Below are 72,089 nucleotides of genomic sequence, written 5' to 3'. Positions count from 1 at the left end.
GTATCACATGACCTCTCACGCACGTGCAGGTGAACATGAGAACCCACAAACTGAACAGCAGCTGTGAGCAAAGACACCGGGTCAGTTACACTTGTAATTGATCCTCTATGTTGTGTCCTTCACCAGAAGATGAGGCTGATTGTTTCTTCATGAATGAGGTCATGTGACAGGAACCTGACTAATCCGAGGAGGCTAACAGGAACCAATCAGGAGAGAGCGTCCACGTCATCGCTTCCAAACATCTCTGTTTCTGCTCATCCACGTTTTTAAACTAAAACAGGATAAGAGCAGAGGATGAAATCCATAGATATACATATAAGGCTAGATGTCTCGTCCGCGTTGCCGGCCAACGCAGTCGAACGTCCGCACATGGCGGCCATCTTGCTACAGGCGGCTCGCCCACCCATAACATTGTGTTGTAGTGGTACGTACTTTTTAAATAACCATAACTTACTCAATTTTCAACCGATTCTTAAACGGTTTGGTTTGTTATAAACGTCAGAGATGCATACATTTTTCAATTTTTTGAAAATAACATAATTATTAATAAGTATACAGTGTTGGCCGAGACATCTAGCCTTATATATATATCTATGATGAAATCCACCTGCAGGGGAAACTCAGACTAAACAGGTTCTGTGAAATCACTTTGTCAGAAAGCTGAGATTCAGTTGACAAATGAAAACCTCTGAGGACATGTAATTAATAATTAGTCCACCTCAGTGACCCTGTCCCTTCTTGGTTTCACTTTAATTCAGAGTCACAGAAAAGCTTCACATACAAAACAAATCCAGTGAGTGAGTTCACTTCAATACGATATCTTGTGTCTCAGAGAACCTCCAGAAGAGTTTGTATAGTTCTTAATAACCAAGTTAAATACATAAGTCCCCGGTGACCCCTGCTCCATATGTCCCTGGCCTCCTCCTTCGGCTGTTTTGACAACACGTGGATCAAAGCAGAATCTTGCAGAAGCATATGGGGATTAGAGGATTTACTCCATCGTGAGCTGATCCTAAATTATGAGTAGACCTCTCTGAGCCTCTGCTCTCCTGGAGGTTTACGAAAACAACGAGCAGGACAATGTATACGAGCTCAAATCCACGAGTTTGATACTCAGGTGTGAATGATGCTGTAGAGAGAGAGAGAATCCCTGAGGTCAAACTGCAGGAAGAGTGTGTGCATGTATATATTGCTGTTTTTTGTTTTTATGTACAGTGGCAATTTCCAATATATGCAACTGTTCAGTTTACTAAGAGGTTAACTTAGTTTAACCTCAGTTGATCTTTTACACACAACGACACACACACAGCTGTTTTCCTTGTGAATGAAAATTTGTGTGGACTCCACAGGTTGAACTTGTTCAGATGATTCGATCCTTTAAAAGACAACTAGACAAGTGGACAATGGACACATGGTCACATCTACAGGAGAGAGGAGAGAGAGAGACATCTCAAGTCTCTGAACATTCATCCACTTCTTTTGTTTTGAAGTCCCGGTCACTGCACGTGCCCATAACTCTCTTACTGTATATATTGTTGTTTTATATTGTTGTTTAATGTCTGAGTGTTATTTATGTACAGTGCACCAACCACACCGAGGCAATTTCCTGCATGTGCAAATATCAGAGGTGTAAAGTAACGAATTACATTTACTCAAGTTACTGTAATTGAGTCGTTTTTTTGTGTAATTTTTTGAGTGGTTTTGGAAATGGTTAATTTTACTTTTACTTAAGTAGATTTTGACTGAAGTATTGTACTTCGCTACATTGGAAATTACATCCGTTACTGAGTAAAAAGGCAGTAGCGATCTTTTCCGGTTTTTTTCAGGAAGTGCCTTTTCAAAATAAAAGAAACCATTTCAAAATAAATGTATAAAAACTTTGATTTGTTGTGCCTTTTGTGTGCAGAGTATGAATAGATTGATACATATGGATGGATAAAGTTTTCTCCAAAAAACAAGTTAAGTCTTTCATTCTCACTTTCCACCTTAAAACTATGAAATGAACTGAACTTGACATGTCCTCCCAAAAGTTCTTAAATGTTGTGTTGACATGTTAAATGTTTAATGTTTGACATGTTTAATGTTTCATTGCACTTATATTTGTAAAGATTCTCCTTTAATTAAAAATAACTTTGTTGGATTGGATTTATGACCCCTTGTCCTTTTTTTGCACTGTATAGGAGTGACCCCAATCAAGTTGTTGGAAGTAACTAAGTAACTTTTACTTAAAGTACATTTTAAATGAATTACTTTTTACTTTTACTTGAGTAGATTTTTAGATGGGTACTTTTACTTGTACTTAAGTAAAATTTCATCAAAGTAAAGGTAATTTTACTTGAGTACAATATTTCAGTACTTTTTACACCTCTGGCAAATATACTAAGAGAACAGACACCCGATGTGACCTCGAGTGACCCTCACCTGGCCGTAGTCTGTGGCGAAGGCGACCACCCCCCCGGAGCAGGAGGACACGGTGCTGGGCTGGTACTGCTCGTCCTCCCGGAGCCACACCCGGTCGCCCTGCACAGGAAGAGAGAAACAAGGCTCGTTAGATATCACGTTAACACAAACACACACTGGGATGAGGAGGGTGAAGCAATCTGAAAAACCAGCATCGTGAAAACACAGTAAACCAGAAGGAAGAGGATTCACGAGATCTCTCAAACCGGTTTGAACATCAGGACTTTTCACTTTCACCTGCTGAGCCACCGTTAAACTGATCGCTTCACAAACCACTTCCTGTGTTCACGTGTGACATCATCACATTCACGCCCTTATGGAAACATGGCCGTGCACTGGAGTGCAGCTCGGGCCGGACCCTGACCGGGACCCCCACCTGACCGGGACCCCCACCTGACTTGGAGTCTTATCCCGCACCCACGCCTCAATTCTGTGTTACATTAACACACATAACATAACAGTATATTGCATATTGCACATCCACATTTCTCTCCTGTTCTGCGCTTTACTCTTTATTTAACTTCTTATATCTATGTATATATATATTTTTTTGTTTTATATACAGCTATTTATTCATTATGTGTGGCGGTGTGGCCTAGGGGGTAGAGTGGGCGTTCTCCAACAAGAAGGTTGCCGGTTCAATCCCCACTCTCGCCCATCTGCAAGCCGAAGTGTCCTTGGCAAGATACTGAACCCTAAGTTGCTCTGGACAAAAGTGTCAGCTAAATATAATGTAATGAAAGTATGTGAAGTACTTATTGTGTTTTTATGTTAAATGTATGCACCTATTTACCAAAAAAAATTCCAGGTGGGTGTAAACCTACTTGGCAATAAATCCTTTCTGATTCTGATTCTGATTCTGATTCTGATTCTGATTCTGAAAACTAAACCTGACAGTCAACACACGAGTGTCTACAGACATCCTAGAGTCTAAAGTACTTGTTCAGGTACTTGTAAACTTCCATTAAATGCTTCTTTATACTTGAAGTAAAGAATGTATTTGATAATAACGTTTCCATTCTGCCCCTGACGTGAACTTCTGTAGAACTCTTTGTTTGTGTCATTTGTGAAACGGTGTAATTTACCTCTAATAAATCGTCTGGAAACAAAAGGAAGTTCAGTGAACTTTCTTTTCTTGTGCGATCTGTTAGACAACATTGTTGTGTTCATGTCCTTTCAGGTTGTGTAACGTTGTATTAAGTTCTTTGCTAATCGCACAAGCTCTGACAAGAAGACATATTCATCTCCATAAGGATCCGTTCCCACGGCAACGACCTTCCCCCCCCCCAGTAGGAGGGTCTCGGGTTTCCGAGGTCTCTACCTGCAGCCAGTAAACCTGCATGCTCACATTAATCCTGATGACCTGTGAAGTTTACTGCTCCTGGTCACACACTGGTTCCCCCCCGACGAGCAGCTGGGGGTTTTATCACCGCTGTTTCCATGGCGACGCAGCAGAGGACCCGGAGAGAGTCTCGACGACACGTTGGAAAGTTTCCGTCTCAGTTTAGTTAAATATTTCTCTTTGAATGTGATCACATGACCGAAAAAGTTCTGACTGTGATGCACGAGTTCACAGGAAAGTGGGAGGAGCCCTGAGGACTGAGCGACGCCCTCCTCTGATCGTGAAGCCACATGTGCCGCTGCTCATTAGCGTGACAGGCTAACGCTAATGGGAAAAACAAACGCCGTGCTCTGTGGGATACCAGCGACCTTTGACCCACAGGCCTCTCGTTTCTACCATAGTGTGGTGGAGAGGGGCACCTGGCTGGGGGGGGGGGGTGATGCATGAATGGATAAACACACACACACACACACACACACACACACACAGACACACACACACACACACAGTAAAGCTCTCGTGTGCAGTGTCAGCAGTGGATCACAGAGCCACTGATCCCGACCTGCTCACAGAACAAATATTTTTTACTTTGTCTGAGGAACTTTAAACTTTTTTGATCTAGAAAATTTAAATAGAAATATTAAAAACGACAACATGTAGAGCGTCTCGATACAGACAGGAAGTCCACAGACGTGTAGGAAGCGTTTCATGTGGACGCCTGTGGACGAGCATCTCTTTGATGAGACAGAAAAGGAAACAAACAAAAGAAGACGTCTCATTGTAACTACACAAAGAGAAGTGTGCGTGTGCTGTTCACCAGCTGAGACCACGTGCACATTCCTGACCTGCACCCCCGGAGGAATCTGATGTTTGCATCAAGTTTGGGTGGAGGAGGGCAGAGAGGGTCCCCCCCCCCAATTGACACACTTCTCAAGGCTCTGTCACCACCAAAGAACACGACACATGTAAACACACACAGATCCGTGTTCTTTGTGGGAAGCGTGTGCCGCTCCCCCCCGCCTCAAGACAGTGGCACACTATCTACTTTCCTTCCATCCGCCCCTTGCACACACACACACACACACACACACACATACACACACACACACAGACACACACACAGCTACTAGCCCAAGTCTACAGTCGGGCTCTGTGCCTGAACCCTGAACATCAAAGATCTCGATGAACTAAAGAGGACGAGGACCAAACTTCTGTTGCAACAAAACCCAATTCCAAACAGCCGTGGTAGACTCCATAGACTTCATACTCCATCTGATTGGGCTGAGAAAAGTCCTGAATTATTAATGTTCCTCAAGTCTTAAAGTCCCTTAAGATGGGCTGCAAACCACCTAATGAACTTCTGAGATTAACACATTTTCATCGACCTTCGTTTGAATTAATGCAACAATATTCTAGAAGCAGACGTCACAACACAACACCAACAACTTTGTGGATATGGGAGGAAAGAAACACGTGTTCACACGACTCTCTGCCATCCCACTGACATGAAGGCAGCTGGACCTCAGCCGTGTTCACGTCAACACACAAGCAGAGAGACACTGAGCAGATCCTCCTGGGACCTGGAGCTGTGGATCCAGGTCCAGCTGCAAACCCACACTGTGTCTCCGCTGTGACCTGATGTTTTAGTTTCTCTGTTGTGGCAGCAGACACGTTCTGAGGGCAGCGGCAGGTTCTAGGAAATATTTTGACATGGAACAAGCGTCGGGCCGCACTAATAATAAATCCATAAAACATGTGACCTTGCCCTCCACTCCACTCTTTTCAAGACTTACAATTTAATGTTTAGTCTCTATAAACTAAGTATTGAGGTAAAGTTTATCAATGTTAGTTGAACTTTACAAAGCGATTTATTTAATAATCATAGTAAGCCGAGCAATTTTATGTTTCAGAGTTAACAGTGTTGTGTATGAACGCATTGATAATGTTGATACAATATTTCCCTTTTAAAAGTAGTGGTAGCCTCTTAAGCAGCGGGTGAGATTCGCCTCAAACGCCTGTCTGAGGAGCACCGAAAGTAAATTGAAAGCTGTTCTTGAACCATTTGGAGAACATGCATGATCTTGGTCTCTTTTGAAAGGTAACATTCTGAACCTTCCCCCCCCAACAGTCAGAATCAGTCTAAGTGCTACTGACATTGAGTAATAGCAGTTGGAACACAGTGAAGTAGAAGGTTTTTATTTCCGCCTGAATATTTGTTGTTAAACAGATGCCTGCAGATGACTCTAGCTGGGACTTATGAGCTGGGAAACACAATGGGACCCGAGCATGAAGCCTTGACTAGCCCAGGTTCAAATTTGATAACAATACCACAGAAAATTAACATTTCACAGATTTTTTCCTAAGGGCATGTCTAGGCGTTTTCCACAAAGGCCATTTGGAACTATGGTAACCAACCAGGCTAAAAAGGCATCTTTCATGTTGTTGTAAAAAATCATAATAAGAGAGACAAGAGGGTTCCAGAGCAGCTTCCTGCGTCGTGAGGTGAACCAGGCGCCGGACGCTGGATTGAAATCAGCATCAAATGATCCTGATTGTTATTCGTTAACATGTCATATTCATACTCGGCTTCAGATCTCAAGTTGTATAATGTCTTTACTCTTTTGTTCAGAGAGATAATCAATTCTGGACTTTCTCAATCCTGACTCCTCCTCCCTCCCAGAATGCTTCGGTGCAGCCGAGGCAGCGACCCGTGTCCGGCGTGTATTTGCCCGTCGGTAACCTCGACATGTTCGGCTCATGCTCTCACTGCGGGACGCCGTCGGGGGGCTGGTATCAACCAGGATCTGCGTTGCTGCGAGCGTTCGTACGCTGCCGGGGTCGGGAATGAGCAGCTGTCTGGTTGGAGAGATCCCACTTCCTCTGCCGTAACAAACAGAGTCTTGTGTGTTGGAACCACAGCCATCGTCTCTGTCAGGGCCTTCAACAAGGGGGGGGGGGGGGGGGGGGGGTGGGGGGGGGCGAACACTGAAGCTGTGACTCTGCACCACCGTGGTATGTTCCTCTGGAGGATGAGGGTTGGTAGTTTGAATCTACTGTACATCACACTCCAGCTGTTTTCTACCATCTGGATTTCATCTGGTCACCACTGAACTCTAAATGTCTCTGCCGAGGATTTAATGTGAAACAATATTATATTCAGTATAAATAGAAACCCATAACTTTGCCTACAGATTTCCAACATCTACCATATATGGGACTGAGCCCAGCGGGGGGGTGAAACAGTGAGATGCAGAATGTAGATAATTTAAAAGGTCGACAGTTATGACCAGAAGTCGAAATATTCACATTCACCTTCTCATTTAAAAGGTGAGGGGGTGTGTCAACCCAACGTGATGTCACCCATTGGTTTGTCAGTGTTGGGGGTGGAGCCTGATTGAGAGCTTGAGGACACACCCACCTACACCTGCCAGCTGCACTCATTGGACGGTACCAGCTGTCAATCACACTGTGGAACCCCCCACCCAACACATCTGGTGCTTTATGAATTCATAATTCACTAAATGAACATCAGCTGTTTGAAGAAAACTTGAAACTAGAGACTGAGACAGAAACTCCTGAATGTTACTGACGTTATAAAGTGAGAAGAAGAGTCACTTTCTATAAACTTCTATAGAAACTACCAGTGGAGTCGCCCCCTGCTGGTCAGTGCACAGAAGACAGGTTCCTGCTTAAAGATGATCTGACTCAGGATCGGCTATAGAAAAACGTTTGATGACAAACAGGAACTTAAACTGCTGATATTAGAAAAGTTGAAACTCAAAGTTTAATTTAATTACTACAATAACAGCAACAATATTATAAAAACCCAAAGTTGGTTCAAATCTCTGACATGATTCACAGTTTTCAGCCGGTTTGTTTCTCAAATGATTCTGATGCTGTGAATTCAAATGATTCCTTTAAAACTAGACCCTGCCCCCCTTTACTCCTCCCCCTCCCCCCACCTGCAGAACAGCAGGTTCCCCTCGGTCAGTCGACTGGAACACGCCGTCTCCGTCTTGTTTGTACAAGCGCCTCATGCTCATCATCACGCCATCGCCACTCACACATCAGGCAGCTGTACTACACACAGTAACACATGTCATGTAGTCAGTTCGTCTTGATACTCTAAGTCAGGGGTCTTCAACTGGTTTTGTCCCAGGGACCCTCCTGACTAGAAAGTAATCTACGCGTGCCTAAGGAAGTTTGAATATTTGGTTTTCCACGTTGGTTTTATTTAAAATCCTCAAACAAATCTAGAAAAATCTGTGAAAAAACAACAAAAACAGTTGATTTTCAGTGCTTAAGAACTGAAAACAAAATTAAAATGCAGTTTGTAGTTGTACTGCATCTCAGAACCATATGAACATCAATATATAATGTTCATGACTTAAATGTACAGACATGTATCTGACATGTTGAGAGAACGTTAAAGTAACGCTGATAAATAACAATCAACATAAACTGGGGCTACAACTGAAGAGGGAAGATGACAAAGTAATGCAGAATATGTCACAAATGATAATCATACAATATCACACAAACGATTGAGGCCTAATAAAGTTTAACCTCATGATCACCAGCACCTTTGTATTATTTTAGACATATTTTTCTTATTTTAGATATTTTTCACGATATTCAAGAGTAATCCCCTGCTTTAAGGGACAAAGGTGAACAACGGATCCCAAGCCGCTCGTGACACAGCGTTTATCTGATGTTCGAGAGGCGTTTTTATTTGATCTTGACTGTTTGAGTGCAGCTGTGATTGTGACTCGTTGTGTTGCGTGACCTATGACCCCTTCGAACCTCTTCAGAAAGGGTCAGGTGATTTCAGAAAGGTGCAGCGATCAGAGAGGATTCAATCTGAGTTCCTGCATCCCTGTGACCAGACGTTCTCCGTCCGGGTTGTGTTGTTCTTCCGTTGTTGTGCTGTGTGCTGCAGACGTGTGTATCCGTCCCTTTGTTTGGCCTCAGGCAGATAAGCACATGGACGACTGGTTCTATTAACCATTAACTTTCAGGAAGGAGAAGTGTGTTTTACGATCAAGGTTAAAGCGAGTCTCACTTCACATGATTAACGTTTGTGTGCGTCTGAACGTATCAGCCAGCGCACAGACAGACACACAATTAAAGTGCGGCAGAGCAAAGACTCTGACTGTTTGTCAGACAAATGATAACTGTTGGAACCTCCACATGTTCCAGCTGTTATCTTCAGCTTTTGCAAAAACCAGCAGCAGAATTTGGGGCCTTGGGGGTAAAAGGTAAAAAAGAAGCTGAAGGTATTCAACACACTTCACTGTGGTGACGTTGAGTGACAACACAATAGAAACAATGCACACACCAGTGAGTGTCGAGTGGAGGAAAGTGTGCGACGCAAATCAACTTTGAACCTTTGTCAACGTGGGACGATACCGAAGGCTTTTTTAGATTTGAATGTCACACGGAGTTAGAGCAAGGGATTGTGGGAACTGATAAACTCCACGTGTTTACTTTTGGAAAGGTCTGGGAGAGTCTCATTGGTCCCTCTTACACACACACACACACACACACACACACACACACACACACACACACACCAAAACAAACACAGAGGACAATCATTAAACTCGAGTGCACACACACACATCAGCATGAACCCGTTTCTCTCCCTCACACGGTATCGACACGCTACACTACACTCTCACAGTAAAATACAAACACGCACACGTGATCTCAAGCAAAACCCTGTGACTCACAAAGCATTGCGTTAACCTTCATGTGTGCAAGTCATGCAAAAGCTCCCGCTAACGCACACAACACAACTGATAGTGCAGCTCCACTGTGACCCGTGGGGACGGGTGAGACCACACAGGGCTGAGGAGCTGAGGGGGTGGAGCCTGTTGTGGCTACGAGTGAAGGACGGCGTCTATAAACGCACTTTAAAGATGGATATAACAAATCTTCTTCCTCCCACTGTACAAAAATTTAACCAGAATATCCGAGACATGGGCGCAGCCATCTTGCAAACGTCTGTATGATCGTCGGCTTTTTTTGGAATAACGTTAAAGTTTTGCTAAAGTCGCACAACTCACGACAAAAGACACAAAAACCCATCTTGGAACCCTTTTCTCAGAAGATAACATACACATCCTCTGTCATAATAACTGCTGCCTTCACTTCAGCTCCCCTTATTAAATCTGCAGACTTTAATAACCCTTAATTACATGTTTCATTCCTCCTCTCCGCCCAGAGACACAGAGGCTTTCTACCTTCAACTGCTTCTGCTGAAGCCGTGAATTCATGAGATTCTTTCACATCAGAGTGTGGAGACGGTTTTTCCAATTGGAATGAGTTCAGGTGGTGGGTGTGGTTCTGGGTAAAGATCTGCAGCGAAGCCAGGGTGCACAGAAACAGCATAAATCAAATACTAAAGGGGGATTCGATCATACCTGCGTGTAAAACCTCTGATCAAATATTTATTATAATTTGTTTCACGTGGTTTAACGTTCCAGACGAGGAGATTCTACGGCAACAACACAAGTTGTCAAAAGATCTGTGGATTTTTTCTGTAAGAATCATCTTTAAAATTATTTTGCTCACACATTCCTACTTGAGATTGGAAACTGTACTTTTGAATTAATCCTAATCTAAGGTTCATTAAATCCCTTAGTTGTGACTTTTGACCTTATCTAAAGGAGACGTGTCAACTGAAAGCTAGTGAGTCGACATTATTGGAGAAACAAAATGTGCTGTGAACTGAAATGGAATCAGTCTATAGGACAAAACTCCTCTCACATGTAAAAAGATTATAAATAAAGATATAAAGATCCTTTACAACCAGTTATGACAAGTTATTAAATTGATTTCTTCCCCTGTGGAAAGTCAGAGCTCTACATTGGTTCCATTGCACTACATGTCATTTGTGGAAATCTGAAGCAAAGTAAAGATCCGACTTGAGAGACGTCAGCGTCTCCATGAACAAACATCAAGTCTTTAAAACAGCTGCACTCCCACAAACCTTCCAGAGTGTCGGCAGGTTCATTTCTACACAAGATTCAGAAAAGAAAGAAACACGATAAATAACAAACAAATACATGCGTCTGATTTTCCAGACTTCTTCCTGCATTTTACTTTATAAGATTCCAGGCCCACCTATTAGGGGTGGGAATTGGCAAAAATGTGACGATTCAATAGTATTGCGATTCTGCGATATATTGCGATACTGCAAGTATTGCGATTCGATTCTGCGATTTATTGCGATTCATGTCCCCCATATTATTCAAAAGCATTACAAAAAATGAGGAAAATAAGACTGCTCACCTCACTTCAAATGTCACATTTAATTCTGTGAACAACATTGTCTTCTACACATTAACTGAAGTGCAAAAACTTTGTCCTTGAACATTCAGGACACAGGACCTTTGTAATTATTTTCTGAATAGGAGACCTCTCACATGAACGCTGAGCTCAATCATATAAATAAGAGGAACCTAGAGCTTCAATCAGATTGAGACCTGCAAGGTCATGACCCCAAATGTTAAAATCATTTGGGAATATTGGCATTTTTGTTCAGAAAAAGGAGTTGATCAACATGCTCAGATGTTAAAGTTCCTCTGGAACGTTACTATATCTCCTGCAGTGGAGAACATCCTTTCCTCAGACACACTAGGTATCTTTTAAACTCTGAAACTCTCCTCGTCATGCTTTGCCAGCCAGGGGCTGTTACATATATAATTGTAAATAAATATTTGCAATACTTTGTGCTGCAGTATCGATATAATCGTGGGCGCAAAATATTGCGATACTGAACAGAATCGATTTTTTTCCCCACCACTAGTGGGATGCAGGTCCAGAAAAGAAAATAACTTTTCCACAAATTCACGAACTATTTTAAAGCAACTTGAGCTACTTTTTAAATGTATTAAGCAACTATTAAATGTAACTCAAACATTACTATTTACATATTTTTCGTCATGCTCAGTGATCGGGGGGGATGGAGCATCAGGAGAGAAACTCTCCTCGTCATGCTTTTTTTTTTTTTTTAAATATTGCAATACTTTGTGCTACAGTATCGATATAGTCGCGGGCCGAAAATATCGCGATACTGAACAGAATCGATTTTTCCCCCCACCACTACAACCTCTGGACTTCAGCAGCTTATGAGAGTCACTGGTGGGAGCAAAATGAAAAGTATGCAGAAGAGAAACCAGGATTTGAAGACCTCCTCCCTTCTTCAGCTCCTTGATGTGGCAGCGGAACAACAGAACCCGATCCCAGGCTAATCACACCCACTCGGCTTGTTACCCAGACGCAGAGAAGCCAGACTCCAGCGTTTCTGAGGCTGGACTGGATGTGGAACACGTCTGTGAGCTTGTTCAGGGTTAAACCGAAGCATGTGTGCGGCAGGCAGGAGTTCTGCTGCCACATCCGGCCGACACCAGGCAGGCAGCCACATACTCAGGCATTTTTTCATAATCCATCCTCTTTATTAAAACCTGCTGTGGGTCTGTTTCTGTTGGAACTTCCTCTCCATGAATTGCTCTCATGTCAGGAGTCATTGTTTAGAGTTTTATTCTTTTTAATTTGATTTAGGGGAGAAGCCGTCTCGGGATATTAAACCTGTGTCTGCGTGTTCCGAGCTTTTCAGAGTCTATGATATATTGTTGGAGTTTCAAGGACGACTAATGATGAAGATGATGATGATGATGAGAGAAAGGATGACTTTGGTTATCACACTCAAACCACGTCAACACACAGCGATAAACACACACACACAACAGCAGTTAATCTGCACACACAAGCTCTATTGTGGACGATCTGTAACTCATTGCTGTCACATGAACATGTGGAGCACATGGGACCCAGCAGCCAATCAGACGCTGGGAGGAGATGCTGAGTCGACTTTACTGACAGAGTCTGGATCAAGCTGCTTTTATGGGGTGTTTATTAAACTAAAGCACAGGTTGAGCTGATATTAAACGTCCAGAGCAGCTGACTCAGACATTCAAGTTCTCACCCTCAAGAAAACGTCTGTATGCGAACCTGAGCTCAGGAAACATAACGAGAAAAACAAAAGCAACCGCGTGAACAAGCCGTTTGCCAAGAGGCTCCAGAAGAACCTCATTATCCTGATGTAGCAATTACAGAAATGCTTCGTCAGAAACATGTTTAAAAGAGCTGATTTGACAAGAACATTTGAAAACAAAAGAAACTCTGTTTTCTTTCAGGAGGGTTTACACTGAAAATATGTAGAAATCACTTCTATCATTGGTAGATTTGGTTAAAAGAGACGATTCCTGCTCCTATTCAGGTCGATCGTTTTAATGAGTAAACAACAATAGTGCAGAAGTATGAACCAGACCTGACAGCTTTTGTTTTTTCACCTGAGTCTAATCCACTTGTGAGGAAGTATCTGCATCAGAAGCAGCAGAGAATCATCAGGAAACAAGGGAAACATAACGAGGAAAAACAAAAGGAACCGCGTGAACAAGCCGTTTGCCAAGAGGCTCCAGAAGAACCTTATTATCCTGATGTAGCAATTAAAGAAATGCTTCGTCAGAACCATGAATAAAAGAGCTGATTTGACTTGAACATGGGAAAACAAAAGAAACCCTGTTTTCTTTCAGGAGGATTTACACTGAAACGGTAGATTTTGTTAAAAGAGACGATTCCTGCTCATATTCAGGTCGATCGTTTTAATGAGTAAACAACAACAGTGCAGAAGTATGAACCAGACCTGTCAGCTTTTGTTTTTTCACCTGAGTCTAATCGACTTGTGAGGAAGTATCTGCATTAGAAGCAGCAGAGAATCATCAGGAAATAAGGGAAACATAACGAGGAAAAACAAAAGCAACCGCGTGAACAAGACGTTTGCCAAGAGCCTCCAGAAGAACCTTATTATATATCCTGATGTAGCAATTACAGAAATGCTTCGTCAGAAACATGTTTAAAAGAGTTGATTTGACTCGAACATGGGAAAACAAAAGAAACCCTGTTTTCTATCAGGAGGATTTACACTGAAAACATGTAGAAATCCCTTCTGTCATCAGTAGATTTGGTTAAAAGAGACGATTTCTGCTCATATTCAGGTCGATCGTTTTAATGAGTAAACAACAATAGTGCAGAAGTATGAACCAGACCTGACAGCTTTTGTTTTTTCACCTGAGTCTAATCCACTTGTGAGGAAGTATCTGCATTAGAAGCAGCAGAGAATCATCAGGAAACAAGGGAAACATAACGAGGAAAAACAAAAGCAACCTGGTGAGTAAGCCGTTTGCCAAGAGGCTCCAGAAGAACCTTATTATCCTGATGTAGCAATTAAAGAAATGCTTCGTCAGAACCATGAATAAAAGAGCTGATTTGACTTGAACATGGGAAAACAAAAGAAACCCTGTTTTCTTTCAGGAGGATTTACACTGAAACGGTAGATTTTGTTAAAAGAGACGATTCCTGCTCATATTCAGGTCGATCGTTTTAATGAGTAAACAACAATAGTGCAGAAGTATGAACCAGACCTGTCAGCTTTTGTTTTTTCACCTGAGTCTAATCGACTTGTGAGGAAGTATCTGCATTAGAAGCAGCAGAGAATCATCAGGAAATAAGGGAAACATAACGAGGAAAAACAAAAGCAACCGCGTGAACAAGACGTTTGCCAAGAGCCTCCAGAAGAACCTTATTATATATCCTGATGTAGCAATTACAGAAATGCTTCGTCAGAAACATGTTTAAAAGAGTTGATTTGACTCGAACATGGGAAAACAAAAGAAACCCTGTTTTCTATCAGGAGGATTTACACTGAAAACATGTAGAAATCCCTTCTGTCATCAGTAGATTTGGTTAAAAGAGACGATTTCTGCTCATATTCAGGTCGATCGTTTTAATGAGTAAACAACAATAGTGCAGAAGTATGAACCAGACCTGTCGGCTTTTGTTTTTTCACCTGAGTCTAATCGTCTTGTGAGAAAGTATCTGCATTAGAAGCAGCAGAGAATCATCAGGAAACAAGGGAAACATAACGAGAAGAACAAAAGCAACCGCGTGAACAAGACGTTTGCCGAGAGGCTCCAGAAGAACCGTATTATCCTGATGTAGCAATTACAGAAATGCTTCGTCAGAAACATGTTTAAAAAGAGCTGATTTGACTCGAACATGGAAAACAACAGAAACCCTGTTTTGGAATCTTCCTCCAGGACTTGGCTCTGACCGCAGCATCGAGTCTTAACGAGCGTCTCCGCCCTCGCCGGCTTCTCGCGGCTTCGCCTCATTTTGTTGCCGATGACGACTTCAACATTAGCTCAGCGGCTCTGTGGTCGGAATATATTTTGGGGCCCAGACTCAATTTAGAAATGGTCAGAAAAGTAAGAGTGTGGTTGTATGTTCTCCTGGTGTGTGAGAGGGAGTTCAGGCCGGGACAGTTTCCTCTCTGCTCAGGAACTCGCTCTTTTCAAACGTTCACCGTGGTCTCGTTGCCAGAGAGGATTCATTAGTGTAGAATAACATGAATGGAAAGCTGCCAACCTCCTCAAACAAGACACTCACCACGAGTCACTCTGCACTTACAGCTCACAACCCAGGCGACAACACAACACAACACACCTGGTCGGTTTGAATTATTAACAGGGCCATTGTGAGGAGGGGTCAGAGGTCAGGTGTCTCGGCACACTCTGGTGTCAGAGAGCAGAGGTGTTGACTGGACACTCGACAGGAAGCAGCTGCTCATCGGCTGCGTCCTGCTCCTGTTGTCAGAGATCAGGAAACATCCGGCACAAAGAGAGAAGACACAAGAGGATGGAACCTCTCACCAGGCCGTCGGGCAGATCAAGAGACGTTCAGACAAATTACAAATCGACGAACGGAGACACGTCACTTTCCCACATTTAAACCCTGGAGACTTCAGAGAGTTCTAGTTCTGTCTCTCTGGGTCCGGCTCAGCTGCTCTGCAGATAATTAGAAGGCCTGTGGAGGTGGATCTGGTGAGCAGCTGCAGGGTGGATCCGTGTCGGGAGAGACTTGGAATCTCATCTTGCTCGAGAGGGAATATATATCGAACACATGGAGGCGGCTTCATGAGTTGTGAGAAACCTAAAGGCAACAATTAGATTAGATTTCTTTATTTATCCACACAACGGGGAAATTCACTTGTTACAGCAAAAAGAGAAAAACAGAATTTAAATAACAGTGCTGAAGCAACAATAAAAAAGAAAGATCAAAATATATACACTACTAAACTACACAAGCTCACAGACAGGAAGTCAGAGCCTCTACCTGTTCAGTGTGTTTACTGTGTGACACCGAGTGACCCGAGAGATCCCACAACGACCTCTAGTCTACAGCAGGAGGTCAAAGCTTTGAATAAATATCACTTTCTCACGTCATGAGTCAGACATGTCTCTTCCCTGAGAGAAGGGAAGTGTAAACCTGCAGTTTGTTTCAGGAGGATTTAGACTGAAAACCTGTAGAAATCACCTCTGTATATTGGAATATTTAAATATTTGCACTACTGCACAAATTGAACTATTGTTGTTTTATTTTTCTCCTCATCTGTAAAGATATATATTGAGATATACAAATATGTATATATATATTATTTTCTTTTTTAAATTTTTGATATTCTATTTTATTGATATTCTATTTTATTCTGTTTTATACTATTTCTATTTTTTTTTTTTGGTTGAAATGACTGAGCATTGCTTAAAGAGAGCCAAGTATTTCATTGCCAGCGACTGCTTCATGTTATCTCTGTGCATCTGACAATACAAATCTTGAATCTGGAATCTTCTGTCATCGGTAGATTTGGTTAAAAGAGACGATTTCTGCTAATATTCAGGTCGATAGTTTTAATGAGTAAACAACAACAGTGCAGAAGGATGAGCCGGACCTGTCAGCGATTGGTTTTTCACCCGAGTCTAATCAACTTGTGAGGAAACATCTGCTCTAATAACCATCATCACCCCCCCGGAGCGTTTCCTCTCTGCTCTCACTTGTGGAGGCGGGTTCACCGTCACACCACGTGGAAAATATCGAAAATATTTCAAAACGCCACATTAATCAGAACCCTCTTCTCTGTCGACAGCGTCCCTCTCGTGTCTGAACGTGTCTCGAGTCTTCCCGGCTCGATCGGTAGGATTCGACCCGGCTGACTCAGCAGGGCGTGGGAGGTTTCATCATCATCTCCACGCCACTTCAGCGCCGAGTCCCGGACTTTCACCTCAGGGTCACCGGAACCAGAAAAGTACTGGAGACACTATTAGTGTCAATGTGTCAATGAGAATTACAGTGGAACATATTCATAGATCCACAACTTTGCTTTGAGCTATTATGAAAGTTATGATTATCCACTGTGTGTCACCTGGTGTTTGAGTTTTCATTAAACAATAATTAATGACTAACAGTGTCTCATCATAAACATGCTGCAGCCTGTTTGACATTAAATCTCTTAAAGCAAAACGCTGACTTTATTCAGCTAATTTCAGACACGTGGAAACAACCTTTAAATCCTGAGTTAACAAGCTGTCGCTGCAGTTTAGTTTTTTACAACACGTCTGTGTATCGACGGCAGATTGAGCTTTTGAATGAGGGAACAAAGCCTGCGTCCAGGCAGCAGCAGGGGAACCGGACTGAAGAGGTTCAGGTCTCAGACACCTGCACACCGTGGTCTCTTCTCATTCAGCCACACAAGTCTTTGTTGTCTTTGAATCCACTTGTCATCTAAACCTCGGAGGCAGCACCTGGTCGCTGGCTCGGCTACACTCGACCCAGAGAAGATGCTTTTGGCTTTCGGCCTCTCAGCGGCCACATGAAACAACAGAGGGGCAAAAGAAATAACAAACTCTGAGACATTTTTAACCCCCCCCCCCCCCCCACTGGAACATAAACACTTCTATCCTGCAGAAGAACGATGGACGTGTTCAAAAGAGATTTGGAAGAAGCCCTTTGAAAACACGCAGCTTTGAAGTGGAGACATTCTGACTTGCTCTTCCTGTCGGGACACATGTCTTTGTCCAACGCCTTCCTGCTTTTCACTGGAATATGTTTAATGCAGGGGGCGGCCATCTTGGTCCAGTCTCATTCCAGTTAGTCCAGATCATAGATATCATATATAAACACTAGATGTCTTGGCCAACAGAGTCAACGTCACCACATGGCGGCCATCTTGCTGCAGGCGGCTCGCTCACCCATAACATTGTGTTGTAGTGGTGCGTACTTTTTAAATAACCGTAACTTGCTCAATTTTCAACCGATTTTTAAACTGTTTGGTTTGTTATAAACGTCAGAGATGTAGCTATGACACTGCATACTTATATAATAAGTAATTATGTTTTTTTCTAAACAATTTAATAATTTATGCAGTGTCATAACTACATCTCTGACGTTTATAACAAACCAAACAGTTATGGTTATTTAAAAAGTACGCACCACTACAACACAATGTTATGGGTGAGCGAGCCGCCTGCAGCAAGATGGCCGCCATGTGGTGACGTTCGACTCCATTGGCCGAGACATCTAGCCTTATATATGTCTATGGTCCAGATGAGTCCAAGGTCTGAGTCGACCAGGATGAAGCATGTGGAGGGATGCAGGTCCAGAGAAGAACTGATGTGGATTTAGCAACTTTTCCACAAATTCACAAACTATCTTAAGGCAACTCGAGCTACTTTTTAAATATATTGAGCAACTTTTAAATGTAACTCAAACATCACTATTTACATAGTTTTCGTCATGCTCAGTGATATGGATGGAGCATCAGCATCATCATAGGAGCTCGACCAATCATGAGTCAATCACCTTTTACAAACGTCTCCTTTGTTTAGCTAGGGCCATGTCCCATCTGCTAACATGGAGGATGACTTATACTGCAGCCAAACACCAGGGGGCGATCAACCTGCAGCTTCCCCTGAGAATGAGCTGGTCCCACAGATCAGCTCATTATCATATTAAGAGAATAACTTTTCCACAAATTCACGAACTATTTTAAAGCAACTCGAGCTACTTTTTAAATGTAACTCAAACATTACAATGAACTTATTTTTATTATTTTATTTTATCTCTTAACGACACAAAAACATCATCGTCATGCTCAGTGATCGGGGGGGATGGAGCAGCAGCATCAACACAGGAGCTCGACCAATCATGAGTCAACCACCTTTCACAAACGTATACGTCCATGTCCCATCTGCCAACATGGAGGAGGACTTATGTGGAGGGATGCAGGTCCAGAAGAGAACTGATGTGGATTTAGCAACTTTTCCACAAATTCACAAACTATTTTAAAGCAACTCAAGCTACTTTTTAAATGTATTAAGCAACTTTTTAATGTAACTCAAACATTACAATGAACATATTTTTCTCTCTTAACGACACAAACGTCATGCTCAGTGATCGGGGGGGATGTAGCAGCATCAACACAGGAGCTCAACCAATTATGGGTCAACAACCTTTTACTAACGTCTACGTCCATGTCCCATCTGCTAACATGGAGGAGGACTTATACTGCAGCCAAACACCAGGGGGCGATCAACCTGCAGCTTCCCCTGACACTGACCCGTCCCTCAGATCAGCAGCAGGTGTGAGAGTCTCCTCTTCCTCCCTCGTTGTCCCTGAACCAGGAGGCGTGTTCCAGCTGTTTGTGATTCACAGAACAAAGCGACTTCATGAATCCAACAAACCGAAGCCGGCGTCTCAGTTGCGCTGGTGGAGCAGATTTCTTGTTTTCTGCTCTGAGTCAAACATGCAGCATCCACAGAAAAGAGGGTTTTGTTTGTCAGTGCGAGTCCCAGGGTTCTGAGGCCGGGAGACAATGAGACTGCAGAGTGTGAGTTTCAGACCCGTTTGTGTGTTGTTTCACCAGATTTACACTTTCACTTCCACGAAGGACGGACTGAAACAAAGTGTATCTTTGAGTTCTGCCCTCAGATTATTGATTCTTGTTGTTTCTCGAGTCTTGAGCATCTCTGTTCAGCACAGATTCTTTCCAGACCTCAGGAGAACCAGCTCCTCACGAAGCCGCGTGACTTTCCTCTCCGAGATCCGCTAGTCAAGATCAACGCTGGGATGTTTACACCAGTTTGTTTTTCATTAAACGTTGAAAGTGGAGATTATGAGGGAGAAGAAGAAGAAGAAGAAGAAGAAGAAGAAGAAGAAGAAGAAGAAGAAGAAGAAGAAGAAGAAGAAGAAGAAGAAGAAGAAGAAGAAGAAGAAGAAGAAGAACAAGAACAAGAACAAGAACAAGAACAAGAACAAGAACATCACAAAATGTGCAAAAAGAGGCAATTTTGTGATTTACTAATATTTCCGGCCTGTGACTAATTAGTCGCCACGACAACGAGAAGCGACTCGTCTCTGCAGCCGCAACCGAAGATGACCGGGGGGGTGGGGGGGGTCTGAGTTCAGGCAGGCAGGACAGTAAAGTGTGAGAGGATCCTCAGCCCCGGGTCAGAGTCGACCTGCTGCTGAACCAACTGAGCTCAGACCAGTTTCCACCGCTGAGGAGAACTAGGGCCCATAAAAGAGGGGAAATGACCAAACTACCACCCCCCCCTCGTTAAAGCCCACCTGACCTACTTTCCCCTGCTGCACGTGAGCGTGCACGAGAGAATGATGTGCGTGCACGTGGGAGACGTTCGTGTGATAGCGAGAGCACGAGAGGAACAAAGAAAAAGAGAAGTGCGTGCACGTACGATTTCAATACGTGTGGTCAGGATGTTTAGTGTTGTTGTGAGTTCATGTTCATGTGTGTGTGTGTGTGTGTTTGTGTGTTTACAGGTTTCCTCATGTTGTGGGGACGTGAATCTATTCACACAGTTTCAGTCCCACTGAGGTAATTAATGTAAAGTTAAGGTAAGGGCAGGTTATGATAAGGCTGGATCTAAGTTAAGGTGAAGGTTTGAGTTAGAGTCAAAAGTCAAAAGTAGCGTCGTCTGTCTGTGTGTGTGTGTGTGTGTGTGTGTGTTTGTGTGTTTACAGGATTCCTCATGTTGTGGGGACGTGAATCTATTCACACAGTTTCAGTCCCAATGAGGTAAATAATGTAAAGTTAAGGTAAAGGCAGGTTATGATCTAGGTTGATGTGAAGGTTTGAGTTAGAGTCAAAAGTCAAAAGTAGCGTTGTCTGTGTGTGTGTGTGTGTGTGTGTGTCTGTGTGTGTGTCAGTGTGTGTGTGTGTGTTCCAGCCTGGCAGCTGAGGCCATGTGTTTCCCAGCTGTGGTCGCCTGGCGCTGGTTTCTCAGCCTCGTAGCGAGCGAACGGGCAGAATATAAATACTGTTCTTCCTTTCTCCGCTTTCCCTCCTGGAGACGAACAACAGACGCTTTGTTTCACCGGAGAAAAGAGTCGGTTTCACCCTGAGAAACAAAGTGTGTGTCTGCACAGATCCAGGCTGCGGTTCTCTGGGAGCTGATCTGCAGTCTGTTAAAGGTTTGTTTCAGAGCTGGAATCTTAAAGTTAGAACTTCTTCTACTTCTCCTTGTACATGTTTCCATCATCATGAACAGGAAACACACTTTCTTATACCTTATATTACATTTTAATGGTGGTTAAAGCAAATTTTGAATTGAGCTGTACATGTTTTATTGAATTATGAGGTAAATCTTTTCCACTGGCGATTAAAAGTCTGTTAGCTCAAACTACAGCGGGTGTATTGACACAATCCTTTCTCTTATGGTCTTTTGAAATATTTAGAAAATGTGTTCTCAAGATGCCCTTGTTGGCATTTGATAAAATCAGTTGGGGAATATTTAATTTTTTTTTAATATTTATTAAGAATGTTTTACATGTTTTGTATCACTCATTTGTAAAGATTTAACACTTCATCAATCTCAACTCGTTTTCAGATATTAACTTTTAACTGTTTACCCTCAAGTGGATTTACAGCGTTCGTGGATTCAGTTGATCTGAAAGAACAAAACTTCAGATCCGAGATTTGAATCGAGAGCTTTTGCTGAAAAAGACGGAACACGTGTGTCGATGCAGCATCATTTCATGGAATCTACACGTCATGGGAAGTCAACGTGAAAGTGGAGTTCCCATAACGTGTAGTTATGATGGGTGGAGTCTCGTTAAAGCAGAAGGGGCGGGGCTTGGTGCGTCGGGAACTCCCCTTTAGGAATGAGCTTTGACCCGTGATGGTCAACCACTAAGAGAACTTTATAACGGCCTGAAGGACGAGTCCACTGTCCCTCTGTATCCAAACACAACATGAGGCTGAAGACACACACACACACACACACACACACACACACACACACACACACACACACACACACACACATTCCAGCATGCCACTGTCCAAACCGAATCCAATCCTCTCGTCTCCTCTCGTCCTCGCTGACCCACATTCTCACCTCCTGCCTCTAGTTCCTGAATCCCCCCCCGACTCCCACGGATCTGACCTGAGGAAACAAGCCTTTGATCTCCAGGTATGAAAAACCCTTTGAAGCCGCTCGGCCCAGTGACCTGTACAGAGAGAACCTGGTTCTTCTGTCTGGGGCTGTGTGTACTGGGTGAACTGGTCTGAACCCGGGGACACGCTTCCAACCTCCAAGGACTTTCTGTCTCTTTTGGAAACTAGTCAAATCTCTGAGTGCAAAGGCAGAGATCCTCTAATGGTTCTGGAGGCGTGGCCGGCGAGGGACTGGGCTAAGTGGCGGCGAGGATTGAGTTAGATAAGAATGACTCTGCTGAGCGCGAGTAAACAAAGTAAAAAGGAGTGTTTTACACATGAGGTCTCAGAAGCGTCTTTGAATCATCGTGTTTCAAACAGCGTGAGGAGAAGGATGTGAATGAAACTCACTCGAGATCACAGGAGCTCAAAGGGAGAAAGTAGTAAACACTCGACAGCTGATAAACCTACTAGAGTCCTTGTAGTAAGTTTATCTGTGATATAAAAGCTGCTGTCAGACCTGCACTGAACTCTGGGTAATGTCCAGACGTTCTCCTGAGGGACTGAATGTGGGAACGCAAATATCTGAGCAACCGGCTCCAGACTTTCTGCTGAGCTTCTCCTGCCAGCACCCTGGTAAAAACTTTTATATTTATACGTTACATCCCGTTCTCTGGCTGCTGCTCCCCTTGCAAACCGGTAAATGAATATTCTTTATGTCACACCGCGGTGAGGTTTGTCTTGTCTTGGGGTTTTTGTCTCGTAACTTCTTGTTTTATTTTGAAATCCTAACTCTCCTCTCGTTTCAGGTCACTTGCCCTTCCTCATGTGTCACCGGTCTGATTGTCTCTGATTGTTTCCACCTGTTCCCTTCACCCTCATGTGCTTATAGTCTGCGTCTCCCCTTTGTCTTGTGCCGAAGTGTTTCGTTCTTGTTCGTGCACCTAAGCCTTACCCACAGTCATTGTCGTTTTTGCCAAAGAGTTTCTTGCTACGCCACGTAAGTTGTTTTCTGTTTCCTCCTTGAGAGTGATTTTTTGTTTGTTAAAGTTTTCCAGTTTAGCTTTGTTTTGTGTTGTTTGTAAACTGTTTTTCTTCCTCCCTTTTGGAGCGATTTATGTTAAGAGAGATTTACTTAGTTTGTTGAGCCTCCTGTTTAGGTGAGCCTTTTCTTTTGCCCCATTTATTAGTAGTTTGGTTTTCCTCCTTCGGGAGCGCTTTTGATTTCTTGCTCTTGCCATTTGTTTGTCCTCCTTTGGGAGTGGTTTATGTTTAAAAGCTTTTTCTTTTTCTAGTGTATGTTTTGTATTTATTAGGAAGTTCTTTTTCCCCAGTTATTGCTTGCCAAGTATTATATTATTATATAGATATAGTTAGTGAGATTTTCATAGCCTTCTTGTTTGTCACTCTGCATTGAGGTTCTGAAATCAATAAAGTGTGCTGGTACGTGATATTCTCTGCTTCTGAGTCCTCATTCCAGTCCAGGCCTGACACTTTAATAATGATTTCTTTGAGTAAACATGCGGACGTGTTTACAATGATTTGTATGCCTTTGTATCTTCGTTATTAAAAAGTTGGAAGTAGATAAGGAGGAAGAGAAGTGTGTGTGATCATTGTTTAATGTTCTCCTCCTGTAAATGATGTATAATACAGATGTAAATGTTTGTACTGTAAATACTATGGCTGACCTCAGAAAGTACTGTTAGTTATTTCTACCTATCAAGTTAGATCTATTATTTGGAGAAAGTCCAGACCAAAATCTACACCCATCCTCCGGAGTTCACGTCTGAATATGAGACTAAACTTAGAAACTGTTTTGTTCTTTGAACGGATTCAATAAAGAAAGTTTAAAACAAAAAAGCAAGGTTTGAATTAGTGGAACTTGATTAAATCTACTAATTTTTCATCATTGAAGTTGAAAGAGAAGAAACAAATCAACTAAATGACATTATGATTTTCAAAATGGGTTTTTGTGTTGAGAAGAAGCTTCTGTGTTTGTTTCCAGGTCAAAAATCATGTGAAACCAAGTCACGCGAAAATAACCCAGACTTTAGTTCGGCAAAACCAACAAAAACTGGTTCTTTGTTCACCGGCCAACATTCCTGACACATGAAGAAGACGACGGCTGCTCACATGATCACAACCACGTCGTGGTCCGGACCTGATTCTAAACCAAGAGGCTGTTCCTGAGTCCAGATCCCAGTAAACAGCGATTCCCAGAGTTTAAATCAATGAAACGATATCTGCAGCCAACGCATCCACGATAAACCTTCACCCAAGTTTCACAGACATTTGTCTTTATTTCTAATTGAAGTGCTTCCTCTTGACAGACGTCTGGATTCCTAACCGACCCGCTGAGGTACTTCCTGGCTCGGGATCGGGAAGTCCAAACCTCTTCAGCCGAAGACACAACAGAACATTAATGTGAGATTCCAAAGAGATGGATCGATCATTCAAACAGCGATAAACTCTTAATGGGCTTCGGGAATCTTCTTGTCTCCGTGCAGCATGGAGGCCGATCTGTGATGTGATGACTCAGCTCTTCAGCTCCCGGCTGATGAAGCACTAAGGATCCTGAGGAGGCCTCAGAGGATCGCATGAGAGGAGCTAATGAGTGGAAATGGGATGTTTGGTTGTTTTGGGGTTGTGCCTATCCTGTGTGTGTCTGTGTGTGTCTGTGTGTGTGTGTGTGGACGGGGGTTTCCAGGAAGCTGCTGTCAACACAGATCTGGGATCAGATAACATCCCCCCCCCCACACTTCTCTCTCAGACCCAGGAGCTGTTGATCTGAGATGAATCGATTCAGTCTCTCAAACACGTCTCATCACTGACAGTTTGACATATTACAGAATACTTCCCATGATGTCACATGACAACTAGTGACACGCCCCCTAACAAAGCCAGGTAGAGTGGGAGCAGTCGACCAATCACAGTCCGAGCTGAGGAACATGTTTGAGCAAACAGCTTCTTCACACGTGTTCGTCCTTCAAGGTGTTTTATCTCCTCAGGGATCGGACTAACAGAAGATGGCTTCCTCCCGACAGGTGTTTCCACTCAATCATTACAGCAGTTTGACAGGTGACAGGTTTATATGGTGGACCAGGTGTGTGTGTGTGTGTGTGTGTGTGTGTGTGTGTGTGTGTGTGTGTGTCTCTCCATCAGTGTGTATCATACAATGCTCTGTGTGTGACCGGTGTAACCTGCCTGTCGGTGTGTGGGTCTCATAAACATAACAAAGTGCCTGGCAGCACGTGAGAACACATGAATCATGATTTCTGACTCATGAATCCCACACTGACCCAGTTTTCCCTTCACCAGAGACGATGTGTTTTCAACTGAACTGATTCAGATTTCACTCTGTGAACATGTGGATCGTGACCCAGAGAACCGGACACATTTCAGATTGTTTTATAACACGGTGAGAAAGTTCTTCAGCCTCAGTGGAGGAACACGTCGTCCGAATGAACGAGTTGTTTCAACTTAAATCGTCGCGACTCTTCCACTGATTGGTCGCATAGAAAAAAATGAATGTAAATAACCATTGTTCATATTGCACTAATCTTTCTCTCTAGTATTTATATTTTCCCTTATTTTATATTCAAGCACAAACACACCACAGCAAATTCCCGGGTCGTCTCAACCTATTTGTCAATAAACCAAGTTTCTGATTTCGTTTTCTTTAGAAATAGAAATATCTCTTATAATTCGCTTTTGTAATTTATTTTGATGATTATTTGAGGAGAATAATGAGGAAACTAACTAATAAGACTTTGCAGAACCAGAAATATCGAATGAATGAATTAATTGATGAAGAGAGGAACCCTGGTACAGATTGTCAGTATTTGTATCAGCAGGTCTGATGAACCCAGATCAGTGGAGGTGAATCCAACAGGCTCCTCCCACTCCTGCTCTTAATTGAGCACTTGGACAGGGGGGGGGGGCACATCGCCACAGGACGCTGAGGGATCAGCTCCTCAGATTAAAACCCTCTCCACTGGATGTTTGACATTTCTCCTCTGCAGCCAGCGAACAGGGAACTGACCCGAGGTCACGGAGCGTGTACAGTGACTCAGCTCCTACAGGAGGAGTGACGGGTGTTAACATGAACTTAATGGAGTTTCTGCTCTACTACACTAACATGAGGGAGGTCACCGGGAGGTCAGGTGCTGGTGAAGGTCACGAGCTGCTGCTGAACCACCGCTCACACTCTAAACCTCGGTGAACACCTGAACATTCAAACTCTACTTGACCTCTTCACTCTCATCCGTCTCCTGTACGTGTCTGGAAATGTTCTCCAGCAAAAACGTGAACGAGAGAGAAAAGCATATCCTAGAATCCTGAGGACGAGTTTTAAAAATAAAACGTCTTCCTGTGGACGAAGCGTCTGTGCAGCTCCTGCAGGATCTCACAGTGACTGACAGATGAAATCACTCCTCCTAGTCGAACGTGAGCAGGAAGCTGGAGAGAGAGAGCGCTCAGGAAGTGAAGGATCCAGAGGAATGTTCAGAGCCATCCGGCAGGAAGTGGAGACTTTGTATAGAGAGAGCAGACGGAGGTGAAGAAGAAACAAAGAGTTACAGACGGAGGAAGAGACGAGAGGACAGCGACGGATTCAGTGACGATATTTCACCTTCATCATCATCATCATCATCGTTTCAGAGCTGATCAGAGTCACAAGAGTTTACAGACATTTTGATCATCATGTAAAAGACAGAGAGAGAAAACGTTTCATCTCTTGTTCTGTCACAATAACTCTCATACTTCTTTTTGTAAAATCATAAAAGTTTTTTATTTAATTCAGTCTGGTTTTGAGTCGGTGAAACTGCAAGTGAACTGAACGAATCAGGAGATATGTGCTCCACACAGTGAGAGACTCCTGGAATCAGAAGATAGATCATTTGAAATAAAGGAAATAGAAGTAACTGGGTTTCCTGTCTTGCTCTGAACCTTCAGGCCTCAGACTTGGTTTGATTTCCCGAATTCACCAGTTTCATGACGAAGGGAAGTTTTGATTTACTTCAACTAGGGTTGCAAAGGGGCGGAAAGTTTCCGGTAAATTTCCGGAAACTTTCCAGAAACATTCCATGGGAAGTTAAGCTCGGGAATTTTGGGAATTTTGAAAAATAAATAAATACGCAAATTAAACTCTGAGCAATAAAAACATCATCCAAAACTCTATTTTAAAGATGAATGGAATGCAGCACACACTGTACGTTGAATTTCAACCCTCCACGATTCCAATTGTTTGTCTAACTATTTATATCTAGCATTGCATTAGTGTTTTTTTACAAACTTTTTTCTCATCTTATTCTACAGAACAATGCCACGTGCACTCTCTCATGTGTGGAGACATTTCACCTCATCCAATGTAGAAGGAAAGGCTGTGTACATCTGCAAATACTGTGCAAAGACCTATGTTAAGAATGACACAACGATGCAGAAGCATATAGTCAAGTGCCCAAAGTTTCCTCAGGGCTCAAATCAGCCTATGACACAACAAAATGTTTATATTTATGTCTGTATATGACAAGGTAAATACAGTTAGTATAAATTACCCACAACATTTCCAGTTTATTCCATAATTACCGTATATTCCCGTTTATTCCCGTTAATTCCCATGGAAAGTTTCCAACTTTGAATATTCCCGGAATTTTGCAACCCTAACTTCAACACATAATTATATTTTAGAAAAGAGTGTGAAGTTGTGTTTGCTCCTGTCGTTCCTCTCAGCACAAACTAAAGCTTTCAGTAATTGCATATGGAAACATTTCCACATGTGGTCACAACTGAACCTTCTCGGCTACAACCGGCGGTTTTGTTCGGTGAGGAAACACCGGAGGTCGACCTCGTGGACTGGATTTATTAAGTCGCTGTTTTTGAGATCCAGAATGAACTTCAGCTTCTTCACATTCTTTGTTCTCCTGTGGTTCCACCGTCTTCTTCTCTTTGTCCTTCAGGCGAAGACTCGTGGACGTTAACCGGAGACGTGACGTTTCTCTGCCTCTCGCATTCCTCCGTCTCTGATTGGTCACTTGTCAAAGTCCCGACCGTGTCAAAACTTCAGCTGCACGTCCAGCACAGTTGTCCTCTGGGAGGGGGGGGGGGCTCTGCAGTGCACAAATCGACAAATCTGCAAGTTGTTTAAATTCCTCGCGGCTCGCAGGCGTCGGGTTTCAGCTCGGCCTGGGAGGAACCGGGGGAGGACTGGGGGGGGGGGCTGGGGCCGTGACACAGCAGAGGAACTCGAGTGGTTGACATTAAAAACAAAGCTGAACGTTTCTTTTTTATTATGCTTATTTAATTACGGAGCACTTTAACGATATTGAGACTTTTAGGAGACGGAGAGAAAGTGTTTAACGTCATAACTTCGTTGTTTTTGTCACAACATGTACGAGCCACGTATGTCAGAGGTTATCAAAGATATCTTTTAGTGTAAATACAACGATACATGCTCTTCCATATCTTATAAATATATACGTTCTGAAAAAGATTTTGCTAAAAAAGGCCGGGTCGGGCTTCGGTGATCACGCAAAGCAATTTTCTTTTCCCAGAAATCACGTCTACTTCTTCTTCTCCGCTCTTAAATTCTGCTTTAGAGAAGAGGAAGTAGACATGCAGGAAGAGGAAGAGGAAGAGGAAATTTGGAATTTTCTTCTTGTTTTAGTTGATTTCCTGAGGCTTCAACTTTGCTCTTGTTTTTGCTATTTGGCAGATTTGACAGTTTTTCATTGTGTTTTCTTTGTGTGTTGAAACGTTTTGTTTATTTTCTCACCTTTATTGTAATGAGGTCTCGTCCTGAACGTATTCTCCAGTTAAAGTAAATGTTGAATTTGCTCTTTTTCAGTTTAGATTAATTCTCTGTATTTGTGTTTCAAAGTGTTTAACCTGAGTCAGGTCATAACACAATGATAGTAATTATAACCTCATAAAGGGTTTATAACATGAAGCTGTTAAAGGACACAAAGTCCAGGTATCAGAATTGATACCTGGACTTTTTAAATCCATTTCCCGCTCGTCCTGATGACCGAGTGTTTGTCTTCCTCTTCCTCTCTGGAGCGGCCGGGCCTTCGTTAGCTGTGGCGAGTCGATTAGCCTCGATCACCGGCCTCCTACTTTTTATGGCTTTAATGAGAATTGCAGGAGGACGAAGATCGTGAGAGGAGAAGGAGCGAAGCAGAGAGGAAGACAAAGCTGGAATCTTAAAAAGACTCTCACAGGCTTATTTTGGAAGTATGGCTGTCTTCTTTTTTATGATGACCATGAAGTAGCGGCTCTCAGCGAAGTTCAGACCTGGAAGCTGCTCGCTGCCAGCGCTGAGCTCGGGCTGCCAGAGCTGCAGCTGCTGTAACAGTTCACGTTTATCATCCTGGTTCATCCTCCGACAAAACTACTCATATATGCAACAGGTCGTCTGCTAACTGGGATCTTCTCACCTGCTGAGACCACACAGGGTGGAAATGATCAAATGGAGACGTGAGAGAGGTGGATTTCATGTTTGTGGGGAATTAACGTGGTGACGTACATGAATCCAGGTTCCGATGAACCCGCCTGAATGAGCCTTTCACAGACATATCAGCGTTTGTTAATTTAAAGCATAAACTATTCAGAAAATTTGATCTTAAATCAGCCTTTATGTTCACAATTTTATATATATTCAAATATTCAATCAATCAATCACAATAATAGTTCTATAAGTAGGTAGTAAAGTGATATTCATCCAATAAATTGGGATTAAATCAGAAAATTTAAAATAAAAATGTGTTAAAAGCCAAAAGGTCTGATTGAGACCTGAAATACTGTTTGTATGCAAATTAAAATTAGGATTTAACACAATAAATGATACAATTCTGGGACTAAAACCATAAGTCATCAAATTAAACCTAGAAATTATTAATTAAACTCAGAAATTGAGCCTTTTCAAGAATAAAATCCTCAAAAAGTTAATGTTATGTGCCTAAAAAAAGAGATATTGCGACTATATTCAAAACTTTAAAAAACAAAAGATAGTTTTACAAAAAACGTTGAAGCGTCGAGGGAAATTTTGGATTTAAACTAAAAACTAAGCTTCCGGAAAAGGTCAGGATTGTATTTTTTTCTTATAGTTATTTATGATCAAGTATATTATTATTATTAACTGTAAAATATCAAACCTCACTTACACGTCTGTGTTGTCAGAGTTTTAAAATGTCTTCACCTCACTATCAGCATCAGCTTCTGTGACTCCTGCCGTTTTTACGATGCAACGATTGTGTTATGATACTTGTACGAGCGACCACAATAAATAAAATAAGAGTAAAAGATGAGAAAAGCGTTATTACAGACGTACAACTCACGATAAAGGAGGAAACTCTGACACGTGAACATCCGCTATAAGCAGCTTAAATCTCTCCTGCGCTGATCCACACGTTATAAGCTCACGTTTCTCTGCATCGGACTCAAACCTGCTCTCGACTCGTGGTCGACCCCGGAGAGGAAACCCACCGAGCTCCAAGGTGGAACCCGGCCGTCCGGGTTCTGTTTACAGTCTCTTCGATCGCTCGGGCTGCAGCTCAGTAAGTAGAGATGTCTCTACGGTTTGGGACAATGGGGCTTTGCTGCTTCTCTTCAGAGTGAGTGTCAGCGGAGGTGAGGCTGAAGCACGTGACCTCTGACCTCATTAAACACGTCGGCCATTTAAAAAAAGCTCATATAAAGTTTCCAGAGGTGGTTTCATCCTCATCGTGCTCTTTAAACTCTGAAGCTCTTCAACGACTGCAGGCGTCGAAGTGCTGAAAGTAACAACTTCTCACTGGTTCTCACTGGTCCTCCAGCAGTTTGACAGTTTAACAGTTTCCTGAGCCCCCCCGACTCCTGCAACTCAACTCTGCTTGTTCCACAGAAAGAATGGAACTTATTCAAATGATTCCAGCCGGGTTTTGAAAGTGGTAACAGCAGCTTCTTTCAAAATTTAAACACTCTATTAAAGCAACACAGGAATTCACAGGATTAAATAAGAAAAATTCAAAAGTTTAGAAAAAAGTCTGGATTAGACCTGAAATTGTGTTTATATACCAAATAAGAAATTTGATTAAACTCTGTGAATTGCTGATTAAACAAAAACACGGAGCCTTTTCAAGAATGAAACCATCAACGAGTTAATGATACGCTCATCAATATTCAAAATTCAACATGAAAGTTTGAGATTAAACTGTAAACTAAAGATTTGTTGTAAAATGTTAAATCCTTGATCACATTTGGGATCAACAGGTCGTTGAGTTTCAGGATTAAACCAACAAAAGTTTGTAATTTCAGTTTAAACCTGAAAAACAACAATGATCAAACAAAGTCCAAAGCCGTTAGTAGATTCAGGATCTACCCATGATGCATTGTGGGTGTTTACTGAAGGAGTGAACCAGCCGAGGGTTTCGATTCTCTCTAACAACACAGCGTCTCTGTGGGTCTCTCAACTGTCTCCAGTATAAATATGAAACGCTCCGGTTTCCTCCCGCTTCACATTCCTGCTCCGAGTGTCTGCGGCAGGACTCTGCTTCTACCTCTCTGTCAAACGGCTTCTTCCTTAAAGACTGGGCTCTTTGTCTCAGCTGCGATTAGCTGGAGATCCTGAGGCAGGCGGGACGATATCTGAGAGCATTGTGCTGATTCCCTCTCTCTCCAGAGCCAGAGCTGCAGAGGGAAGAGAGAATCTGTGGAAGCTCCGAGTGTTTGTTTTACTCACACAGGCACCTACGGGCTCGGCGGGTCTGGTGACCTTTGACCCTTCTTCCCTCTCGGGATTTTCAAAACGCACCAATGAGAGAGCAGGGAACTCTTTACCCAGGAAGCAGAGTTTGTTTTTTCTCTCGTGAGCCAATCAGCTGCAGCGGTGACGGACGGGACGAAGCTCGGAGTGACTCAGGTGCTGCAGCCGTTACCGTGACGACGTGATCGCAGAGAGCTGTGGATCTAAGTCCACGGCGCTGAAGGAGAATCACCAGGAGTCACCATGAGTGAACCTTCATCCACACACACTGTGAAACCCACTGCAGAGCTCACTGCTACACAAACTGAAATCATCACGACAAACTGGTCCCACAACTCACATCTGTATCCAGAGGAGAAGTCATGATGACCACGGGGCGAGATGTTCCGCCACGAAGAAGAAAAACTGATTTTCATTCATACAGGAAGCCGAAGAAACGTATGAGAACACAAGCTAATATCAGAAACTCGCTCAGGGGGAATACTCCACACATATTCAGACATTTCACCAGGGAGCTGGGATGAAAAGTTCCAGAGCGACTGACTCCGAAGGACGCAAGAAGTGACCTGTTGATTCTGCTGATTCATCGATTTGATCGATTCATCATTTGGTCGATAATTATCAAACTTCCTGTCCTTATCGATATATCACCTGATGACAGGACGTTTGACGAAGATATTAATACAAATAATCTCTAACAAGTCGAAGCTAAAGACGTATAGGAAGTGGAGAAACATTCAATGAAAGAAGTTTTCAGTTAGAGTTGGAGAAGTTTTCTGGAGACTTGTAAATAATCAGATGAAACAAATGCTGTGACACTCTGGATTCTGATTATTACTGTGTAATTATCTACATATGACGCATGTATGTATAAATATGAGTTCTGGAAGGAAATAAAACTGTCCATTCAACAAGTGTCTCCGGTTGTCTGACCAATCAGAAGCTCTGATTCAGACTATTTATAACTTTACTGAAGTTTCTGTGGGAGGAAACGAGGAAAGAGGAAACAGCTCAGACCCAGGGGGTCAGAGGTGAAGTTACTGGGATGAACCTGCAGGCGGCCACGGTGGTATTCTCCAAAGAGTCCGAGGTGATGATCTGGAGTCTTTGACGGAACCTTTCTACAGAACTCATCATGTTTCAGACTCACTTTGTCCAATAGAGTTTATCTGATTCAATCCCTGAAACGTGTCCCAGTGAACAGAGAAGAGCTGAGTGTCTTTCCTCCTGCAGCTGCCAGGACGCACAAGCTACAACCAACAAGAGTCACAGAGAGTCAAAGAGTCAGAGAGTCAGAGAGTCAAAGAGTCAAAGAGTCAGAGAGTCAGTGAGTCAAAGAGTCAAAGAGTCAAAGAGTCAGAGAGTCAGAGAGTCAGAGAGTCAGAGAGTCAAAGAGTCAGCGAGCCAAAGAGTCAGAGTCAGATATGTCAGATGAAGAGTCAGAGAGTCAAAGAGTCAGAGAGTCAGAGAGTCAAAGAGTCAGATGTGTCAGATGAAGAGTGAAAGAGTGAAAGAGTCAAAGAGTCATATGTGTCAGATGAAGAGTGAAAGAGTGAAAGAGTGAAAGAGTGAAAGAGTGAAAGAGTGAAAGAGTGAAAGAGTGAAAGAGTCAGATGTGTCAGACGTGTCAGATGTGTCAGATGAAGTCAAAGAGTCAGAGTCAAAGAGTCAGAGAGTGAAAGAGTCAGAGAGTGAAAGAGTGAAAGAGTGAAAGAGTGAAAGAGTGAAAGAGTGAAAGAGTGAAAGAGTGAAAGAGTCAGCGAGTCAGAGAGTGAGAGAGTGAGAGAGTGAAAGAGTGAAAGAGTCAGAGAGTGAAAGAGTGAAAGAGTGAGTGAAAGAGTGAAAGAGTCAAAGAGTCAAAGAGTCAAAGAGTCACGACAGAGCAGCTTCTCACCTCTCTGAAGAAGTTATCCATGGTCACTTGAATCCCCGGGGCTTGACTGCGAGGAGAGCGCGCGTCCGCTCGACCCCTCTCATGGGTCGGTGGTTCGATTCCCAGCCGAGCAAAGGGCAGCGGCTCCGGGGGCTCCGGTCCCTGGCGTGCACGGACTCAGTGGAACATGTACTCTTTGTTTCATGGGTCACAGCTGCAACGCGCACGCCCGCACACACACACACGAGTCCACCTCGGGTCCTCGGGTCCGTGCGCCCCCCCCCCCCGTTATGCGCGCGTCAGCTGTGCGCGCGTCCGTGCGGCTCCGCGGCTCCGTCCGGTTCGGTGGCGGTTCGGGTCCGGGTCCTGGTCCGGGTACAGGACTGGGACAGGCCGGGGAACTTGTGAGAGTCTGGTTCAGAGGGAGTCCTGGTGGACAATGATCCTGAAGCTCCTCCTCCTTCTCCTGCTCCTGAGCCTCTGACTCCTCCTGGTGTCTCCAGCTGGATCCAGCGAGGAGGAGGAGGTGCAGGTACAGTTCATCTGCTCCTTATTATTCATCCGTTTACTCAACTGGTGCCATTTCATCCAGGTGCGTGTAGTATCCTCATCATAATCTTTTACTTATTATTCATATTTTTAAACCTACGATAACTTTTAAACCTGCTGAAGAAACTTGATCTGAACTACGGTCGAGAACTTTGTTTCTGTTCAACTTTTATTTTACTTGTTCAATTGTTCATCTTATGTGCTCATGTTTTTATTAACTTTTCTTGCTTTGTTGTAATAAATTGTAATAAAGTTTATTATTATCTTTATTCAGCAGGTATATATATATGTTTATTTGGTTCATGTATGTATGCCGGTGAGGTGTATAAGTGTATAAATGTATAAGCTACTGGATGAACTAAATATCCCACGGGATTAATAAAGTATCCATCTATCTATCTATCTATCTATCTATCTATCTATCTATCTATCTATCTATCTATCTATCTATCTATCTATCTATCTATCTATCTATCTATCTATCTATCTATCTATCTATCTATCTATCTATCTATCTATCTATCTATCTATCTATCTATCTATCTATCTATCTATCTATCTATCTATCTATCTATCTATCTATCTATTTATCCATCTATCTATCTATCCATCATACTGTATATTATGATTATTATTGTTTAGCTCTGCTTTACACGTGTCTTGCGTTGGTGACATCATCTTCAGAGCTGTTCACCTGTTTATTCAAAGCTCAGTAAACATCAACTCAGTCTATGCCGCTGTTATTCAACCCTTATTATATTATTATTACATTAATATTGAACATGTCACGTGTCCAAATCAAACTCAACACTGACCTCCACTGGACACGTGACGAGGGTGGAGCTGAGGAGATGAACGTTTCAGTCACCAGTTTGTGGAATTAGTCGATAGATTTAAACTTCTACATAAATAAAGGTTTTGGCCTGAAATCATCAGATCTGTGTGAACAGGGAAAAGATGAAATTCACGTCCGGATCCAGAGAAAATGAAACTGTGTTAAAGTCGATAAGAGACGACAGCGTTAGCTTCTCTCGCTGATCCTTCCTCACCTGACTCGTCTCTGAGGATTCTCAACCTGTCTGGACAATGTCTCCTCAGTGACCCTTGACCTCTGATTCCCGGCCGCTGACAGAGGTTAAGTAACGCTCACGGTCCTGAGGATTCAGTCGGGGTCAAACTGGACGCACTGATTTCCTCCTTTCACAAACACACGTTCAGGAGGAAGCATCGAACCTTCCGCTCTGTGCGAGTGACGAGAGGCTGAAGGATCCCCTCCGTGTTTCATGCTCACCACGACTCAAAAGATCCACTTCCTCTGCTCCTGGGATCAAGTTCATAAAGTAGAAAGAGTACAAGAGTAGAAATATAAACATATAAAGATGAATCCATCTCTCAAGTCCTTAGACGAGCGACATTAGTGTCATGGGGCTTTAGAGACTTCCCTCTGGAAAAAGGTTCCGGGCCATCAGGACTAAAACCTCACGCCACCAGTTTATGTACAGTGGCAATTTCAAATATTTCCAATATATGCAACTGTTCAGTTCACTAAGAGGTTAACTTAGTTTAACCTCAGTTGACGAGTCACCAGAGTTACTTTTACTTTTACACACAACAACACACACACACAGCTGTTTTCCTTGTAAATGAATATTAACAGTCACCGCCTATTCCAGAAAATATATATATATATATTGTTGTTTAATGTCTGATTGTTATTTATGTGCACCAACCACACCAAAGCAATTTCCTGTATGTGAATATATACTTGGCAATTAAAAGAATTCTGATTCTGATTCTGATTCATATGAATCTGAATTCAGTCCCTGAATGTGCCTCTTGTTCCTCTTGTTCCTCGTGTTCCTTGTGTTGTTGTTGTTGTTGTTGTTGTTGTTGTTGTTGTTGTTGTTGTTGTTGTTGTTGTTGTTATGAAACACAGAGAAGGATCTGGAGGATCTGGAGGATCTGCAGGAGCCTGTGGGTCAGATTTAGTTCTGAGGCAGTGGGATCATCTCAGAACACTCAGGGTTTACCAGCAGCTCGGAGCAGAGGTCAGGTAGCCGGGTCGCTCAGGTCTCCACCTAATCTCCTCACACTCCCTGTGAATATCAGTTATGAATATCTGAATGTTAGTTTTTCATTTTCCTTTGAATACAACCAGTGCAATCATGTAGATAAAATGGTGACTTCATTTATACTCATATTTTCAATGACTTGATTATATGAACTTCAATATTCAGATATTTACCAGATTAGGACAATAATGTGATTAAGAAACTGAAATGTAATACAGTACTTAGAATAATGAATAATCAGATTAAGACTTGTGGCGTATTCTGACCTCAGTCTCATTATATTGACACATTCACCATCACAGGTTCAGTTCTCTCATTTCAGAGGCAACAAGGTTTATTTTTGTTAAACTTGTTAAATTTACAGTTTTCAGATCAAATCTCTCGCTCCTGGTTGGATAAAGTTTTGCTGAGGGAACCTCCCTCTCTTCTTCTCCTGAGCTGTTCATTGGTTCAGTTAAATTGTTTGGTGACGTCTCCAATAAATCTCAGGTCCGTGCAAACGCTGCCCCCTGGTGTTGAAGTTTAAGTAGTACATCATTTAAAACCAGGAGGCCCTAACGTTCACATGGGAAAAACAACAAATCATCCACAGAAACCAAATCCACGTCTGTGTGAGTTCTGTATCTTTTCAGTTTGAATCAGTAGTTTGATCCTTCCAGTGGTTTCGTGCTCGCTCGTCCTGTGATTGGCTTGTTTGAAGAGATTGCTGCCTCAGGATTGGACGGATCCCGGTGGCAGGAGACTTTTCAAACTGCAGATGAAAACATGAACCCATCAGAGGAATCAGCCTCTAGTTAAATGTCCTGTGAGCAGAGACGGTTCCAGTCATTCAGATGGAACTTGTGTTGTTGTGTTGTTGTGTTGTTTGTCAGCAGCAGTGAAGAAGCTGTGAGACGTCCTTCAGCTTCATGGCGTCTCATTGTCCCCGGCGTTTACAGGAATAACCAACTGATGGGAGCGTGTCCATGTTCCCACATCCCTATGTTCCCACATTTCTAATATTCATTACAAAATTAGGCCCTATGTTCCTACAGTTCCCACATTTCTACCCCTGCCTGCTAGTTAAGGGTTCACCATTCCCACCATTCTAACCCTAACCCTAATTTTCAGAAAAATCAAGAAATGTGGGAACATCAGGACTAATTTTTCTAAATAAATCTGGGAACATAGGTCTGTGGGAACATAGGGCCTAATTTTCAAAATTGTCAGTGAAAAAAAAATCCTTAGAAATGTGGGAACATAGGGCTGACCCCCAACTGGGAACATGAAGAATCCGTCTCAGGGAAATGTCTTCTTGTTCCAGATAAATAAATGAGGATTGTCTGTTTTTTTCCTGTGTTATGTTATGATCGAATATTTTTTATCTTTGGATAATTGAGATGCAGAAGATGAAGAATGATGGAAACATACGTACATATTTATACATATATGTATATGAATGAAGTGCCACATTGCGAAGATCTAATTATATTTAATCTTGTTTTTAATCTTTTCTGTTTTTCTGCTCTGATGCTGAACGATCTTCAAACAGCTTTGAACTGTTTTCTTTTTGATTACCTTCATTTTTAACTTGTAAAGCACCTTGTAACTGTGTTATTATGTATAAATTAACTTTAATATTATCACCATATCAAATAGAAAGTGAATTTTCTAAAAGACGAATCGACTTGTGCTGTTTTTGATCCTAACATGCAGGAGGTGCTGAGTTTCTTCTTCTGATCAGATGTTTGAAACCTTCATGTGCATCAACAAGTCCCCCGGGACGGTGAGGCAGTGCTCGGACCGGCCGGCAGGGGGCGCGCAGAGGCAGAGAATGGAGAAACGTGCGTGAGGAAATGTTTGATCGTCAGAGAAACGCGCGACACGCACGATCCTCTGTGGAGACTTCTTTAGAATAAAAGGTCCGAGAGAAAGACGGAAGTTAAATCCTCACACAAACACAAACAACGCAGAACAAACTGAAACACTTTCATTGTTTATTCTCCTCTCAACATTTGGATCGTGCGTCTTTCCTCCGCGTGCACGCGTACACACTGCATGCGGGTGCATGTGCGCGCGGGTGCATGTGCAGGCGGAGGATCGCGGAGCCGTCGAGCAGCAGCAGGAGAAGAAGAAGGAGGAGAAGAAGCGGAGTAGAACCCGAGCATCCGGTACCTGGAGGAAGCAGAGGAGCGTGCAGCTGAGTCCGAGGTAAGACCCCTCTCCTCCTTCTCCTCCTTCTCCTCCTTCACCTCCTTCTCCTCCTTCTTAACCTCCTTCTCCCCCCTCTCCTCCTTCTCCTCCTTCTCCCCCCTCTCCTCCTTTCACCTCCTTCTCCTCCTTCTCCTCCTTCTCCTCCCTCTCCTAATTTCACCTCCTTTCTTCTCCTTCTCCCCCTTTCACCTCCTTCTCCCCTCCTTTCTCCTCCTTTATCCTCATTCTCCTCCTCCTTCTCCTCTCCTCCTTCCTCCTCCTCCTCCTCCTCTCACCTCCTTCTCCTCCTTCTCCTCCTTCTCCTCCTTTCTCCTCCTTTCTTCTCCTTTCTCCTCCTTTCTCCTCCTTCCTCCTCCTTCCACCTCCCTTCTCCTCCATCTCCTCCCTCTCCTCCCTCTCCTCCTCCTCCTCCCTCTCCTCCTTCTCCTCCTTTCTCCTCCTTTCTCCTCCTTTCACCCCCACAACCTGCTGCTGCAAGTTATTTATATATCTCCGTCCCTTTTGTCTGTCCCCATGCGCGTGCCCGTGCACACCGTGCGCGTACCCCCCCCACACTGGATGAGGCAATAACTGAAAATTGATCAATTCCACAATTTCTTCTTGTTTCCTCCATGTTTTTAATCCAGAAGGAGAAGAATGTGCACGAGCTTTGAAAAGGGGTGTGTACAGTGTGTGTGTGCGTGCGTGTAGGTGTGCGTGTGTTGGGGGGGGGGGGGGTGTCACGCGCCTCACTCATTCTCCTCATTCTCACTTTTATGGATCCATCTGGACTCTGATTATTGATTATTGGAGAGTGACTGGTTCTTCTCTGGGTTTTTTAATTTCCAGCCAGTTCGACCAGTTTGAGGAAGAAGCGGCTTGGCTCCTCCTCTTTGTCTGTGCGGGGGTGTGACTCGCACGCGCACGCGCACACGCACCCGCAGCGTCTGTAACCAGGTTTATTCTCACGATGATGATGATTCCATATCCATGCACTTTTATTATAGGAGGATGGAGTGATGGAGGAATGGGGATGTATCTGCACCTCCCTCCATCCCTCCATCCCTCGCTACACGCACACACACACACACACACACACACACACACACACACACACACACACACACACACACACACACACACACACACACACACACACACACACACACACACACACACACGATTTCTGCAGCGAGTCAAACTTTATTCGCCATCATCCGTCGCTTGATTGCATGGTCCTTTGTTTGCCGCGGCACGCATGCGCACTGGGTGTAGGGTGTGGATGGGAGAGATGCCACCTTGCCTGTCAATGGGATGGAGAGGAGGAGGAGGAGGAGGAAGAGGAGGAGGAGGAGGAGGAGGAAGAGGAGGAGGAAGAGGAGGAGGTTTTAATTCTCGGTTTATTTGTTTATTCAAGGAGTAAAGAAAGGATTGCAGAGATAAATGAGCTGGTGTGTGTGTGTGTGCGTGTATGTGTGTTTGTGTGAGTGTGTGTGTGTGTGTGCGTTTGTGTGTGTGCGTGTGAGTGTGTGTGTGTGTGTGGAATGATGCTCTCTCAGTACCAGTGGATCACAGTGACGCTGTTTATCAGGTTTTTAATTGGTCGATTGTTGACTGCTGGTGAATCTATTAGTTGATGGAAATGAAATTAGTCACTCAGAACATTTATTTATTTATATTTTAAGTCCTTATTTGGCATGAAGAGTCAGTTGTGTGGATTAATTTCAGATGTGTTCAAATATTAGGATTTAATGTATCTCTCTCTATATATATATAAGGATTTAAATATCTTCACATCAACTGCTTAGATTGACCTGTAATGGAGTTTTCTTCCCATGATGCATTTGTGTTATCAAACCAATGTTGGTAATCTCCCAGTATTTTGCCATTATGATATATAAATCATGTACTTATATCACAGTACATGATTACCACTCAGTAAAGTTAGTGCTGCGTGTCATCCTCCAGTTGGGGCTCATGCTGCATCCTGATTGGCTCGTGCACTGCCATGTGACCCTTCACACAAACATCTTCTACAATAACTAACATCACAGGTCACTCGGCTCTAGAACTGCGATGAATTGTGAGTTTGTGTGTCCTTCTGGTGACGCGTGGACTGTAGTAATGTGTCCCGTCTGTCTGGCTTCTGATTGGCTCGCATAAATCCCGCCCTGAGCACGTCCATTCATCCTCGAGACGACCAGCGGCGTGATGAGGAGTGACTCATCCAGGTGTGTGTCTGTGTGTGTTTCTCTCTCTTGCAAACACAACTCTTTCCTGTGTCTTTATTGAATCACACACACACACACACACACACACACACACAGACACACACACACAAATATGTGGACAAAGAGTTATTGGGGCCATAACAAAGATGTCCACATACTTTAGTCCAACAGAAGAACAGGTAGTTTATTAATATGAGACAAACACTAGTAGAGAGAGGGCGAGCGAGGCATCATTACCATGGAGGAGCGTCCCCTGTGTGTGTGCGTGTGTGTGTGTGTGTGTGTGTGTGTCCCTGCTAAGATGTCAAAGCCTGAAAAACACACTCTTTGTCTGGGATCCAGTGAGTCATGTGATCAACAGGATCTGGATCACACGCTGCAGCGTCTTAATTAAACCATCGCTGTGCGTGTGCGAGACAATGGGAGGCAGCAGATGCTTTGTACAGCACTGTGTGTGTGTGTCTGTGTGTGTGTGTGTGTGTGTGTGTGTGTGTGTGTGCGTGTGTGTGTGTGTGTGTAGAGGGTGGGGAGTGGGTGCACCTTCAGGTTGACTCACCACTGCTGCTACTACAGTGTCTCTAGTTTTAACAGAAAAAAGACTAAAGTGTGGAACTCGGCGTTAGCGACTGCAGTGACGCCGGTTCGAGTCCGACTCGGCCCCCCCACTCGCCCCTCTCTTCTCTCTACGCTCCCTCCATCATCCACCTGGGCCAGGCTCTGGATCTACACCTTCATCTAAGCTGCAGGTTTTCACTGTGACTTGCAGCATGGGGGGCCGGGGGGGGTTCGGGACCAATCAGATTTCAGTTTCAGTTTGGCACCTGATGCTTCAACAGGCCCTTCTCCACCGAGGCAGTTCAAGCCTGATCCAGAGCCATTCATTTCGAGCTGAATCATAGAGCTTTTATTTTGAAAAGTTGTTGACTTGGGTCTGAAGATTGTGCTGGTTGTTGAAAACACTTAAAAGAAAAGTCTCAAAGTTTAATTTGAAGACAAATATAAAATCTTCAGAGCAGATAAACCAGGTCGAATGAACATACACTGTTTATGAAAACCTCTGCACACAAACTATAAGTGACAGAATATTGAATATAAGTATATATATATAAATACTTATAATATAAGATTCTGAAGTATCAAGACAGGACAAGAGAACACAACACTTCTTGTATTACAAACACATTTTGAATTATGTTGTCCAGAATCCAACACGTTCCTCGATGATGTAAATGTGATTTCTCTGTGTTTACAGCAGAAAGTGATTGAAAGCATCCAACCTGAGCCTCCCTCACACTGAGCGTCTCAGTGGGAAGTGAAACGTCCTCTGGTTCAACTCACTGCTCTTTTGTTTACACGTGTTTGTGTGTTTCTGCTCATTCAGTGTCGAGCTCCTTGATTCTCATTGGCTCCTTGGAAGCTGCAGCGTGAGCACAGCTGCTGCAGACAGTTGTTCCCGAGCAGCTGGAAGTGTTTCATCCTCTGAAAACATTTTCACACTTTCACACTTTCACACTTGAAGACTGTCCGAGCAGCGTGCCGGCGGATGGACGCCGCTCGTCACTGCCGGGTCGTCGAGAAACAGGAAGTTGGATGTTTAGATTTCCTGTCAGCAGAAGCGTGACACGGTGAATTAAATAACTTCTCTAAAAGTTTATTTTGGTTTGTGACAGAACTCTGAGGGTTTACAGTAACTTGGTCCTCAGCTTGTTCCTGACGTTGAGTTATAATGAGTTACTGAGGTTTGACATTTTTTTAAATATGTAATTTAACGTCTCCATCATTTTCTGCATCTGACTGTGACTGACCAACATTAACACAAAGAGTCATGACAGCTGTGTCTGTGCTGCAAGGGAATTCAATCCACGTCCATCATATCAGGTTGAAGATCCACAAACCAGGTTCTGCTCAGGATTCATATTCAGCAGAATCCTGCATCAACTGAGTTTCTTTAATAACGTGTGCGTTCTTAAGGCCGGCGGATGCTTCTGCAACGGCGTCAGCGGCTTTTCACGCAGTTGTGACGCAGGACTCGTTCTCATTCATGGTTTTCCAAGCGTTGCGCGTGTTGCCATGCAATTCCCCGTCAGAACAATAGGCGGAGTAATGTTTTTTGTGGCACGAAGAAGAGCGGTTTATTAAAATCGCCACGGCGGCTCCTCAGAGCCTTTTTCTGGCGGAAAAATCCTCCGGTCAGTGACGGGTTATACTAGTGTTCATAGTTTGGGATCTCTTCTGCCAAGTGCTCTTCTATTTGGTCCATATTCGTTCTTCTAAATCTTCCTTGGTTTCCGCCGGTATTATCGGGCATGAACCGGAAATGCGACTCCGGAAATGATGTAGTTAGCAGACCAATCACAGCCTTGTCGGCTACGTGACGCTTGCGGAGCTTTGCCGTCTAGTTAGAAAAATTGGGCGACGCACGTAAGCACGTAAGAAGGGATACGTAAGTACTTAAGGGGCCCGAAGGGCTCTTACGCTTCCGGGCCCGTGTAAACGCAGAAGCATGCGCCAGCCTTAAACCTTTCCATGTTGGGTTAGAATGTTCTCCAGTGTCTTGTGGGTTTTCTCCCGGTGCTCCGGAGCATCAGGTTCACTGAGACTCTAATTGGCCTCCAGGTGAGGATGTAATCGTGGACGTTAGCGTGTGTGTGTCTCTGTGTTTACATGTGATCGTCTAGTGATTCAAAAGAGTAAATTAAAACAGTGAATATCAGACTGGAGAGCACGAGCAGATCTAATGGATGATCCTGTTGCTCTGTGTTGGGAACTCTGCGGCTGGAACATGTTTTGCTGTTATTCTGCCCCCTGTTGGCCATAAATAGATGAATGCAGTTGTAAAGTCACTTTGTGTTTAAGCGTCAACAGAAGCTGGAGAGGTTTGACGCTTTGGGGCCGACGTGGAGCAGAGAGCGTACCTTGTTAACAGGTTAAAGAGAAAAGAATGTTTTATCTGTTAAATGGACGTCGACGCTAACACGAGTTTACAGAAGCTAAACCCGTGTGTCTGACCCGAATGTCTGACCCGACCCTGGTGTCTGACCTGAGTGTCTGACCCGGGTGTCTGACCCGGGTGTCTGACCCGAGTGTCTGACCCGAGCGTCTGACCCGACCCTGGTGTCTGACCTGAGTGTCTGTCCCAGGTGTCTGACCCGGGTGTCTGACCCGGGTGTCTGTCCCGACCCTGGTGTCTGACCCGAGCGTCTGACCCGACCCTGGTGTCTGACCTGAGTGTCTGTCCCAGGTGTCTGACCCAGGTGTCTGACCCAGGTGTCTGACCCGAGCGTCTGACCCTGGTGTCTGACCCGAGTGTCTGTCCCGCCGTTGGACGTGTCTCACAGTCAGTTTTGCTACAGTGATGTAATATTATTGGCTCTGGCGTCCGGCTCGTCCTCGTGTTCCTGCCGGAGGTTTGGACGACGTGTCCTCGTCCTCGGCAGCTCTGTCACCACGAGCTCCATCTGTCACATCGCTCCTCGTCCTCCGGGACATTACAGCTCCGACCGAAAGAGACAACATGATCTGATATGTGACCGGAGGGGGGGGTGAACTCTGCTGAATCCCTCTCGATCGGCTAGTCCTCGTGGACGTGAAGTCCGAAAGAGAAGGAGCCGATCCGACATGGTTTCTCTCACCTGTCTTCTTATCTGTGGAGGAGACGTAGAATGTGAATTATAGATCAGATCATTAACACACGGAGCCTATCACCTCCTCGGGCCCTGGACAACACAACCCAGCGGCGTGAAGCTGGTCAGATGAACCACAGCTGCACCGATCTGTTGAATCAGTCGCTGCAGTAGATCGATGATTGTTTGAGATTCATTAAAAAGGTAAAAAAAGCAGCTTCACGATTGGAGAACTCGGAGATTAACAAGCAGCTGACGGGTGGAGTCTCTGTAGAAGTTGGCGCTCGTCACCACGTGAATCTTAAACAGCCGCGAGACGCAGTGTGAAAATAATGAGACGGTTCAACGGAGTTTAGAGACGAAGGTGCTCGTCCTCCTCACGTCTGTGATGCAGTCCCAGTTCTGTCAGCTCCCATCATGCAACAGGGCACTGAGGACTGGGAGGAAACTACAAGAATATCTCTCGCTGGAGTTATATTTTTCCCTCAAGTGCGAGACGTGATCAAGGGCCTGTGTGTGTGTGTGTGTGTGTGTGTGTGTGTGTGTGTGTGTGTGTGTGTGTCTGTGTGTGTGTGTGTGTTGTTCATGTAACAGTAAGGATCTGATTTCACTGTAAACGTCAGTGTTGAGAAACGTTCACATTTATTCTGACAATTTCTGACTCTACCCGAGGTCAGGAATCATTTTAATATCTGTTTTATTTTAATTAATAAAAGTTATATTTCATCACTTTATTTAGAATGTCGGTAAAACTAGCTTAAAATATTTTAATTTAAGTGTGTGATACGTGTGTGTCTGTGCATATATACACATCTATTTATGTGAATATATATGTATTTATGTGTAGGCATGTATATCGATATAAGAATCAATGTGGTTAGAATATTTTATTGAGTATCATATATTTTAACATTTATTTAATTCAAAAATATAATGGATAAAAATGGATGGATGGATTAAAACTGTATTTTATCTTTTTATCTGCGTTGTTCCTGTTAAATAACTGTAAATCTCACAGGAGAGACAAACTGCCCCCCCCCCTGTCCTCACTGAGTCAGACTAATGTGTTTGTCCTGCCCCCCCCGGCTCTTGTTAAGGGTGAGCTGGAGTTCAGAGACGACTCTGCCCCCCCGCCTCGCTCCTCACACTCTCACTGTCTCACTGTGGTGTCTGGGGACAGCGGACGACCGCCACCTCCATTTTGGATCCAGCGGCGTCCGGCCGTGAGGTGCAGACTCGCGGGTGGGGGGGTTGGGGGTGGGGGCAGACAGACGAGTGTCTGGAGTCTGCTGCTCTGGGCTCTGGTTGCTCTGGAAACGGATCCGGTTGTGTTGTTGTTAGATCTTCTGTTTGAAAAGCTCGGTCCAGTTTCCTCTCTGCGGTTTGAGCTCTGATGGAAAGTGGGCGGAGTCACGTGACTCATGTTGTGACATCAATCGACAGAAGAAAGATTTTTATCGATGACAAACTTTACTCCACATGTTGGAACGTGGCCGAAGAGACGCTGCTGAGGTCCGACCGAGTGTTTGTGTGTGTGTTGGACGTCTGGTGTGTGTGTCTGTGTGTGTGTGTGCTGGATGTCTGGTCTGTGTGTGTGTGTGTGTGTGTGTTGGATGTCTGGTGTGTGTGTGTGTGTGTTGGATGTCTTGTGTGTGTGTGTGTGTTGGATGTCTGGTGTGTGTGTTGGATGTCTTGTTTGTGCGTGTTGTATGTCTGGTGTGTGTGTGTTGGACGTCTGGTCTGTGTGTGTGTGTGTGCTGGATGTCTGGTGTGTGTGTGTGTTGGACGTCTGGTGTGTGTGTGTGTGTGTGTTGGACGTCTGGTGTGTGTGTGTTGGACGTTTAGTGTGTTAGAGTGTGTGTCTGTGTGTGTGTGTTGGACCTCTGGTGTGTGTGTGCAGCAGCAGAACCTCAACACGTCTCCTTCTCTCCCTTCATGCGTCAGATTTATGTGAAGATATCAAATGTGATTCCTGGGAAGGTGCTTTATGTTTTTCCTGTCGCTCGGATCAAAGCTGTCAGAGCCGATCATCAACATCGCGTTAATAAACATCGCAGAAACGTCCCCAGAACCAGGTGGAGAGTTACGACCTCCGTCTTTATAACAGACGTCCTCAGGTCTGAATGAGTCACATTGGGAGTCCTTCAAAACTTTGGCTGTGTGACATGTCCAAGGTGGTTCAAGCTGTATTTATATCATGAAATGAATCAAATGGAAGTAGAAGTAGAAGGAGGAGGAGGAGCTTCACAGAGGAAACTGTCGACGTGTTGCATTAGAAACAGGAAGCTGCTCTGTAGCGGTGAGAATGACTCGGCAGAGGTTCAGGACTATTTCAGTCTCGTGGTGGTTTCAACCACAGACATATATAAAGACTAGATGTCTCGTTCGACGGAGCCGGACGTCACCACATGGCGGCCATCTTGCTAGGGGGCATCTCGCTCAGCCATAACAATGTGTTGGTAGTGGTAAATAACCATAACTTGCTCAATTTTCAACCGATTTTGAAACGGTCTGGTTTGTTATAAACATCAGAGATGTAGTTATGACACTGCATACTTATGAATAATTATGTTATTTTCTAAAAAAAATTAATAATGTATGCAGTGTCATAACTACATCTCTGACCTTTATAACAAACCAAACCGTTTCAAAATCGGTTGAAAATTGAGCAAGTTATGGTTATCTACCACTACCAACACAATGTTATGGGTGAGCGAGCTGCCCCCTAGCAAGATGGTGTAGTAGAAAATTAACTAAGCAAGGTTGAAAAAGTATTTTGTATTTGGAACAGTAAGTGTTTGAAGCTTCTCAACAGACTTTTATGACTTGTATTTACATACAACAGATGTTTGATGACTTGAGCTGTTTTCTGGTGGGAACTGTTTATGACGTCAATACAGTGAGACCTTTTGCGACTTAATTACCCATCAAAGGAAGGAGTGTATGTCCTCTTATCACCTTAGGAAACACATGTGAATCAGCTGTTGTGTTTAGATTCCTCTCCTTCCTCCACCTATGGGAACCTGTCTGGATTGGTTCAAAGAGACAGCCCTCAGCCCTCCTATATAAGACCCTTGTATTTGACTGTTCTTCATCTTCACTCTGAGACCCTTGTGGTTTCCCTGTGTTGATCCTTTCTGCAGAAAGCCCCTTATTAAATACACGTAGATAACTTTGTTGTTTCCAGCCTCTTGTATCTCCAGATTTCCATCACAATTGCCGCCATGTGGTGACGTTCGGCTCCGTTGGCCGGCAACGCAGACGAGACATCTAGTCTTTATATATGTCTATGGTTTCAACTGTTGAAGACGATTCTCCACTCAAGACACATCGAAGTCGATGATCTGTGGCGTCCGGAGGTGTCTCAATAAACACCTGGCTAATCTGTAACAATATCTGCGTTAATGTGGATATGAAAACTTTAATATCACAGATTAAAGAATTAAGAAAAGATAAAGTGTGAAATAATAAACCTCATGTACATTTCCTTAAGTACAAACTCTTTTGGTATCAGAAATCTTCTACTGCCTAATATCGCTGCTGAAATAATTCTCCCCCATCTTAAGAAAAATGTCTTTATGAACTTGGGGTAATAAATATGTTTACTGTTCCTTTGTAGGTATTTAGTCAGAACAAAATGTGCAGAATACGATACGGACAATATTTCTGTTTGATTATGTTTCTAGTTTTAAATCTGAATCTGTGGTTTTTCCTTTGTGCTTAAATCCGACTCTTGGATCAGTCGTCCTCCTGCTCTGACACGGTGTCTTTAAAAAGAGGAGGAGGAGAAACAATGTTGTTTTCCGTCCTGAATTAGAAAAGTTCAGTCATGTAAGAAACCAGCAACAAAACCCGATGAGTCAATCTCGTGAAATATGGGCTCGTTTTGCAGTTAATGAGGTGAAACGTGCAAAACCACCAAATCCAATTCCCCATCCGAGTTTGTCGTTCCATTCCCAGAAGTTTCTCAGAAGTTTCCCTCGACTCTCGACCCTGGAAGAGCGGCTCCTGGTGTGTGGTGGCCTCCGAGCTGCAGTGATATTCAAGATTCAAGATTCAAAATCAAGATTTTTTTATTGTCAAATGCGCAGAGACAACATGAAGCAGTCGCTGGCAATGAAATGCTTGAGTCACAGGATCTCTATTGGTCTCTATTACAACCAAAAAAATAAAATAAAAATAGAAATAGTATAAAACAGAATAAAAAGTATAAGATAGAATAAAAAGTATAAAAAAGAATAAAACGTATAAAATAGAATATAAAGTATAAAATAGAATAAAACTATAAAATAAAAAATATAAAATAAAAAATAAAATATATATATCTAAATATATATCTTTACAGATGAAGAGAAAAATAAAACAACAATAGAGCAATTTGTGCAGATTGACATCAGAGATCGAAGAAAAACTCAGCTTTAAAACAATCCCCCGGTGGTTTTAGAGCCTACGTCTCCACATAATATTCATATATATATATATAAGTATCATATATAGCTCATATATGAACATGTTTAATTGTGGACCTGAAGTATAAATTACTCCACTGGAGACAAAGAAAATCTCACTTTACTTCTCTGAGTATTTAATGATTGAGTCAAACTTGTCACTCATGAAACATCAGTTTCCCTGTGAGGATGAAACATCTTCTTCAGAACGTGATGATGATCAGGAAGTCGTTTCCGTCTCGTTGCTTCACGTCTCCTCTCCGACAGTTCCTGGTTCCTTCAGTGGCTACGAGCACCTGTTCTGGATTTTCTATTGTTTGGAATCCCTCTGAGAACACATGTGTGTTGTTGACAACACGCAAACACAGCTGAGAACAAAGGCTTCAGTTCTGCACAGACAGACACACGACAAACACTGGTGGTGACTCAGCGCTTCGTGCTAATGGACTCGTGTTACTTGGTTTTTGAATCCATGTTAAACCAGTTGTTGTGTTTGCTTTTGCTTTTCCATGTGTGGTTACTTCTGGTTTCAAATTACCAAGATGACGCCGGACAAGATGTCAAACTGCGGCTTCAAAACAGCACAAACCAATGGGTGACGTTTTGGGGGGGGGGTTATTACACCCGGTTATTGCAAAGTCGAACTTGAACAATAATTAAGTTTGTGTTTCCTCGTGTAAATTCAGTCGTGTCTGAGAGAAAAGATTCAGAGACGAGATCACGATTCCTGTGAAAGAACACGGCACATGAAGATCTGCACAGCATGCGTGTGTGTGAGTGTGTGTGTGTGTGTGTGTGTATTATTGGCAGGAGCTTGTGATGGAGTTGGCTGTCACTGCAGTTTGAGTCGAGTCCCTTTGAAAGACGAACACGTCCGTCCTCTCCGTCTCCGTCTCCGGGTCCATTTTGGTCGGTGGTCTGTGACGTGCACTTTGTTGCAGCTTATCTTACACGTGCACTTCTGCTCAAAATGGCCGCCGCGTGCACTGATCAGAGCAGGAAGCCGTCAGACCATCAGTGAAGAGCCGTCACGCAACATGAAGACATCAGACATCAACAGAAAGGAAGAAATCCAGTGTAACAGTGAGACTTCTCATGTTTACTTCGTGTATGATTCTGCTCAGCCGGGCTGAAACTAACCAGAGACGCTCCACATGGCGTCCTGAAGAGACGCCCGGGGTGTCATTAGAAACCACGTTCGGTCTGAACTGAGGAGAAACCGGACTTCACGTTAAACTGTTTTTATGGAGAAGGATGAGTTCAGATCCAGATCCAGATTCTTCACGTGAAGTCCTCCTCTGTGGCGTCCGGAGGTGTCTCAATTAACGCCTGGCTAATCTGTAACAGTATCTGCGTTAATGTGGATATGAAAACTTTAATATCACAGATTAAAGAATTAAGAAAAGATAAAGTGTGAAATAATAAACCTCATGTACATTTATTTAAGAACAAACTCTTTTGGTATCAGAAATCTTATACTGCCCAATATCGCTGCTGAAATATTTCTCCCCCATCTTTGTAAAAACGTCTTTATGAACTTGCGGTAATAAATATGTTTACTGTTCCTTTGTAGGTATTTAATCAGAACAAAATGTGCAGAATACGATACGGACAATATTTCTGTTTGATTATGTTTCTAGTTTCAAATCTGAATCCATGGTTTTTATGGAGAAGGATGAGTTCAGATCCAGATCCAGATTCTTCAGGTGAAGTCCTCATGGATGTGCCGTCTTCTATCTCCGTACACGTCACAGGGGCGATGTCCAACTTGACTAATTGATGAATTCACAGCAAATGAAATCCAATGCTGCTCATATATATATATATACACCCCTCCCCCCTCTCCCATGCTCAGTGGTTTCAATAGAATACATAAACTGGTGTGAATGCTCTCCAGCTCGGTGTTAATAGCTGTTAAACTCTTCAGCTGGTGTTTGGTTCCCCTCCGACAACAGGAGACAACATTAATAAACTGGTATTATAAATAAACGGCGCTGGCAGGTTCCCTCGGTGTGTTGGCTGCTCGCTTGCCGCTCGGCTAATTGAGAGGATTCAGAGAGTCTTTGACAGACTGAGTGGACCGGAGTGCTGAGCAGGACTCAGAAGACGCCTGGGCAGGTTGCCAGAAGCAAAGCGTCCACGAGGCCGGCCGCTTCCAGAGCTGCTCTCAGAGGAGAAGGCTCCAGCAGCTCCTCAGTCCTCACAGAGCGGCTTCAATAGGAGGTGAAATATGATGAGGCTGATGAACTGATGATTTCTGCTCATGGGTCACGGTGAGGTCAGCGGGGAGTTTCTCATCGTTCAGTTGGTTTCTCGTGACAAGAAGATTCTTTAAAAGCTGCACAGAGAAACGTTTTGTTGAAGAACGTTGTGGTTTGGTTTCAGTAGAAAACATCACTGGACTCTGCAGGATTTAAACAAGTGTTATTACGATCAAATGATTTCATACATCACTTTCCTCAGACACACACACACACACACACACACACACACACACACACACACACACACACACACACACACTTTGTGTCAACTCATCTCTGAACTCATCAGACTCTTCAACAGGACGAGTATCCGACCACAACAAATGTCATTTCTCTGTCAGGCTGTTTGTGGTGGACGTGTCACATTTATTAGTCTGCACTGTGTGTGTGTGTGTGTGTTGGTGTGTGTGTGTGTGTGTGTGTGTGTGTGTGTGTGTGTGTGTGTGTGTCTCCCTCTGGTCGACTCATACATTAACTCCACCCACTGACGGCGTCTTGTTGTAGCAGGGACTTTCAGCCGAGGTTAATTACCTGAGACGTTTGTGGTTTTTCACTCTGTGACTTTTAGTCCAAGATGGAAACATTTCCCACAGAGGATTCCTCTCTTTGAGGAATATAAACACGTCCGTTCCCAGTTCCTTTTCTTTATCCTCCAGAAGAATGTGCAGGGCTTTAATGGAATCTTCATTTTCGAGTCGCTCGCCTCCCATGGATAATAAAGTTTACTACAAAAAGCCGAAACACAACAATACATGATGATCAACAGTCACAGTATCACAGCTGATGAAGCTTTTTCAGGAGGAAGCATTCGGCCTCATGTGGACTCGCTGCACTTTCTATTCCCGCAGCGCCACCGTTTCCTCAGAGGACCCAAGTCCTCCGCTGCTATTTTTAGAGAGCTGATCCGGGAACATGCACGGAAGTTTAATTTTCATGATGTGGTAAATAAATGCTTAAGTGCTTTTTTTATGGTCTGTTCTGCCGCTCTGACGGTTCGGAGCTGCTCATTAAAACCTTCATTTCCCTCATTTTTCCTCCGTAAAAGAGAAGAAGCGAATTTTCGTTTGAGCAAATAACTGAAGGATGTGAGTTTCTTCACCTCGTTTATTCAAAGTGAAACTCGTCCACTCGAGTCAGAGTTCATGGAGTTCACGACGGGCTTCATGGAAACCTGTTGGCCGGTGTCCAGGAGGGACGAGATGAAATAGAACTGAGACGAAGGCTCGACAGCCTCTTCATCTTCATCTTCTTCAAACGTTAGTGTCGAGGTTGTTTTAAAGACAATTGAGAATCACTGTTTCACTTCATTGTTTCCAATTGTTCGGCAATAAAATGAGTCATTTAAAAGTTCTGGAATCTCCTCGTCTTTCCAGGTTGACGTCTTCGTCTTCTACGTGTACGGCTCCTCTTCTTCATCCTCAGATGTTTGGATTCTTCCAGTTTCACGTCCGTCACGTGTTAGAAACCTCATCAACGCGTCCACTCTGAACATTAATCTGCTGTATTCTCTCTCTGACGTATCAGTGGCAGGATAAGTTCTAGAAAAGAGCAACTAACTCGTACGTTTGATTTCTGTCGTACAGCCGCCTTCAGGGAAATGTCCGGACTTCAGTTCATGTCCATAGAGGAGAAATCTTTCCTCTTGTTGCAGGTGTTCACCTTTATATCCTTCGTCTGTTCACTTCTCTGAACTCACATCACACTGGATCACAAGCTGCTGGTCTGAATACAGATTTATCTGCAGGCTTTTCTCCAAAAAACACAAGAATTTAAAGTGATCTTCTCACATTTCAAGGTTTAGCTGCTGATCGTTCGTCTGCAACGATGGAAATAATGTGTGGGAACATTTTTGAAGATAATGGCTTGTTGAATATAAAATTGAAGGGAAACTTGTAATGCCAGAGCGCTGCCACTTCGACCTCGACTGGTGGTTTCTGTTTTGCTGCTAAAAGACAAAACTGTCCTTGATTTGAAAGTGCACCGGCCTGTTGAGTAGAGAGCGGTGCAGGTTTGTGACATCACCAGGTGACAGCGACGGTTTTAAACCACTGCCGAGACAAAGAGGAAGTAAGGACTATTAACCAGCTGCTGAATAATGAGCGCTCCGACTCGTTCACCCTGGAAAGTGGAAGTTGAAATGTCACAGTATCACAAGTTCAGTTCTGGATGTTTGATGCTTCAGAGGCAGATTTAGATTTGAAAGTTCCCTGTTGCTGTTATTCTGTATTTTCAGAAACCAGTCGATGAGGAAGCGGAGTTTCTGTTCAACATTTCCACTTCTGTCAATTACCATCTGTGTTTATTGCTTCATCTTCCATTCGTCCATCAGGCTCCTCCCCAATCCGGCGTCCTCTGCGTGGTGCACTCCTCTTCTTCATCTCATTAGACCGGTTTGGTTTTAGAAACATGTTGTAAAGGTTTGTTTGTTTGTCCATCTCTAATCTCTGATGGTGGTTTCCAGGCTGCGTATTCATTTGCTTTATGGGAGTGAAGCAACAATGAGATAAATACTGTTTCATGCTTCATATCATTTGTGAAAGTGTTATTAAGTTCGTCAGGTGACAGTTGTGGAGTTTGTGTTGTGATAGCAGTCGGAGTTTAGGTGACAGGTTATTTAACTGACCTTCGTTTGGGATTGACAACTAACTTGACACCGCCTGACCCCCCCCCCCCCCCCCGGGGCAGTAAACACCACCCATCTGGCACCGAAGGCGGTTGAAAACAAACGCCACTCAAGGTCTGACCCCGGTGGAAGGAGGAGAAGACACTCCCCCACATGTGGTAGGAGGAAGGAAACTCCTCGGCTCATTCATGTGCCCCCCCCCCCCCCAAGCGGACCGAAAATAGAAATACTCAGAAATAACTTTTACTTTAATTCTAAGTTTAGTTAAGAACCTGTTTCACTGTCTCTTTAAATGCAGCGTTTTAGTTGAGTTTACATTTTGCAACACGGGGTCCCTTCTTGTTTTCTTTAGTGCAACCTTGAGGCTGATGGATGGTGTGTGTGTGTGTGTATGTCTGTGTGTGTGTGTGTGTGTGTCTGTGTGTGTTAGCAGTGAGCGGAGGTGCAGGTCAGAGTTCACATATTTCTCAGAAACACTGTCCCTGTCTCTCATTAATAAACATTGTGTGTGTTTATCTCTACACACAAAATGCCTTTTGTGTGTGTGTGTGTGTGTGTGTGTGTGTGTGTGTCACTACATGCGTCAGCACTGCCTCTGTGGCCTTCTGCAGAAACCCACTGTCACGCTGATGACTGTAAACTGCTCGCTCTGTTTCATGGTCACTCCCTCAGATTAAGAACATGCACATTGAAGTTCTATCCTTGGAAGTATCTGATGTGCTCCATGTCCAATCTGCTAACATGGAGGAGACAGGGTGTGTGATCTGTCCTGCAGCCACGTGACATCCACATTACTTCATGTTCACACAACTCCGGAGTTTTAGAGCTAAAACGGAGAAGTTTAGAAATGCTATCGGTCCCAATTTAGTTTGAAAACTGTGGGGCCTGATTTCCGTGTGGTCAGGTTGTGCATGTGCGTGTTACTGAAGCGCCACATTTCCATAATTGCGTGTAGATAAGTTCTTTGAGAACAGAAGCAAAAGCAGGTTTTATTTTTCCTTTCTTCAAACAGCAGCAGGTCAAAGTGGATCTGATTCACAGAGAAACTTTGAATCTGCTGCAGTCAGATTCATAATGATCGGTGTCAGTTTGCTGATCGGAGCTTTTCAGAAGCAGATCTCTACTGAGCAGCATTACAACACTGTGGTTCTGAAACGTCCAGAGTCTAGAGACCAGGCTCCTTCAGGTAGAAGAATGTTCACTTTCACTCATGCGTGAACATGGGTCACGCATAGGGTTGCAAAATTCCGGGAATATTCAAACTTGGAAACTTTCCATGGGAATAAACAGGAATTAACGGGAATATACGGGAATATACGGGAATTAACGGGAATTAACTGGAATAAACTGGAAATGTTGTGGGTAATTTATACTAACTGTATTAACCTTGTCATATACAGACATAAATATAAACATTTTGTTTTGTCATAGGCTGATTTGAGCCCTGAGGAAACTTTGGGCACTTGACTATATGCTTCTGCATCGTTGTGTCATTCTTAACATAGGTCTTTGCACAGTATTTGCAAATGTACACAGCCTTTCCTTCTACATTGGATGAGGTGAAATGTCTCCACACATGAGAGAGTGCACGTGGCATTGTTCTGTAGAATAAGATGAGAAAAAAGTTTGTAAAAAAAACACTAATGCAATGCCAGAGATATAAATAGTTAGACAAACAATTGGAATCGTCTGTAAACATATTTTACAATTGATGGATAAATGAATGGAAAATAGGCTAGATGAAGGTTAACTTCCCATGGAAGGTTTCCAGAAAGTTTCCGGAAATTTACCGGAAACTTTCCGCCCCTTTGCAACCCTAGTCACGCATGATGAAGCTTTGAGGTGGTCGTCAGCTGTCGGGCTTCACTTCATCACTGATGGCTTCATCTTTAAACTACTGCTGCTCCACTGCTGAGGAATCAGAGATTGATTAGAGTCTTGTCCTGCTCACGGCTCATATCTTTGTTAAATTATGTGATTATTTGATCTTTGAAACGATCTGGACAGTAGGGGGCGCTCTAAAGGTTCCTCACATGAAACTTGAGATGTTCTGATACTGATACCAGTATCGTCACCTCATATACTGCACATGATGCCCAGTCGAACACTGACCAGTATGTTTATCTACATTTACCAATCCTGCTCCACGTCTTCATCGGTCCAGGTTGTAAACGTGTGTGTTTGTGTTGTTGTGTTCTCTTGTCCTGTGGTGACACTTCAGAATGATTCCTTCTCATTAGTGAGTCGTCCTCAAACAACAAAGTGTGCAGAGCGTTTTGTAAACAGTCTTTGGTTCAAAGTGAAGTGGGACAACTTAGTGTTCATCCTACCTGGTTTATCTGCAGGTTTGAGTCGATGATTTGAATCGAATGAAACTGAATTTTCTTTGTTATTGTTCACTTACTATGTAAAAGTTTGAATTATTCACTGAGCTGAGGTTCACAACAGGTTCAGCCAAGTTCACGTCTTTTCAAAAATAAAAGCTCTGAAATTCCAGATAAAGAGGAAGTGGCCTGTTCCATACAAACACTGAACTTCTGCTTCCTGTGGACAAGTTACATATTTACCTGTGAGGCTTGTCACACACACACACACACACACACACACACACACACACACACACACACACACAACCATGTGAAACTAAAGTTTGAGGATTGTTCTCCTGGATTTGAACCCAGATGAGTTTTCTTAAGTCGATATGAAAAAGCCAGATCTGCGGATGTCTTGTCTCGTCGTGTTCTCAGATCCCAGATCAGAAGTTGAATGAAACCCACAGGAAGTCATTCTTTTATGCTTATTTAAGTTTAAAGTGTCCCGGCGCTCTCTACAGCTGCAGAGTTAGAACTCGGCTCCAGTGGAATTTCTTTCTCTTGATAAACTTCACCCTTTCCCATTGGGCTCGTTTTGTTTAACGAGTCGGGGGAAGTTCTGTTCCGTGCTGCTCGTGCACGATGAATGCAGACGTGGTTTCTCTTTATCGAAGTCGGCCTTCATTCTCTACTTCCGTCCTCTCAGCCACAGCAGCAGGCCACGCTACCCAACATTATGCAAGGCTTCAAAACTTTTTCAGTTTCAGAACGAGACCTGATATTTCTCACACACACGTGCTGGAATATAAATGTGCAAAGCAGCAGTTGCATTGTACTGCCACCGACAGTCCAGTTTGTGCAGTGTAGCGACAGATAGAGATCAGTCACATGTCAGGAATTGATTTGGAGACATTTCATCATTCTTCTAGAAGCAAACAGAATATATTTAGAACTGATCTTGAGGTAAATTAAGGGACAATTATTCAAATTTTTCATTTGTGGCTCATTGGGCGGAAACAAAGGAAACAAGTTGAAAATGTCCCCACAGGGGTTTTTGTCCCCGAGCTATTTAAAAGCACACACTTTCAATAAACCAAAAATAAAGTTTTTGTTTGAATTGAATAGACGTGTTTTTGTGTTTGTGGATTTTAGATTTTGCTGTAAAATCCGTGTCCAGTGCCGGGTCGATTCGCTCTATTCACGCAATTCACAAAGAACTCAAGAGTCGATGCGTCATCGTGCATGTTTCTGAAGACCTATTGTCACCTCTGAAGGAAAATCATTACGTCTCATTTATGTTTGAAAGCCACAGACGAGTCAAATCAATGTGCAACGCGTAACATTCCTCAACATACATCAGCCGATTAACCTGCCCCATGCAGCGTGTTGATTGGTCAGAAGTTGTCATAACGGAAATGATGAAACGTAACGATCGCTCGTCTTCAGCTCAGTCACGTCCAACTTCACCGACACGTCTCCACAGCGATCCGGCCTCGTTAGGCGTCGTGTCCCTGAGGAGCCGCCGGGCGAGTCGGGTCATGTCCCGACAAACAGCTGCTCCCTGGGGTCCGAGCTCGGCTCCTGTGGCCGATGAAGCTCCTGATATCGTGAAGATTCACCTCAGGCGAATCCAGATGAGTCTCCAGGTCCAGTTAGAAGCCAGTGAAGAACCAGTATGGATCAGTATGAACCAGAGGATCAGACAGAGCTCCTCGGATCTGATCACGCCGCAGGTTCGAGACCATGTCGATACCCAACAGGCCACAGGGTCCACTGGTCTGAAAACACATATGAGTCCAATCAGTCACCTGACCAGCGGCGGGATAGTGGCCGGGTGCTGCCGTGACTTTTATGCTGATAGCCGCTAAATGCTAATTAGTCTTTAGCTCATCGTTGGTCCTTTGGGTTCGATTCTACGTCAACACAGTCAAAAAGCTAAATGAGGCGATGATTAACATTAATGAGGAACCTTCTCTGCCATCTTACCGTTAAAAAGGACATGTTAACGACACTGTTTGAGCACAAGCTGAACAAATCTGAGGACAAGCAGAGCTGCTGGAGTGAAACTCTTACAGAACCTGAAATCAATAAGTCCAGCTCTCAAACTGACAGATGACGCTCTTTAACAAAGAGAAGAAGGGAAATAACAAAGCGTAGTTTTTTACTTTCCCTCCATCCAGACGAAATGCTGCAGCCAATAAAGCTTTCAGTGCAGGTTTATATTCAGAAATAAAGGAAAAGATCTGAAGCTCCTCGCTGGCTCTCCCCCCCCCCGCCGACGGCTCCGAGGTCATAACCATCTCCATCCCACCAGGTGCTCAAGCTCTGCCAATTTGGGGATTGATCAGGATAAATAATAAAAAGTAACGCTGATAAATAAATATAACTATAAATAGTTATTATGTTATTTCTGGTGAAAACAGCGACATGTTGGTGCTTCGCAGATATTTGTCGCCCGGTTTAAAACCGGAACAATCCCAGTCTGGGGGGTCCACATGGGAACTGTAGTTTTTAATTTGCTGCCTGATTCTCCTGTTGGTCCCCGAGTCACACGATGATGAAATAAGCGTCACGCAGTTGGAAGTAAGAGTTGTGCGTTCTCTCCGTGGCGTGAATTTTAAATCGCAGCTTTTTGTTTTAGGCTCAAATGTAGAATACGTGATAGAGAAAATACTTTTGCATCATCTGTGGCCCTGACGTCTGGATTCAGAGCAGAACTGTGAGGATCTGTCCCTCAGACCTCGGCCTGGACCTCAGGATCTGTCATTCAGACCCCTCCCATCCCCCAGCATCCTTTGCTCCACCTTTTTTCTCTAAATGCAGAGCTGGTGATGTGTGTTTGTGTGTGTGTGTGTGTGTGTGTGTGTGTGTGTGTGTGTGTGTGTGTGGAGTGGGCCAGATTTTCTGCTCCAGTTTCCCTGCCTGTCCACTCGCCGGCTGCAGGAGAAACACACTCGTCTTAAATCATCCAGCTGGAAGTGCAGGCTTGTGAATTACAGCCGTAGCGCTACATTCAGGTTATGAACGCTGGCGCCAGATACTTCGCCGGAGCTGCTGAACCACGTCTCTGTGTTCCCTCACACACCGCTGCTCTGTGTTCCCTCACACACCGCCGCTCCGGGCCGTAGAGCTTCAACGTTTCTTTACGCTGCAGATTGACGACACAGTTTTTACGAGGAGTTTGGGTTTCGGTTCCCGTGACTCTGCTGCTTGCTCACGTCTCCAGCTCACGTCTACATTACCGAGCTCACTTTTCCAAAAATCAGGTTCGAACTAATATCACCTGACACACACGTGGCCTTCCCGTGCACGCCGCCTGACCTCGGGTGACCTGCAGGTTCGTTGGCTAGCTGTTGCCCCCTGTCTCCAGTCTTTGTGCTAAGCTAGGCTAACCATGCTTCCTGAGATTTGACGAAACAGAGATTTATATGAATCTTCAAGGCTTAACGGTGTCATTTAATATTTGTAAAATCATGAATTCAGTGGATCTGACGTAGAAAACAGGACAATAAGAAGTCGGAGCGAGGACTTTGTACGTTACCTAATTTATACCTAATATTTGGACAGTTTTGAACGAGCGCTGCTGTGACGCATATGTGCAGGATTATAACATCCGAGCTTGTCTGTTAATCACTGTGTTAACTTTAGAGCAGATTAAACATCGGGGAATAGCTCTGTTTGTTGCACTTACACTCACAAGTGTGTCTTTGTATGTGTTTTTGTGTAGTTTTTATTCTAAATATTAAAACTGGCAGAAGTCAAATAATTTTTGTGATGAAAATCTTCTCATGCAAACTGGAACTTTTACATCCACGTATGTGAAGCCGTTGTGTTGTGACAGCTGCTGGGTCGTGGAGGTCAGCCGACGAACCGAGTGACTGAGCACTGATTCGGTGCAAATCTCCTCCAACCAAGCTGAAGCAGAGCGGCGTGCAGCAGCTGCCTGTCGTGTTGCGGCGGCAGATCCGTCCTCCGTCAGTCCGATGTGGACGAGCTGTCTTTAAAACACAGTTCAGTGGGAACCAGGAGGAGAAACTGCAGCTTGTATCCCCAGGCAGGAGTGAGGATGAGGAACAAACCGTCAGTCGTTCTGTGAAAACCTTAAAGATCCATTTCGTCGCTTTTATGGAAAAAAACAACCTTATTCACATTTCAGTTTAGTCGACAGAGACAGGCTCCACCCACACGACCGCGTTTCTGCATGAAAATTGTGTTTTTCCACACAAGCGTTTCAGTTTTAATCCTCGTCCACAGGAACACGGCTGATAACTCACGTGACTGCTCGTGTACAATAAACATGCACGTGCCGCTTTCAACAGAAACAATTTGGTATTTAGATTCAGAATTGCTTCTGGTCTCCTCCACATTTTAACAGCTGCATCTTTTTAAAATACAGAATTGCAGTCAATCAATCGAATCTTCTGGAAGGAGGTCTTGTGACAGGAGCCTGAGGTTGTGAACGTCAACGTCGTTGTTTCCAAACATCTCAAATTCTTCTCCTTCAGCCCCAGAGTTTTCAGACTTCTCTGTTTTAGCTCCTCTTCAGCACAGAAATGTTATTGTGTGGACGTGGCCACAGTCATGCTCTTGAAAATCACTTTCTCAGGATCTGGGGATGGAAATGACGAGAAGAACATAGCAATGTTCCATATCGATAGAAAGAGAAGCGGTTGAATGTGCAGTGTTTTCATCGTGAGACGTTGTTCGTGCTCCAGCAGTTTCTCCCGCTCTCTGCTGTCAACTCGATTTCCCCGCGGAGCGACGGCGTCCGAGCCGCGCAGAGTCGGGTCAGCGGCGGCTTCAACCTTTAACATGTCATCTTGGACGGCAGGGACACAGAACTGTCCAGGCTCGGCTGGCCACTGCTCCGAGGCCGGGGATTTACCGAGACGCCGGGACCTCCTGGAGACGTCCATCTGCCCGAGCAGAGGGACGGGACAGAGGGATTACAATGTGACCCACAGAAACAGCTCCCAGGAAACGGAGATCAAGTATTTACAAAGAGAAGGAGGCATCTGTGCAGAGGGGACTTTATTGTGATATTTCACACACGAAACCAATCAGTTCACAGACTGAGCTGAAAAATCAGTAGAGGAGCGAGGCTTCATTTTACCCATAGATGTTTAATGCAGCGTTTCCTACATTCGAATGGAAAGGAAACAATTCATTAGTAAAAGCAATTTAAACCTGTGTCAATTTGCAGAACATTTGCCCCAGAGAGTAGAAATACTCTGTTGCTATTCAGCTTTGGGCAGAATTAAAGGATGACGATATTATCTCCACAGAAAGTTCTTGTGACGTTATCTTTCTTCCTCTGTCGATGTGGAGCTGGGCCGGTTGTGGACAGTCGGTTTCGTCTTGTTGGATGAAAACAAATGTCAGACTGAGCATTGACGGATGACGTGACGGAGACTGAGCGTAAAAAACAAAGAATCAGAGGAGAATTCAAAAGTAAAGGATAAAAGAAACTTAAGTTATAGCAAAAGTTAAAGGCGTTTGGTAGATTAACTCAACAGTTTCCAGTGTGATGGAGAGTCGATGGTTCAAAGCAGCAGCAGCTGAACCCAGTGGAGCAGCAGCCGTGTGAGTGTCTGAAGTCACGTAGCTGCACATCAATGATGATGCCGCTGAAAGGAAGTGACACTGGAAGTCAAGAGATGTCCCATGTGTCCCCTGGCTGCAGTCTGCAGGTTAAATTAAGTCTTTTGTGAGACCCAGAGCATTTTCTCCAGGTTGTCTCGGCCCTGCCCCGGCTCTTCCAACACTAGAACCACACGCCCGGCAGCGACGGCGTGCCTTAGCTTGAAAAGCATCCATTGTGTGCCCAGATGATTGTGAGTCATTGTACTGGCAGCACTAGGCCGGCAGTCAAATGATGTGATGCAGCAGAGGGACGTCCATTGTGTCTGGTGTAAAGCTGCGGCAGGAGCGGCGGCCCTGGCAGATACTGACTGTCGGACGCTCTGGGGAGTTCTGCATGAATAGTGGAGTAATTCACTCGGTGGAGACGAGGCGATTAGCATTTTGAGTGGATTCACCGCCGGCTCTTTCCCAGTCGCAGGGCACTGGAATCTGAGTGTCCAGCAGAGTGTCTCAGTGGTTTGTTCAGGAGGAAGAGGTCGGGTGTGCGTTCAGAGCAGGTTTGTGGATTTCAGAGGGGACTGCAGGTGTCGTGAAAATCACACACCACTTTCACAACTTACATTTTACACCATCTTCCTTCTTTTAGCCATCAGTATTAATATTTGTCATTTGAGAGTATTTGTAATCCAAGATGTTCACAATAGAAAATACCCAATCTCAAACTGGTTTTGTGTTGGTTTTCCTTGAGACTCATTCAAGCTCATTACGACTCATTATTGGGGAGAAATGAAAACTAATCCAAAAAATTGATAAAACATGTTAGAAAGTGTGAGGTCTGACTGTGTGGACGGTAAAATGTTACGGATCATAGTGCGAGCAACAGGATATCTAAAATATTTCCCCAGGAAATGTTAATTCCTTTAACTTCACTCAAAATATTCCACACACACTCACAACTTCCTAAACGTTAAATTGAGTTCAGTGAAGAGTGCTGAAGCTATAAAATACTCTGAATGATTGTGTTGATGAGCGTGAACTGAGATTGTTGCTTTATCCAGGTACAGTTTTCAGATGGCAGAATTCAAAACACACAAACAATACACTGCCAATTGTTTTTGGCAGTTTTACGCACCAGACTTCGATTTATAAACAAGAAATTGTTCCATTCTCGAGTCTTTGCTCCTAATAAGCCTGATTTGTTGGGTTATTGAAGTCCTCTCCCCCATCGAGCCGACAGATGGTGATGGTGGAAAAAAAGCTTTGTCTGAAGGAGAGCCGGCAGAGTGTTGTGTGTGTGTGTGTGGGTGTGTTTTTGTGTGTGTCTGTGTGATTGTTTGCTGTCTACCTGCTCATTGTCGTAATCACTTTTCATAATTCTTTCTTAGAGCCGAGAAATACAAATCAATCAATAATCAAACTTTTACGCCAGGCCACGGTCACACCGTGTGATGAAATCAAATAAGCCGAGTCAGTTTAAATTACCATCTTGTTTAGGAGACATTCCCAGAAGTTGATCTGATGAAAGCCCTACGACAGAGCAAAATTGTAGTAAATGGCCAAAATGGCCACCAAATCTACAATGGCTGGCTTCCTGTTTGGTCTAGCATGTCTATCAATGAGACTTATTTCTTTTTTATGAAAAGACAAATGTCCCTATATATTTTTGTAGATGTAGGCCAATTGTAGTGCCGGGGCTGCCCTTTAGGGTGCACTAGTCAGTTATTTTGCCACGGCCATTTCTTAAAACCATCTGAATGTCTGCAGGGGGGGGGGCTGCTGCTACACACATATGTAGTTTGAGGGAGGTTGAACCTCCAGCACCGAAGTTACAGCAACTTCGCCCTGAGAAAGCCCCAAAATGGAAATGCAAATCCTTCGAAATACAATAGGGCCTCCCACTGCTTGGTGCTCGGGTTCTTTCAAACACATTCATGTCAGTGTAATTATAGATTTCTGTCTTTACAAAGTGAGAACTAAATACGTGTGATAAGGGAAGGTCAGTGTTTGATTGACAGCTGATCTCTGTGCGGAGCAGAAACGTCACCACGACGAACTTTGATCAACAAACATGGAGACAAAAGAAGTTAATTTATTTGAGTTTATTTGAGTTTACAGAACTCAGCTGTGGATTCATAACGATGAACCCCAACTCCAGCATAGAGAGGCTGAGTGAATGTGGTCTGGACTCTGTGGAGGAGAGTCATGGTGTCAGATACGCTGTAGAAGGACAGAACACCTGCACTGTGATCCAGGTACACTCCTACTCTGGAGGGCCAAGGACCTGCCACTCGAGTCTTGATGCTGTTGTAATAAAAGTCATAACTCTTTCTACCACACTATAATGACCAAGATTTATCATTAAATCCAAATAAACATTCTGAGTCTCCTGCTCTGCTGATATTCTTGTATGCGACTGCTACACGAACTATTCCAGTCCCCCCCACCTCCACATCCCAGTAACAACGTCCAGTCAGACTCTCTCTACTCAGGACGTGAGGATGATGAGTGAATCTGTTTGGGTGTTCAGAATAAGACTGTTTTTTTCTCATACATGTTACTTTTCTGTTTCCCTCAGATAATAACAGATATCTGTATGCTGTGTTTGGATCCAGTGTGATTTCCTGTGAACATTTTAAGAAGTCAGCTCTGGTCTCTGGATGTCGCAGTAAAACATCCACTCGAGACACAATCTGTAAAATCTCTGTCTCTGTGTCACTCAGAAAGTCCTGTAGTCGACCTCTGAACTGTGACACAGCTGCTGTCACGTTCTCAAAGTTCCTCAGAGGAAGGATCCTGAAGCTGGATGAGTGTGTAGATTCACTGAGTGGTGACAGTGATGGGTAGTTGTGTAGAAGCTGGTTGTGATCCTCTGTGTCTGAGAGCTGCTTCAGTTCATGGTCTTCCCTCCTCAGCTCAGTGATCTCCTGCTCCAGTCTCTCTCTGACTCGACTCACTTCAGTTTCCTGCTGGGATCTGATCTGCTGCTGATCTGATCTGCTGCTCCACATCAGAGCTCACCTTATCGTGACGAGAGCAGATGTTCTCCTGGAGCTTCTCCGAAGGCTCCACCAGATTGTGCTTCTTCAATGCAGCTGACTGAAGATGATGCTGGAGGTGTTTTTCACAATAAGAGGCCAAACAAACCAAACAGGACTTGAGAGCTTTCAGTTTTCTCCCAGTGCAGACATCACAGGCCACATCTTCAGGTCCAGCATAGCAGTGATCAGCAGGAGCAGCTTGGAGTCCAGTCTTCTTCAGCTCCTCAACTATAGCAGCTAACATGGTGCTTGTCTCCAGGACAGGCCTCGGTGTGAAGGTCTGTCTACACTGAGGACAGCTGTAGCTTCCTCTCTCCTCCTCTTTGTCCCAGTGGGTGTTAATACAGCTCTTACAGTAGCTGTGTCCACAGACAGTAGTCACCGGATCCTTCAGTAGATCCAGACAGATCCAACAGGAGAATCTTTCTCTGTCCAGGTGATTTTCTTGCTGCTCCATTTCAGCTGCTGCCAGAGACTGTAGAACAGATTCACTTCCTCTGAACAGTAACAGATCTCTGCTCCTTTATCTTAATAGAATTTAGTTTTAAAACGAGGCTTACCTCTTTTTGGCAGTAGGTGCTGCTATCACTATCACTATACTGAACTAATAGATCTGTTCAGGTCAAAAACACTCTTTTCTCTCTTCAGATCGTATAAATCGTTCATCTTGCATCTAAGACATCAAAGGATTCTAACATCACTGACACTGTAACATTAAAGCAAACTGACAACAAAGACTTATTCATCAAAGTTGAAAACATGTCACTTCCTGTATCCAGCAGGTGGCGCTGTAATGATGAATCAATATTGATATGGATTTGATCAGGGCGGGACTGTGAATGTGTGAATGAGGTTTGAGGCTGAAAGAACAATGCACAGAGGAGTTATAATAAATCCCTTTTTTTTGGCGAACCATCAAAATGTCACTCCATGCCACGGTTACACCGTGTGATGAAATCATACCGAGGAAGTTTATATCTCCATCTTGTTGAGATGACATTCACAGAACTTGAAATTGATCTAATGAAAGCCCAAGGACAAGTTCATCAGACTTATTTGCTTGTCATGAAAAGACAAATGTCCCTATCGATTTTTGTACATGTCGGCCAATCTTAGTGCCGGGGCTTCACTGTAGGGGGCGCTAGTCAGTTATTTTGTCACGCCCATTCCTTAACACAATAGAAATATCTTCGGGGGGGGGGCTATTGTTACACAAATGTTTTTTGAGGGAGACTGAAGCATGGACACTGAAATTACAGCAATTTCGTGTTTAACGGCAAATCGATGAACTTTGACGCCACAACACTAATATGGTGTTTGACGAAAAGTCCTAGTAATCTTATGCCATTATCAATGTCTTGAGCCACTTTTGACACAGTTTGATATGGTTGCAGTCAGTGATGAGGAGGAATACTTCCAAGTGTAAGATGTTCCAAAAACAATTAATTTACTGTTGCAACCAGGGGGCGCTGCGATTTTAATTCATAATTTCTGTGTAGATGTCATCAGGTCGGGACTCTTGTCTGACATGTCTAGTTTGGACTCGATTGCACCTTGTATGTCTGAGATACAGAACGTTGTGTTTTGATGGCGTGTAATCAAACTTTTACGCCAGGCCACGGTCACACCATGTGATGAAATCAAATATGCCGAGTCAGTTTATATTACCATCTTGTTTAGGAGACATTCCCAGAAGTTGAAGTTGATCTGATGAAAGCCCTACGACAAGTTCATCAGAGTAAAATTGTAGTAAATGGCCAAAATGGCCACCAAATCTAGAATGGCTGGCTTCCTGTTTGGTCTAGCATATCTATCCAAGAGACTTATTTCTTTGTTATGAAAAGACAAATGTCCCTATAGATTTTTGTAGATGTCTGTGACAATCCTCAACTAGGCAGAGACTCAGTAGCAAAGAAAGCACGAGAGGCAGAAAAATAAAGTATTAAATAAAACTTTACTTAAATAGTCCAAAGCAACAAGTCCATACAGGGAACAGGCAGAAATCGAATGTCATAAATCCAGGCAGAGTCCAAAAACCAGGTAGTCCAAACACGGAAGAAATCGCTGGAGAGCATGTACGCACACAGGAGACAATGACAATCTGGCAGAGGGTGAGGGGAAACACAGGGTATAAATAGGGAATGCTTAATGACAACAAGGTACAGGTGTGTGGGGAAACCAACAGGAAGTAAAGCTAGACACAAGACACAAGAACCCAGACACCAAAATAAAAAAGGAAGTGAAATCAAAACAGACACAGACTGAACAGATCGTTACAATGTCGGCCAATCGTAGTGCTGGGGCTGCCCTTTAGGGTGCACTAGTCAGTTAATTTGCCACGCCCATTTCTTAAAACCATCTGAATGTCTGCAGGCGTGGTGGGGGGGGGGGTGGGGGGGGCTGTTGCTACACGCATATGTAGTTTGATGGAGGTTGAACCTCGAGCACCGAAGTTACAGCAACTTCGCCCTGAGAAAGCCCCAAAATGGAAATGCAAATCCTTTGAAATACAATTGGGCCTCCCACTGATCGCTGCTCGGGTTCTTTCAAACACATTCATGTCAGTGTAGTTATAGATTTCTGTCTTTACAAAGTGAGAACTAAATACGTGTGATAAGGGAAGGTCAGTGTTTGATTGACAGCTGATCTCTGTGCGGAGCAGATACGTCACCACGACGAACTTTGATCAACAAACATGGAGACAAAAGAAGTTAAAGATTTAAACACAGAATCTAAATCACTGCTTTTAATGACTCGAGTCTATTTGAGTTTACAGAACTCAGCTCTGGATCCAGAACGATGAACCCCAACTCCAGCACAGAGAGGCTGAGTGAATGTGGTCTGGACTCTGTGGAGGAGAGTCATGGTGTCAGAGACGCTGTAGAAGGACAGAACACCTGCTCTGTGATCCAGGTACACTCCTACTCTGGAGTGCCAAGGACCTGACACTGGAGTCTTGATGCTGTTGCAATAAAAGTCATAACTCTTTCTACCACAATATAATGACCAAGATTTATCATTGAATCCAAATAAACGTTCTGAGTCTCCTGCTCTGCTGATATTCTTGTATGCGACTGCTACACGAACTATTCCCCCCCCCACCTCCACCTCCCAGTAACAACGTCCAGTCAGACTCTCTCTACTCAGGACGTGAGGATGATGAGTGAATCTGTTTGGGTGTTCAGAATAAGACTGTTTTTTTCTCATCCATTTTACTTTTCTGTTTCCCTCAGATAATAACAGCTTTTTGTTTGCTGTGTTTGGATCCAGTGTGATTTCCTGTGCATATTTTAAGAAGTCAGCTCTGGTCTCTGGTTGTCGCAGTAAAACATCCACTTTAGACACAACCTTTAAAATCTTTGTCTCTGTCTCACTCAGAATGTCCTGTAGTCGACCTCTGACCTCTGACACAGCTGCTGTCACGTCCTCAAAGTTCCTCAGAGGACGGATCCTGAAGCTGGATGAGTGTGTAGATCCACTGAGTGGTGACAGTGAGGGGTAGTTGTGTAGAAACTGGTTGTGATCCTCTGTGTCTGAGAGCTGCTTCAGTTCATGGTCTTCCCTCTTCAGCTCAGTGTTCTGCTGCTCCAGTCTCTCTCTGACTCGACTCACTTCAGTTTCCTGCTGGGATCTGATCTGCTGCTCCACATCAGAGCTTCTTTTCTCCAGCACACGGATCAGCTCAGTGAAGATCTCCTCACTGTCCTCCACTGCTTTATCAGCAGAGCCATTGACGGCCTCCTCCTCCTGTTGAAGCAGCTTCACGTCTTTCTCTGTGTCCTGGACTCTCTGCTGGATTGTTTGTCTCCTCAGCCCGAGCTCTCTCTGCCTCTCAGTCCTTTCTGCTGCAGCTGACACTGTGTCGTGGTCTTTATGTTCCTCCACAGAGCAGAGATAACAGATACACTGCTGATCAGTGCGGCAGAACATCTTCATCACCTCGTCGTGACGAGAGCAGATGTTCTCCTGGAGCTTCTCCGAAGGCTCCACCAGCTTGTGCTTCTTCAATGCAGCTGACTGAAGATGAGGCTGGAGGTGTTTCTCACAATAAGAGGCCAAACAAACCAAACAGGACTTGAGAGCTTTCAGTTTTCTCCCAGTGCAGACATCACAGGCCACATCTTCAGGTCCAGCATAGCAGTGATCAGCAGGAGCAGCTTGGAGTCCAGTCTTCTTCAGCTCCTCCAGTGCATCAGCTGACATGGTGCTTGTCTCCAGGACAGGCCTCGGTGTGAAGGTCTGTCTACACTGAGGACAGCTGTAGCTTCCTCTCTCCTCCTCTTTGTCCCAGTAGGTGTTAATACAGCTCTTACAGTAGCTGTGTCCACAGACAGTAGCCACCGGATCCTTCAGTAGATCCAGACAGATCCAACAGGAGAACCTTTCTCTGTCCAGTTGATTTTCTTGCTGCTCCATTTCAGCTGCTGCCAGAGACTGAAGAACAGATTCACTTCCTCTGAACACAAACAGATCTCTGCTCCTTTATCTTAATCGAATTTAGTTTTAAAACGAGGCTAACCTCTTTTTGGCAGTAGGTGGTGCTATCACTATCACTATACTGAACTAATAGATCTGTTCAGGTCAAAAACACTCTTTTCTCTCTTCAGATCGTATAAATCGTTCATTGCATCTAAGACATCAAAGGATTCTAACATCACTGACACTGTAACATTAAAGCAAACTGACAACAAAGACTTATTTGCTTAATGAATCCTTTGAAGTGTTCTGTTATATATACAGCTCATTTGAGCTGTATATTGTGAAACAGCCAAGAGCAGTTCATCAAAGTTGAAAACATGTCACTTCCTGTAGCCAGCAGGTGGCGCTGTAATGATAAGTCAATATTGATATGGATTTGATCAGGGCGGGACTGTGAATGTGTGAATGAGGTTTGAGGCTGAAAGAACAATGCACAGAGGAGATATAATAAATCCCTTTTTTTGGCGAATCATCAAAATGTCAGGCCACGCCACGGTTACACCGTGTGATGAAATCATGTATACCGAGGAAGTTTATATCGCCATCTTGTTGAGATGACATTTACAGAACTTGAAGTTGATCTAATGAAAGCCCAAGGACAAGTTCATCAGACTTATTTGTTTGTCATGAAAAGACAAATGTCCCTATCGAATTTTGTACATGTCGGCCAATCTTAGTGCCGGGGCTTCACTGTAGGGGGCGCTAGTCAGTTATTTTGTCACGCCCATTCCTTAACACCATATAAATATCTTCAGGGAGGGGACTATTGTTACACAAATGTTTTTTGAGGGAGACTGAAGCATGAATACTGAAGTTACCGCAATTTCGTGTTTAACGGCAAATCGATGAACTTTGACGCCATGACACTAATATGGTGTTTGAGGAAAAGTCCCAGTAATCTTATGCCATTATCAATGTCTTGAGACACTTTCGACACAGTTTGATATGGTTGCAGTCAGTGATGAGGAGGAATACTTCCAAGTGTAAGATGTTCCAAAAACAACACATTTCCTGTTGCCACCAGAGGGCGCTGTGATTTTAATTAATAATTTCTGTGTAGATGTCATCAGGCCGGGACTCTTGTCTTACATGTCTAGTTTGGACTCGATTGCACCTTGTATGTCTGAGATACAGAAAGTTGTAAAAATTCGAGGTAGTTTATATCTCCATCTTGTGATGACACTCGTGTCCATATGAAGTTGATCTTATGAAAACGGCCAAAATGGCCACTAAATCCAAAATGTTGGGCTTCCTGTCGGGTTTTTCCCATTGCACGTCTAGACTTTTTTTTTTTTCTACACCTGGGCTATGATTTTTGTGAAGATCGGTGAAAGCTAACCGAGGGGCTTTTCCTTAGATGGCGCTGTTGAGCCATTTGGTCACGCCCATTTCAAATTACTCCAGAATACAATTACTTTTTAGGGTTTTGAATTTCCTTCAAAGTTTGGTAAGAATTTGAGCGTCTAGGCCTGAAAAAGCTCTAGGTGTAGGTGCTCGGGCCTGAATAACATGATGAATAACATGATGAATATCTCTGAGGTTCAGGGTGAGAGGTTTCATCAAAAAGCCAACGTGATGTTTCTCTCGGAACGTCCGGCTACAAAAGACAAAGAGACGCTTCACATCTCATTATTTTCCAATAATCCTGACTGTTCTTTCCTCTTCGCTTTCAGAAGCCAGAGATCCAAAATGGGAGGCAAGCTCAGCAAAAAGAAGAAGGGGTTCAACGTCACTGACGACAAGGCCAAAGACAAAGAGGCCACAGCCGAGGGGGCCTCTGTCGAGGAGAGCGAAGCTCCGAAAGACAACAAAGATGAGGCCCCGGCTGCCACCGACGCTAAGGAAGTAGCGAATGACACAGCGGCCAAGGAGGCGCCGGCAGCAGACACCGCAGCGGCCAAAGACGAGGAAAAGAACGCAGCTCCCGTCGCAAAGGAGCCCGAGAAACCTGCTGCCAACGCTGAGCCCAAAACAGAGGCGCCGAAGAGCGCGGAGCCCGCCAAGGCCGAGGAGAAACCAGCCGCTCCCGCCCCGGCCAAAGAATCGGCCCCTGCCCCCAAGGAGCCTGAGGCCAAGGCCGCGGCTCCAGCCCCGGCGGCCGAGAGCAAAGATGAGGCCGACGCCAAAAAGACTGAGGCCCCAGCGGCACCAGCAGCCAAAGCCCAGACGGCCCCCGCGGCCTCCCCTGACCCCAAGCCCACAGAGGCGGCGGCGGCGGCGGCTCCCGCACCGGCAAAGGAGGCGGCGGCTGCACCGAGTTCAACAGCAGCCGCCGAACCTCCGGCCAAGGAGGCCAACGCCACAGAGGCGCCGAGCAAGGATCAAACCGTAGCAGTTCAAGATTAATGGACAGCTTCTTTTCGGAAATGAAAAAATAAAGTTCCTAACTCAACGACGATGAAGAATAAAAAAAAGTGAAGAAGAAATTAACTAGCCCGCCCGTATTCTGATAACAACAATAATGATAATAATTGTAATGATGACGATTTGTTGCACGAGGAGGGCCGGAGCAAACAACTAGAGAAGTTTTCCACCGCTGCAGATGGTTATTGCTATTATTATTGTTATGTTTTATTCTATTTTTTTCTGCTGTAGTATTTGAACTTTGATACAAGTCTGTGTCGGCTTCACCTTTCCACCTCCATCACGCCCCCCCACCCACCCAGAGGCTGATCCTGACTCCGTCCTGCTGCTCCGTGGACGTCAGAAAATCTAAATTTGGGGAAATTGATCTAGTGTAAGAAGTGGACGTCCAGTGAATCTGTCCACTCCTCCTCCTCCTCCTCCTCCTCCTCCTCCTCCTCCTCCTCCTCCTCCTCCTCCTCCTCCTCCTCCTCCTCCTACTCCTCCCCCTTCCTCCTCCTCCTCCTCCTCCCCCCCCCCCCCCTCTGAGTGTCGTGGTCTCGGCCTGTAATCTCTACAGCCGTGG

The 72,089-nt window shown here is 44.0% G+C and overlaps 2 protein-coding genes across 2 annotated transcripts in view; one reads left to right on the top strand and one right to left on the bottom strand.

The window, feature by feature from the left end:
* myo10 (myosin X) overlaps positions 1-34,167 on the bottom strand; it is an 83,790-nt gene extending 49,623 nt beyond the window's left edge. The window contains exons 1-2 of the mRNA XM_061083585.1: positions 33,788-34,167; positions 2,422-2,520 (exon numbers count right to left, since the gene is read on the bottom strand). Of these exons, the coding sequence (XP_060939568.1) occupies positions 2,422-2,520; positions 33,788-33,808 (120 nt within the window). The 5' untranslated portion in view covers positions 33,809-34,167. The remainder of the gene's footprint in view (positions 1-2,421; positions 2,521-33,787) is intronic.
* A 4,298-nt stretch (positions 34,168-38,465) lies between these two features.
* basp1 (brain abundant, membrane attached signal protein 1) lies at positions 38,466-71,793 on the top strand. Its single transcript, XM_061084953.1, has 2 exons — positions 38,466-38,577; positions 70,834-71,793. The coding sequence occupies exon 2, from the start codon at positions 70,850-70,852 to the stop codon at positions 71,504-71,506; it is 657 nt and encodes a 218-aa protein (XP_060940936.1). The 5' UTR covers positions 38,466-38,577; positions 70,834-70,849; the 3' UTR covers positions 71,507-71,793.
* The last annotated feature ends 296 nt before the right edge of the window (positions 71,794-72,089 follow it).

This window comes from Limanda limanda, chromosome 13, assembly GCF_963576545.1.
Source record: "Limanda limanda chromosome 13, fLimLim1.1, whole genome shotgun sequence".
Lineage (NCBI taxonomy): Eukaryota > Metazoa > Chordata > Actinopteri > Pleuronectiformes > Pleuronectidae > Limanda > Limanda limanda.
Note: the sequence above shows the minus strand (reverse complement) of the source record. Positions and strands in the feature narration are given on the sequence as shown.

Bases quoted from the DNA above. Each gene is read 5' to 3' on its own strand.
- basp1 (XM_061084953.1), top strand. From the start codon at position 70,850: ATGGGAGGCAAGCTCAGCAAAAAGAAGAAGGGGTTCAACGTCACTGAC.